This window comes from Muntiacus reevesi, chromosome 1, assembly GCF_963930625.1.
Source record: "Muntiacus reevesi chromosome 1, mMunRee1.1, whole genome shotgun sequence".
Taxonomy (NCBI): Eukaryota; Metazoa; Chordata; class Mammalia; order Artiodactyla; family Cervidae; genus Muntiacus; species Muntiacus reevesi.
The window spans coordinates 285041620-285113708 of NC_089249.1; the positions used below are offsets into that span (position 1 = coordinate 285041620).

The 72089-nt window shown below is 39.5% G+C and overlaps 1 protein-coding gene and 1 pseudogene across 1 annotated transcript; both read left to right on the forward strand.

Moving 5' to 3' along the window:
* Positions 1–7400: 7400 nt before the first annotated feature.
* On the forward strand, positions 7401–49340 carry WDR36 (WD repeat domain 36). Its single transcript, XM_065923947.1, has 23 exons — positions 7401–7658; positions 10075–10102; positions 12634–12734; positions 14204–14321; positions 16057–16189; positions 17687–17741; positions 19293–19425; positions 19703–19878; positions 20304–20424; positions 20915–20980; positions 22690–22776; positions 23915–24060; positions 29967–30081; positions 30573–30738; positions 31187–31295; positions 33197–33276; positions 38565–38672; positions 43112–43209; positions 43596–43741; positions 46393–46512; positions 46700–46781; positions 47982–48169; positions 49132–49340. Exons 1-23 carry the CDS (start codon positions 7497–7499, stop codon positions 49279–49281), a joined length of 2688 nt encoding a protein of 895 aa, XP_065780019.1. The 5' UTR covers positions 7401–7496; the 3' UTR covers positions 49282–49340.
* Positions 49341–49595: 255 nt separating this feature from the next.
* On the forward strand, positions 49596–54393 carry LOC136160426 (islet cell autoantigen 1 pseudogene; annotated as a pseudogene).
* The last annotated feature ends 17696 nt before the right edge of the window (positions 54394–72089 follow it).

The window sequence follows — 72089 nt, forward strand, 5'->3', positions numbered from 1 at the left end:
AGAAAAGCAGCCAGATCTGGCCACAGGCAAAACTATGATGCAGCCTAAATTTCTTTATTACCTTGAAAGCAGAATAGTACTTGATACAAAAAAAAAAAAAAAATCTACATGAAAAGAGTAGACATAAAGGGTTTGTAGCTAAAGAGGTTTCTCTATGCTGCAATATTTAAGTGACATTTCTCAAGGAGGCTGACTAGTACAGCCACTATGGAAAACAGTGTGGAGATTTCTTAAGAAACTGGAAATAGAACTGCCATATGACCCAGCAATACCACTTCTGGGCATACACACTGAGGAAACCAGATCTGAAAGAGACACGTGCACCCCAATGTTCATCGCAGCAGTGTTTATAATAGCCAGGACATGGAAGCAGCCTAGATGCCCATCAGCAGATGAACGGATAAGGAAGCTGTGGTATATACACCATGGAATATTACTCAGCCGTTAAAAAGAATTCATTTGAATCAGTTCTAACGAGATGGATGAAACTGGAGCCCATTATACAGAGTGAAGTAAGTCAGAAAGATAAAGAACATTACAGCCTACTAACACATATACATGGAATTTAGAAAGATGGTAACGATAACCCTATATGCAAAACAGAAAAAGAGACACAGAAGTACAGAACAGACTTTAGAACTCTGTGGGAGAAGGTGCGGGTGGGATGTTTCGAAAGAACAGCATGTATATTATCTATGGTGAAACAGACCACCAGCCCAGGTGGGACGCATGAGTCAAGTGCTCGGGCCTGGTGCACTGGGAAGACCCAGAGGAATCGGGTGGAGAGGGAGGTGGGTGGGGGGATCGGGATGGGGAATACGTGTAACTCTATGGCTGATTCATAGCAATGTATGACAAAACCCACTGAAATGTTGTGAAGTAATTAGCCTCCAACTAATAAAAAAAGATTAAAAAAAAAAAAAAAAGAGGCTGACTAAACAAACATTTCCTATCATCTCCAAACTCTAGATCAGGATTGCCATCACAAGATTTGAGAGGAAGGTACATGCTAACCTGTGAAAAAGATAGACCTGACATATTCAGCCAATCTCTTATTTCTACGTGGCTAACAATATCCAGTGCAACATGGATTTTAGTGGTTCTATTCAACCAGCAACAGACATGTTCTTGTACGTTTTCTACCAGCAGAGGAAAAACAGGGGCAGCCAGAATGAACAGCTCCCCAAAGTAGAGAGTCTTAGCTTGAGAATACAGAGTATTGATATACCGTACTTGTCCTTTTTACCACCTAATTCCACAGTTGTAGTGCTTCGTAGCTCACTCACCTGTGAAGTAAAGGAGTGGACAAGCACCATCTTGAAACCTCCTTGGGTTTCTGACATGGTTCTGCCAATACAGTGAAATGAACCATACCCATTTCTAAATGTGATTAGTAAGGTAAGGATAAGTATACTGGTTATGTATTAATGTGTAACAAATTACCCCCAAACCAAGTGGCCTAAGACAGCAGTTAACATTTATTATGTTAAACAGCTGAGACTTAGGAATCCAGGGGTGGCTGGAGAGTGATTCTGGCTGAAGGTCTTGGATGAAGTTGTAGTCAAGATGTCTGCATGGCCACAGTCATCTGAAGGCTTTACTAGGGCTGGAGAACATGCTTTCAAGATGCTTTACTCACATGTCTGGGCTTCCTGGTAGCTCAGTTGGTAAAGAACCCACCTGCAATGCAGGAGACCCCAGTCGATTCCTGGGTTGGGGAGATCTGCTGGAGAAGGGATAGGCTACCCACTCCAGTATTCTTGGGCTTCCCTTGTGGCTTAGCTGGTAAAGAACCCACCTGCAATGCAGGAGACCTGGGTTCGACCTGGGTTAGGAAGATCCCCTGGAGGAAGGCATGGCAACCCACTCCAGGATTCTGGCCTGGAGAAGTCCATGGACTGTACAGTCCATGGAGTCGCAAAGTCAGACACAACTAAGCAACTTTCACTTTCACTGTTACCTGAAACACCCCATAGGACTGCCTGAGTACCTTCCCAATGTGGCCATTGACTTTCTGCGGGGCAAATGACCCAAGAGGAGCAAGGCAAAATCCTCAGCTTTTTTTATTGTCTAGTCTTGTTACAGGTCAACCCTACTCAGTGTGAGAGGGGACGACATCAGGGCATGAATGCCATTGAGGGCATCCTGGAGACTGGTAATCACAACACATGACACTGGTAACAAAAAAGAAATGGTCTTTATTACATAAACTACTCAGAAAAAGTCATATTTAACCCTTTTTTTAAAAGTTAGAAATGACAATTTGACATAACTACATTAATTTTTAATTTACCTGAATTTTCTGAAGCACCAATGTATTGAATCAAATTGAAAATTGTCATTTGTCAATGATCAACTACATCCACCTTTTCGCTCCACTGTGGCCACACCTCATGGTTTGCAGGATCTTAGTTCCTCTACCAGGGATCAAACTCAGGTTCCCTGAAGTGGAAGCCCACAGTTCTAAACACTGGACTGTCAGGGAATTCCCCATCTTCTCCTTTATCTGAACTTGGGACTAGCATCCTTAGGGGTATCTCAAAGTAAAAAGAGCAATAACTAGCTCCTTTTTCTCCAACACATATTTGAACACCTTGCTGGCAGTTGAATAGCAAGAAACTCAGGGAGGCAACTGATAGGGAGAAATGTATACTGACAATGTTAAAACTAGGCAACTCACAATCAGTCCATAACACAGTGCCTTTACAAGATCACAGTAAAACAGCTAAAATGCATGTCTAATTGATACCATTGGACCAAATCTTCCATGACAGTTCTGAGTTTTAAATTTTTGTCTCATTGCCCAGGGGTAGGTTAAAACATAAATCTAATTGTCAGATACACCTAAATTCAAATTGCTACACTACCATTAATCATCCCTTGAAAAGTTAGGTAAAAAAAAAATCTTCACAACCCAGATAATCATGATGGTGTGATCACTCACCTAGAGCCAGACATCATGGAATGTGAAGTCAAGTGGACCTTAGGAAGCATCACTAGGAACAGTTAGTGGAGGTGATGGAACTCCAGTTGAGCTATTTCAAATCCTCAGAGATGATGCTGTGAAAGTGCTGCACTCAATACGCCAACAAATTGGGAAAATTCAGCAGTGGCCATGCGACTGAAAAGGTCAGTTTTCACTCCAATCCCAAAGAAAGGCAATGCCAAAGAATGCTCAAACTACTGCACAATTGCACTCATCTCACACGCTAGTAAAGTAATGCTCAAAATTCTCCAAGTGAGGCTTTAGCAATACGTGAACCATGAACTTCCAAACGTTCAAGCTGGTTTTAGAAAAGGCAGAAGAACCAGAGATCAAATTGCCAACATCCACTGGATCATCAAAAAAGCAAGAGAGTTCCAGAAAAACATCTATTTCTGCTTTACTGACTATGCCAAAGCCGTTGACTGGGTGGATCACAATAAACTGTGGACAATTCTGAGAGATGGGAATACCAGACCACTTGACTTGCCTCTTGAGAAACCTGTATGCAGGTCAGGAAGCAACAGTTAGAATTGGACATGGAACAAGACTGGTTCCAAATAGGAAAAGGAGTACTTGATCAAGGCTGTATATTGCCACGCTGCTTATTTAACTTATATGCAGAGTACATCACGAGAAACACTGGGCTGGATGAAGCACAAGCTGGAATGAAGATTGCTGGGAGAAATATCAATAATCTCAGATATGCAGATGACACCATCCTTATGGCAGAAAATGAAGAACTAAAGAGCCTCTTGATGAAAGTGAAAGAGGAGAGTTTGAAAAAGTTGGCTTAAAGCTCAACATCGGAAAACTAAGATCATGGCATCTGGTCCCATCACCTCATGGCAAATAGATGGGGAAACTGTGCAAACAGTGGCTGAATCTATTTTGAGGGGCTAAAAAATCACTGCAGATGGTGATTGCAGCCATGAAATTAAAAGACGTTTACTCCTTGGAAGGAAAGTTGTGACCAACCTAGAGAGCATATTAAAAAGCAGAGACATTACTTTGCCAACAAAGGTCCATCTAGTCAAGGCTATGGGTTTTCCAGTGGTCATATACAGATGTGAGAGTTGGACTATAAAGAAAACTGAGCACCGAAGAATTGATGCTTTTGAACTGTGGTGTTGGAGAAGACTCTTGAGAGTCCCTTGGACTGCAAGGAGGTCCAACCAGTCCATCCTAAAGATCAGTCCTGGGTGTTCACTGAAAGAACTGATGGTGAAGCTGAAACTGCAATACTTTGGCCACCTGATGCAAAGAGCTGACTCATTAGAAAAGACCCTGATGCTGGGAAAGATTGAGGCCAGGAAGAGAAGAGAATGATAGAGGATGAGATGGCTAGATGGCATCACTGACTCAGTACACATGAGTTTGGGTAACCTCTGGGAGTTGGTGATGGACAGGGAAGCCTGCTGTGCTGCGGTTCATGGGGTTGTAAAGAGTCGGACACGACTGAGCGACTGAACTGACTGAACTGACCATTACATCTACTACTGTGGGCAAGCATCCCTTAGAAGAAATGGAGTGGCCATCATAGTCAATAAGAGACTAAAATGCAGTACTTGGATGCAATCTCAAAAACGACAGAATGATCTGTGTTCGTTTCCAAGGCAAACCATTCAGTATCACAGTAATAAAAGTCTATGCCCCAACCAGTAATGCTGAAGAAGCTGAAGTTGAACAGTTCTAAGAAGACCTACAAGACCTTTTAGAACTAACACCCAAAAAAGATGTCCTTTTCATTATAGGGAACTGAATGCAAAAGTAGGAAGTCAAGAAACACCTGAAGTAACAGGCAAATTTGGCCTTGGAGTATAGAATGAAGCACGGCAAAGGCTAAAAGAGTTTTGCCAAAAGAACGCACTGGTCACAGCAAACACCTTCTTCCAACAACACAAGAAAAGACTCTACACAAGGATATCACCAGACGGCCAACACCGAAGTCAGATTGATTATATTCTTTGAAGCCAAAGATGGAGAAGCTCTATACAGTCAGCAAAAACAAGACTGGGACCTGACTGTGGCTCAGATCATGAACTCCTTATTGCTAAATTCAGACTCAAATTGAAGAAAGTAGGGAAAACCACTTCACCATTCAGGTATGACCTAAATCAAATCCCTTATGATTATATAGTGAAAGTGAGAAATAGATTAATGGACTCGATCTGATAGTCAGAGTGCTTGACGCACTTTGGATGGAGGCTCATGACATTGTAAAGGACACAAGGAGCAAGACTATCCCCAAGAAAAAGAAATGCAAAAAAGCAAAATGGCTATCTGAGGAGGCCTTACAAATAGCTGTGAAAAGAAGAGAAGCAAAAACCAAAGGAGAAAAGGAATGATATACCCATTTGAATGCGGAGTTCCCAAGAATAGCAAGGAGAGATAAGAAAGCCTTCCTCAGTGATCAGTGCAAAGAAATAGAGGAAAACAATAGAATGGGAAAGACTAGAGATCTCTTCAAGAAAAATAGAGATCAGGAGGGAACATTTCATGCAAAGATGGGCTCAATAAAGGACAAAAATGGTATGGACCTAACAGAAACAGAAGATATTAAGAAGAGGTGGCAAGAATACACAGAAGAACTATACAAAAAAAGATCTTCACAACCCAGATAATCACGATGGTGTGATCACTCACCTAGAGCCAGACATCATGGAATGTGAAGTCAATTAGGAACCATCACTACAAACAAAGCTAGTGGAGGTGATGGAATTTCAGTTGAGCTATTTCAAATCCTCAAACATGATGCTGTGAAAGTGTTGCACTCAATATGACAGCAAATTTGGAAAACTCAGCAGTGGCCACAGGACTGGAAAAAGTCAGTTTTCATTCCAATCCCAAAGAAAGGCAATGCCAAAGATATTTCCCTAACCTTTTCTAAACCTTGTTCTAGCCTAGATTTGGCACTAAATACACTGGGAAGTGGACAAACCATTTATCCGCAATGAGTTGATTTCTTTAGGTGTAAAACAATAATTTTTGCCCTGTCTTTATTTGATAATAAATACATTAAGATAATCATTGTTCAGTGGCTCAATTGTGTCTGACTCTTTGTGACGTCATGGACTGCAGCACGCCAGGCTTCCCTGTCCATCACCATTACCCAGAGTGCGCTCAAACTCATGTCCATCCAGTCTGTGATGCCATCCAACCATCTCATCCTCTGTTGTCCCCTTCTTCTCCTGCCTTTTCTCTTTCCCATTATCAGGGTCTTTTCCAATGAGTTGGCTCTTTGCATCAGGAGTATTGCAGCTTCAGCAAGCGTCCTTCCAGTTAATATTCAAGACTGATTTCGTTTAGGATGAACTGGTTGGATCTCCTTGCAGTCCAAGGGATTCTCAAGAGTCTTCTCCCACACCACAGTTCACAAGCATCAATTCCGCATTCAAATCATCAGCCATGGGTATTATCAAAGGCTTTATGAACTGAAAAGTCCTGACCAGGAAACTTTTTCCATTTCCCCCCCAAATTGCCAATATGGAAAGAAGACTTTTTTTTGCAATGATAAACACAGCATCTGCATTGTACACAATTTAGAACATTCTTGATGTTTACCTGATAATTAAAACCATTTGTATATATTTCTATGGCTCATAGGTAAAAAAATTAATCCATTAATATTCCAATTTATATTTTACCTTAACTCTGTAGAATACAAACAAAAACATTTTTTACTATGGCAAATTTCAATTTCATACGGAAGCATAAGAGCAGCATTATGATCTCTCACGCAGCCATTCCCCAGATTCAACAATTATCAGTCTTTAATATAAACGTATAAAAAAACATGCAGGTCATATAAATCCTGCACCGCATCTCCAATTATTTTGAAAGCAAATTCCCAGATGTATAATTTTATCCATAAACACTTATCTCCACAAGATAAAGGCGTTTAAAAAAGTGAGCGTCGCTCAGTCGTGTCCGCCTCTTTGCGACCCCATGAATGACACAGTCCCTGTTACTCCCCAGAACACTGGACGGGGCAGCCGGTCCCTCCGCCCGCGGATCTTCCAGACCTCGGGATCGAGCCCGGGTCTCCCGCGCTGCCGGCGGACTCTTCACGCCGAGCCACCGGGAGGCCCCGGGCATTTAGAAACGTGCCCCAGCCGCAGTCGGATTAGACGTGTCCGTCCGGAAAGCCTGGGCTAAGGCTTCCACCTCCTCTCACTCTCCCGCCGGCCGGGCTTTCCCACTCGGCCCCGCCCCTCCAGGCCCGCGGGAAATCTGCAGCAGTATCAGATAGTCCGGGACGGCGGGGAACGCCCTCACCTTGCGCTCGACTGGGGCCTCGGAACCCAAGTGGTGACTCCCCTTCGCGTCCCGCAGGGAGCTACTTTTCAGCTGCACCGAAGGCAGCCTCCGTTCGCTCGATTGGCAGCGAGCACCGGAAGCGCTAGGGCGCCGGAAGCGCCGACCGATGGTTGTACCGCGCGAGACGCGCTGACGGGCCCGGGCGCGCGGTCTCCCAGGGACTGGAGGCGCGAGGCAGCCATCGGCGGCCGCGATGGAGCGGGGACCGGGCGAACGTACCGCCAGCGCCCTTTTCGCGGGGTTCCGGGCCTTGGGGCTCTTCAGCAGCGACATTCCCCACGCGGTGCGGTTCAGTGCGCTGAAGCGCCGGTTCTACGTGACCACGTGCGTGGGCAAGAGCTTCCACACCTACGACGTGAGTGACCCGGGTTCGCGCCGCCCTCCGCGCGGGCCGTCCGACTGCGACGAGCCCCGGCGGCGATCGGGCTGGGGGAGGTCCCGGAGAACATCGGAGTTCAGCGGCAGAGTGTTGGTTGGAAATAAATGCGGTGAAGGAAACTGCCCCCCCCCCCCGCCCCCTTTTAATTAGAAAGAGCTGTAAGCCATCTCATTGTGCAGTTCCTGACGAGAACCGCGTTAGAGATGCGGGCTAAAATACGCTGGGATAACTGGGGAGGGTGAGATTAGTTACGGTTTAGGCGACTGTTCACATTTGATAGCAGACTAATTTCCCTAAACTTCCCCTGAGCATCTATTTTCTGCCACCATGACAAAGTTCAGAGGTGCCACATCCTCTAACCCTTGCAGCATTTCTTTCTAAGAAGAATGTTCGTTATTTTGTAGCACCCTTACATGGACTAGGAGACTAAATCTCAGAAAAAAACTGTTACTTGCCCAAGGCCTTCCTGCTTGTCACTGATGGGTTTTCCTCTAAAATACGTTATCAATCTTTGAAACGCCTTTTGTTGCTGTTTCCTTGTTTCTCTTGTCTTCTCCAGATGAAGGTATGCTCTGTGAAAGGTGGGGCCTTACTTGAGGAGGAGGTTAAGACTAGTTGGTGTTAATTAAGCACTTTTCCTGAAATATGGGTTTGGGTTGACTTCGGGAGTTGGTGATGGACAGGGAGGCCTGGCGTGCTGCGATTCATGGGGTCACAAAGAGTCAGACACAACTGAGCGACTGAACTGAACTGATGTAAAGTTGTACTTCTAGAAAATATAAACTTTCCTTGAAGGACTGTGAAAATAAGATGGATTGTTAGCAAGAAGAACTGGTTGTTGGAAGCAGGTAGAATTAGTGGAAGAGCAAGTGAGGAACGGAAAGGGAAGGCCATCTCCAAGATGGAGACGGTGTTGGTGATAGCGCCTAACATTTATTTGACCATTTACTGTATGACTGACTCCATTCTAACTCTTCACACAAATTTTACTCATTGGATCCTCACAATAATCCCATAAAATTAGGGACTTATTTTAACCCTTAATTTATAGGTGAGGAATTTGAAGCACGAGTGGTTGAGTAACTTTCTCATGGCTGGATCAGTAATCATAGTTTGGGGTCCACAAATTACAGCCTGCAAGCCAATTCTGCCAACATTTTGTTTTTGTACGACCAATGACATTTTTGTTTGTTTTTTTCTCTGTGTTTATTTTAATATTAGCATAGTCTCCAAGTAAAATTTGCATAGTAGTGGGATGTAGTACAGTCAGATTTTGAGTGAGATGGAGACATCCATCTACTCTCAATTAAGAAACATAGATTATTTAATTCATCTTCAAGGGCACTTTTAGTCTTACGCTGTCACTTTCTTGAATTCCTCCTTATACCCTTCTGTGCTCTATGCTTCTGAGCTAGATGGTTTTGATGTTTTTAAATGGCCGGGAAACAATCAAAGGAAGAAGAATATTTCACAGCATGTGACAGTTTTAAAGATTATAATTATATATCCATAAATTTATTGGAATATAGTCATGAACATTTTTTTTTTTACCATATGTGGCTGCTTCTGTGATATATTATCAGTTGAGTGATTGCAACAAAGACCACACAGATTGCAAAGCCTTAAAATATGTATTGCTGCTGCTGCTGCTAAGTCGCTTTAGTCGTGTCCAACTCTGTGCGACCCCATAGACGGCAGCCTACCAGGCTCTGCCGTCCCTGGGATTCTCCAGGCAAGAACACTGGAGTGGGTTGCCATTTCCTTCTCCAATGCATGAAAGTGAAAAATGAAAATGAAGTCGCTCAGTTGTGTCTGACTCTTCCCGACCCCATGGACTGCAGCCTACCAGGCTCCTCTGTCCATGGGATTTTCCAGGCAAGAGTACTGGAGTGGGTTGCCATTGCCTTCTCCTAAAATATGTATTACATGACCTATATACAAAACTATACATGATGCCTACTCTTCCATCACTGATGAAGTAGTAGAAAATATAAACTTTCCTAATAATGAGAATGGGCTTCCCTGGTGACTCAGACTGTAAAAGAATCTGCCTGCAATGCAGGAGACCCAAGTTCGAGCCCTGGGTCAGGAAGATCCCTTGGAGAAGGGCATGGCTACCAACTCCAGTATTCTTACCTGGAGAATTCCATGGACAGAGGAGCCTGGCGGGCTACAGTCTATGGGGCCTCAAACAGTTGGGACACGATTGAGCGACTGAACTGAGCGACTAATCAGCTAATAATGAAAATTAATATCATCAGTAAGTGTCTTTTTAAGGAAGGACCACATAGCAAATTTATGTATGAGGTTAGAGCGTAATCTTTAAGTGCTAGATTATTATAATTTTTTTATTAGTAGCAATTTAATCATTTGTTCTCTTTTTTAAAAACAGGTTCAGAAACTTAGTCTGGTTGCAGTAAGTAAGTATAGTCTTTATCCTGAATTTTGCGTGTTTAGTGTATTTTAACATTCTTTTAAAATTTTGACTTAAATTTAAGAATTGTGAAGCATATAAAGACTTAGGCATGTATTTATGGTAAATGTACATAGCTAACAAAAACGTCCAGGACAGGATTGTTTGTCACTTACAGTTGTCATTTCTCTTAGGTCTTCTTTAAACTAATTCATTTCTTTCTTTGTGGTTTACAACATTGATATTTTTAGAGTAGTGTAGGCTAGTCTTTTTAAAAGAATATTCTTCACTTTGACTTTTTCTGATACTTATGATTAGATTCAAGTGTTGCAAGAGTAACAAGGGAATGATGCTGAATTCTCAGTGAGCCATATCAGGAGGCACATGCTATTGGTCAGTCTTTTTCCTGGCAGTGAAAACTTTGATCATTTGGTTAAGGTGACATTTATCAAGCAGCTCCTTTTAAAGACTTCCCCTTTATAGCTAATAAATGTAGTAAGTGCATGTGGTAAGATACATTGAAAATAAAAATGAAGTCACTCAGTCGTGTGACTCTTTGCGACCCCATGGATTGTAGCCTACCATGCTCCTCCATCCATGGGATTTCCCAAAGAAGGATACTGGGGTGGATTGCCATTTCCTTCTCCATGACCCAGGGATTGAACCCGAGTCTTCCTCATTGTAGGGAGATGCTTTACCGTCTCAGTTGTCTCAGTCTCAGATGTCTCGGACGGTAAAGCATCTGCCTACAATGCTTACTCCTTGGAAGGAAAGTTATGACCAACCTAGACAGTATATTAAAAAGCAGAGACATTACTTTGCCAACAAAGGTCTGTCTAGTCAAGGCTATGGTTTTTCTAGTGGTCATGTATGGATGTGAGAGTTGGACTATAAAGAAAGCTGAGTGCAGAAGAATTGATGCTTTTGAACTGTGGTGTTGGAGAAGACTCTTGAGAGTCCCTTGGACTGCGAGGAGATCCAACCAGTCCATCCTAAAGGAAATCAGTCCTGGGTGTTCATTAGAAGGACTGATGTTGAAGCTGAAGCTCCAATACTTTGGCCCCCTGATTCGAAGAGCTGACTTATTGGAAAAGACCCTGATCGTGGGAAAGATTGAGGGCAGGAGGAGAAGGGGATGACAGAGGATGAGATGGTTGGATGGCATCACCAACTCAAAGGACATGGGTTTGGGTGGACTCTGGGAGTTGGTGATGGACAGGGAGGCCTGGCGTTGCTGCAGTTCATGGGGTCGCAAAGAGTCGGACACGACTGAACTGAACTGAACAATGAGGAAGACCTGGGTTCGATCCCTGGGTTGTGAAGATCCCCTGGAGAAGGAAATGGCAATCCACTCCAGTACTTTTGCTTGGGAAATCCCATGGACGGAGGAGAATGGTAGGCTACCGTCCATGGGGTCGCAAAGAGTCAGACACGACTGAACAACTTCACTTTCACTTTAACTAGTCTTTACTGTTCAAAGTTTCATGTACTGCTGACTATCATTTAGTGGTGATTCTCACCTCAGTTATTAGGATGATTATCAAATAGTGATTTTCTGATTCTATTATTCCATTGTAAGAAAGAGTTTTCCTTTTTCCCACATTTTGATATTTTTTTGCAATGGAAGAATTTTTTTTTTTTTTAAACTCTTTTATAGAATGAAGAGCTTGCCAGGACTGAGAGATTCTAGTTTCACCATCAAATGTGGTCTTTGTAAGAAAAACAGAGCTATATGGATTTAGAGTGTATGTCAGATAAATTTAATTTTTTAAAAAGATTATAGAAGGCTGTAGAAGGGCAATATTAAAGTGAATGATAAACCTATAAAAATAGAATAACAGCAGGAAAGATACTTAAAAAAATTCTCTATATTTTAACGGTCCTTCCCCCAAAATGGGAAGTAAAAAGTAACAACCCATGTGACCATGGTAATGAGAGAGAAATCAAGAAACCCTGTCATGAGGAATGGCGGGAGGTGGTAGGGTTGTTTACCTTGGAGAAGATTAAGTGGAAACGTATTATTCATGAAAGGGTCAGCATGTAGAATATCATATGGGATTTTTTTTTAAGTTACTCCAAACTGTGGAGTTGAGAGTTCTCAGTTTTGACCTACTTTTAAAATATTCTGAAGTTGTTAGGAGCTTGATGTTGCTGAAGGCATTCACATGGAGATTAGATGACCATCTGCCAGAGTTTTGTGTATTTAGCGAGGATTTTTTCCCTCAAATAACCTCAAAAAGCTTCTCAATTCTTTAGGATTATGTCCTTGTGTCTGCAGATACTGGACATTAATTCTCTTAGGGAAAGTCAAGGTGATGTCATATTTTCAATGTGATTATTAGATGTTATTATTAGATGTCTAAAATAACACTGAAGTCTAAATTTTATGCTCTGATTGTCATACATACATATTTTTAAATTATAAGAAATGAAAGATGTTACATGCATAATTAAAGTTTGTATTTGTTCCACAATCTTAAATATCTTTATTTCTTAAAAAATATGTTTAATTTTTTCATTTTATATCTTTTTTTCCAGGTAACTCTGTCCCACAGGACATCTGCTGTATGGCAGCTGATGGAAGGTTGGTCTTTGCTGCTTATGGGAATGTTTTCTCTGCATTCGCCCGTAATAAAGAGGTTTGTATCTTTGAACTATTTTGTCTTTTGCAGTCAGTGATCGATTGTCATGGTAGTGGGAGGGAACTTTAATGTTGCTCTTCTTCATCTGAGACACTCTTGACGTATTTTTTTTTTTTTTTAATGTATATTCACTCTGCTGGAGGAAGAGAAAGTTGATTTCATCAAATTTTCATAATCAGTTAAAAGTGATGCTTTGTTCCGTTTTCTTTGCCTGGGATCAACCTGAGAATCATTTGGGCAGCTAACTACTACAGCTTTTTTGTTTCCAACCAGGTCCCATCTCTGGAGTTGTCTACTTTGTTTATTTGGTTGGGGTAGGATTCAGTCAAGAGTATTTTGAAAATATTTTCCTAAGAGATTCACATCTGTACCATTGCTTTATGTGGATTGATTTTTTTCGTTATGAACATCATAGCCCATGACTCATTTTCTAAGACCCAGGTGCTTGTTGCCTACATAGAAAAGGCTAGATCCTCTGCTATCTCTACTAAGGGAGGATCTTTTTTTGTCTTAATCTACTCATTGGTTTCTGAGTTTGTCCTGGGATGACTAATTTGAGAGATGACCTGGCGCTAGTGATCCAGAGTGAAAGGGAATGTGGCCATGGGGATGGCTAGATAGCCCGGTGATGGAATTACTGTACTTCTCAAAGTCTGACTCAGGCTAATGATGTTTGTTCCCAGTGTCTTCCATCATCTCTACCCATGGCAGAGAAAGGCAATTTAAAGTTCTTTAATGGGAGTTTTTGTTTTGACAGTAAGTTTTTTTCTTTTTACAGAGTCTGGGTCCTTTTTTTGTTCAAAATACTGCAGTTTGTAGGTTTTCCTGGGAGATAAATGTACATATTAGGAGTAGAAAGGTATCAGAGACTATGAATTGTAGGAAACTGTTACCATCCCTCGGGCCAGAGGGAGGAGGAGAAGAAATAGCGTTCCTGGAGCCTGGTGAGAACTGAAACCTTGGGGGAAGAGACTGTAATTAGTGAGGGTGCAGCTACTGCTGTCAGGGTAAAAATGTCTGTGTCCAGACAGAAAGCTGTAGGGAAGAAGTATCCTAATCGCCGTCCCTTGTCTTCTGTGGAAGCCAGCTGGTGGTGGCTGTAGAGGTCAGCCTTCTGGAGCATCCCGAGTTTCTAGAATGCATGGAGTTGTGCTGGTTGGGTTGGCTGAGGGACCCAGCTCTTTGGATGCCTTCTTCCTAAGCTTGGTTGAAAAGCTGAGCCTCAAAGATCTCATTTCTGTGTTCCTAGCCCATGTGTCCTAATTGAACTTGCTGGGGGAGCAGGTGAAAACGTGTGATTCCCTGCTACTTGTTAATCTAACCTTGGGTAATCGAAAGTTGGACATTTCTTAATGTGAGCATCTTCAGGATTTTCGTGGTTTTTGTTTTGTTTTGTTTTTGTTAATATAAATAATATTACATGATGAATGAATAATTTGAAATTCTTTTGAATTTTGACATTGCAGGTAGTACATACCTTTAAAGGTCATAAGGCAGAAATCTGTCTTTTGCAACCCTTTGGGGACCATGTTATCTCTGTTGATACTGACAGCGTTCTTATTATTTGGCACATATATTCAGAAGGTAAGATTTAACCAATTTATTGCTTTATCTTGGAACAGTATGTGTGTAGCTAAAATATCTCTGTAAGGATGACTTCTATACCAGAGATTTCACATGTAAGCAGTAAAAAATTTTCAAGAATCTTTGTGTATAAGGAAAAGGGTTCTAAGTAAAAAAATTGCTAAGCAGTTTTAGTTAGCTAGTTGAGCTGTTAATAATGCTTTGCATTACACTTCTCCAAGTTTAATGACAGGTGATATTTTCTCTGTGGGGTGAATTTGGTGTATATTTACACTTGAGTAATACTTGGTTTGTATTTTCAACTTTTGTAAGTGAGATTGTAATAGTAAACTTGAAGATCTAGTCATCTGAAGGAAAATAAACATCCTTTTGCTAAGAATATGAGTCAGTGTCCTTTAATTGTGATTTTCTTAAACAGTGTCACTGAGCTATGTTTATAGGGCCGTGTTATCACCAAAGGTTAGAAATTTATCACCAGAATAACCCCAGCTTTCGTCAGGTCAAAGACTGTAACAAGACTGTGGGGTCTGTCTGAATTAAAGCGTTTAAGTTTTTGGCCTGTGTGCATTTCTAGCGTTTGTTGCCTCTTGACTAGCTCGTTTTTAAGGTAGTCTGTCTGTTTTTAGTAGGAGTCTTGGGGATCGCGGTCCTGGCAGTCACCCCGTGGTCTTCTGAGATCAGCCACTCTTGCTTTCTCTTTACTCAAGTGGAGGGAACAGAATTTCAGACATAGTCCCCATGCAGATGGATATTAAAAGACCTTTTATGAAGTTAGAGAATCTGACTCTAACAAGTCAGATTCTAATAGCAGGAGTTCAGCCAGCTTTCTGTTGACACTGATACCCAGCTTTTTGTTACTCTTGCAGCAGCACAGTGTCTTCAGGGAGCTGTTTGTAGTGATCTTAAGTAAGACTGCTAGTTACAAATAGAGGCAAGAATCTTTTAAAATAATATTTAAGTAAAAGATTCTGTAATTCTCGTCTGTTATCTATGTTCTTTAAACTGTGGTGCACATATTCCTGGAGTGTGCAGCAGCCAGATAGAATGAAACTAAAGTTTAAGAGAAGTATTTGTTCTCTGATACTCAAATTCATTGGGAAATTAAGTGAGAAAGTGTTTTCATCATAGGTGAACTGTGAAGTAGAAAACAAAATTCACACGTAGGAATTTAAGCATGTGATGTTTCAAAAAATGTTTTGATCTTGAAGCAAAAGACAGCAGGTTGTGCCATTTTCCACTCAACAGGGCTGCAAGTTCTTTTCCTCTCCTCTGTTTGAGGGTCTCCTGTGTAAATGAGAGAAGGCCTGTTTTTAGTTTCATTTAAGTTTGCCTCTGACTTTTTACATGTTTGAGGAGCTGATCAAGCTCCTTCCCTCCCATGCACTTCATTCGGAACATTAGCTGCCTCTTGATTAAATTATAAAATACTAAGTCTGATCCCTTAGTATCATTTTTTTTTAACTTTTATTTTCACCCCGTAAACCAGTTTGGCAGTGAGTAAAATTTTAAATAGGATTGATATTAGAACTTTTAGAAAATTCTTAACAATCTAAGTAAACTTGAAAGTCGCCCCTCATCACATTTGTTTAATTTCTCAGGGAATGTTTATTAGTTAGTATATGTCTTTGATTTATATTAGTACATAAATCTTTGATATGGTAGATTTTAAGTGCTAAATATATGGGTGTTTAAAATAAACTGTTTTATGTATTATCTATAACCTTTACTTTTGTAGAAGAATACCTGCAGTTGTCTTTCGATAAATCAGTATTTAAAATTTCTGCAATTTTGCACCCAAGTACCTACTTGAATAAAATACTTCTTGGCAGTGAACAAGGAAGCCTCCAGTTATGGAATGTAAAATCCAAGTAAGCTCTGTATTTAGAACATAAGTAATTCCTACCTTATCCTCATCTATTACTCCCTAAAGCATTCTTAACTCTCTCAATTCTCCTTTCTTTTATATCTTTTTTGGAGGGTTTTCAGTAAATATGCCTGTTCCTGGGGTTGTTACTCATGGAATCACATATGTGAAAGCTGGGATATGGTCCTGAAACATGGTAGGCAGCTTCATAAATGCTCATTAAAAACTATATACTAATAACCTTAGTCACTGTAAAGAATTCATAAAACTGTAATGCAGGCTTTAGTACACAAGATCATTGAAATCGTCACTAAACAGCTTCTAGTTCTCAATAAACTAAAACATTAGATGGCGACACAAATCAGTGTTTATTTAGTGCTAGCATTTAGGTATGGTTTTCAGGGTAAAAGCATATTCATCTTCAAGCATAAACATGATGAATGTCTGTAATACTATTAGTTATAGTTAGGGGGCTAGATAAATGACGGTGAGCACCTCTGCCTGTTATTTGTACACTTATCCAGCGAAAAGAGTGGCAGCTCAATTTTCTTTGTATAATCATTAAAAGAGCAATCAGAAATGTTTGACCATCCAGATTTTTCTTTCCAAAGCTCTTACAGATTCAAAAGGGAAAATAAGATTTTCAGAGGTTTAATGTTTGTCCTATTAGTTATTAGTTTTAAATCAGTGTTTCTGTTCAGCTTAACAAATTTCATTGACTACCTATTCTGTAATAGGCTGGGAAATAATGATGGGAATATTCTCTGCCCCAGGGTTATCTCTTTAGGTTTTGTGTGAGAGTGACCTAATCTGTGCCTAAAGAATTTAAAATATGAATAAATATTTTATTGTCATTATAACAATCTCAGGTATCTCTGCTCTATAAACTATCATTCATGGCTTGATTCTGAAATTCAGAGCAGCATCACTGTTGTCATGTAACATACAAGTAGTAGTGTCAGTTCAGTTCAGTCGATCAGTCATGTCCGGCTCTCTGTGACCCCATGAACTGCAGCACGCCAGGCCTACCTCTCTCCCACCAAGTAGTACTCCTTTTTTGTATTAGGTTTCTGGTATCACACTGTAGTAAAAAGTGAGATCTGCCTGTATTCTAAGATTTTATTTTAAATTGTATCTGTCATATAAAATAGCTTTTACTTATGTATTTTTTTTCTTTCTCTTTTTAATTTCTCCAAGAGCCTGGATAGTATTATAGTTCTTAGCAGTTTAGAATCTGAGTCTGGGCTCTGTCAATATTAGCCTTGTAATCTAAACTTAATTTTTTCATGTAATTAAGTTTCTTAGTTTTTTAATCTGAAAAATGGTGCTGTTTACCTAATAGCATTATTTTGAGTATTAAATAGATTAATATACCTACTTGGAATAATGTGGGGCAGAGTAAGAATTTAATTAATAGCTACTATATCATTTTTTAATATGTAGTTAATTTTGTTTTTCTCCCCCCCCAAAAAATGGCTTTCAACTATTTTTCCTTTTGTAGTAAACTTCTGTATACATTTGCGGGATGGAAAGTTGGAGTGACAGCGCTTCAGCAGGTTAGTATTTTTCTGTTAAGTTAGATAAGAAATGAAGGCAGTAGTAGGATCTTTCAGTTTCAGGGGCCAACCAACCACATTTGTGGACCTAAAGACAAAATAAGGTATAATATAGTTTTTTAATAAATATTACCCTGAAAAACAATGTTTTAGAAATAGAATTGAAAACAGTGCCTTTATCTATAAATATTTGTGGAAACCTTTTTGCCTGGAATTAGTCTCTTAATTCTGTGGTTGGCTGAATCCATGTTTACCAAGCATTTGTAAGCATATAGAGTCCAGTGCCTTGGTCAGAGTGGAGATAAGGTATTTCAGTGAAGCAAGGGAGTCTGTAGGTCATACAGAGAACTTTGTCAGTGTGTTGAGATTTGTAGCTTGAGTTAATCGGTCTGTTCGGTTCAGTTCAGTCACTCAGTCGTGTCCGACTCTTTGTGACCTCATGGACCACAGTACGCCAGGCCTCCCTGTCCATCACCAACTGCTGGAGTTTATTCAAACTCATCTCCATTGAGTCAGTGATGCCATCCAACCATCTCATCCTCTGTCATCCTCTTCTCCTCCTACCTTCAGTCAGTGCCCAGTATTAATTGTTTATTAGATGCTGGTCTCTTCCAGAAATAACTGCTTTTTGTCTTTATGAGTTTGTAGAACTGTATGTCTGAATGGCTGTATTGCTGCAAAGAACCTTACATGTTGGACATGCATCCAGGCCATGTACCTTATCTTTCCAAATATCCATTGCCTATACCTGCTCATTCTTCATTCTCTCACTTCCATCACCTTGCTCTGCTTTTACCTACCCAGAAAATCCCAAAGGTGATGATTAGGTTCTTTGAGGGCCAGCCATCATATTTGTTTTAGTGTCACCAGCTTCTGCACAGGGTCTCATGCATAGTAGTTACTTAATGGCAAATTAATTACATGTTTAGCCTGATTCCATTTTGTAATGGTACTGGACATTGATTTTCTGTTCTTAAATACAGAAACGTAGTATAGAGTCTGTATGTAATACTGTTGTATAAAATGAAGATTAAAATCATAGACTATTAGAGCTGGAACAGACTAATTGTATAACCTATTTGCCTTTTAACATGGGTTATAGGTTTTCCTTGTGTTCTTTGGATAGACCATTCTTCACTTCCTTTGTAGTTGGCCTTTTATGTTGCCATGCATATCGTGAACCTTAATATGTTGTCTAAGAGTTGTCTCTTCTTTGTTTCCATTCAGGCAATAATGATCTGTATTGATTTCACGTATCAGCTCCTATGTATTACAGCTGTTTTCTTAGCAAGTTAACTATGTTTGTGGGTGGGGAAGTGATGATGACTACCAGACTGAAGCTGGGAAGTAATTTGGAAAAATCATTCCTAAATACTTCCATGCCAGATATCAATTAAAGTATGCCAGAATGCCAATATTCATTGTTTTTGCCATCTCCAGAAAGATATTCCATTACCAATACTTATTTTGGTAGCAAATGATGATGTGATCATCAGTATTATTAAAGCTATTTGATTAAAAAAATGAAAAGTTGAGTCATTTAATTTTCAGGCCCCAGCTGTGGATGTTGTGGCTGTTGGTCTCGTGTCGGGTCAGATTATCATTCACAACATTAAATTTGATGAAACTTTAATGAAATTTCGTCAAGACTGGGGACCTATTACTTCGATTTCATTTCGCACAGGTAACTCTCAACTTGTTTATGGATGAAAATTAAGAACATTTCAGATGTATTACTTTTAAGTTCATAGAAATTTTCTTAATATTTGCTTATAATTTAATCTAATAGAAATGAATGAAATACTGGAATATAAAGAGCCAAAGGAATATTGGTAGATTATTGGTATATAGTCTTTTATTTTAAATTTATATTTATGGATTAAAAGAGTGGAGAGAAGAATTATTAAGTTTAATTGTTTGATGGTGCATGTTTTTCTTAGTTTATTCTATTTTAACAACAGATGGTCACCCAGTGATGGCAGCTGGAAGCCCATGTGGCCATATTGGACTCTGGGATCTAGAAGACAAAAAGTTAATCAATCAAATGAGAAATGCACATTCTACAGCGATTGCCGGACTGACATTTCTCCACAGAGAGCCGCTTCTGGTCACAAATGGTGCTGACAATGCTCTCAGGGTACTGTGGTTATTACCACCTTACTTTGGGTTATTACAAGCCTGCTCTGATGTACCAGCCTGAAACCTAGAGGGTGAAAGGAATATGGGATAAGACATGGATACAGATGAAATAGAAGGCATAGCAGATTGCCTGATTTTCATGAAGTGAGAGGGTTGTACTGTACTCAGTCGCTCAGTCACGTCCGACTCTTTGTGACCCCATGAACTGTCACTCGCCAGGCTCTGTCCATGGGATTTTCCAGGCAAGATTATTGGAGTTGGAGAGAGTTGGACAGCTTATCTTTTCCCTAACCTGCACTCCAGGATCAGTGGTCTGCAGGCATTACCCAATGCCAGTAGATTTATGTAGAAGATGGTTTGACTGCTTGCAGATCACTTGACACATTGTGGGGGGAAACCTTACTTTTTTTTATTTCTTGGCAGATATGGATATTTGATGGTCCCGCAGGTGAAGGCCGGCTTTTGAGATTCAGAATGGGGCATAGTGCTCCTCTTACCAAAATAAGATATTATGGACAAAATGGACAACAAATTCTTAGTGCAAGTAAGTTTCTGCTTTGTGTTATTAGTTTAATTCAGCAAGTAATGGGAACAAAGTGTTTGGTATTTATTAGCTTTGGTATTTATACATTTTTAGATTCAGATGTCCCTTTGAGTGACTTGAAAATCTGAGTAAAATGAGGTGATTGTTTTTGAATACTTCAGGAAACACTAGCTGATACTACTTTTATTTGGAATGTCATTCTATTTAGTAATCGTTGGAGTCAGAATGGACAGATTCCAGAAATGTGGCCCTTGCCTCTTCAGATAATCTGCTGGCATTTATTAGCACCTCATTTTATCCTTTGTTTTTACTAAATGGCATTCCATGGGCAGTTAAATATTATAAATGAGGTAGTTACAATCAGCTTCCTTTTAAAGTGCTGCCAACTAACTTCAAGCTTTTTATAGAATCTAATTTTATAAACGTCATGATTCAAGTGGTCCATTGTTTTGATGAAGCTTGATTAGACATATTCTGTGTATATCAACAGGTCAGGATGGAACACTTCAGTCATTTTCCACGGTACATGAAAAATTTAACAAGAGCTTGGGACATGGTAGGTCTTTTGCAAAATGGAAAAAAAGCTATTGGTCTAAAAAAAATCATCTCAAAGAGTCTGGGAGATAACCAGAGGAGGTTTCATTATTAAATTTCCTCTTTCTTAGGATAAAATAAAATTCCCTTATGTGAAAGAGCAGTAATAAGATTTGTGAGTCAGTATTGCTGTAGAAGTGGTTGAAGTGCTCCTGTAAGATTGAAGAGTTAGGAATCTTAAGTGGTAAAAACATAATGCTACCACCCAAAAGACATTGATAATGCAACTGGAGCCATCTGCTCAGTTCAGTTCTGCCGCTCAGTTGTATCCGACTCTTTGCGACCCTGTGGACGGCAGCACGCCAGGCCTCCCTGTCTGTCACCAACTCCCAGAGTTTACCCAGACTCATGTCCATTGAGTTGGTGATGCCATCCAACCATCACATCCTCTGTTGTCCCCTTCTCCTCCTGCCTTCAATCTTTCCCAGCATCAGGGTCTTTTCAAATGAGTCAGTTTTTCGCATCAGGTGGCCAAAGTATCGGAGTTTCAGCTTCAACATCAGTCCTTCCAGTGAACACTCAGGACTGACCTCCTTTAGGATGGACTGGTTGGATCTCCTCGCAGTCCAGGGGACTCTCAAGAGTCTTCTCCAATCACAGTTCAAAAGCATTAATTCTTGGTCCAACTCACATCCATACGTGACCACTGGAAAAACCATAGCCTTGACTAGATGGACCTTTATTGGCAAAGTAATGTCTCATGCTTTTTAATATGCTGTCTAGGTTGGTCATAACTTTCCTTCTAAGGAGTAAGTGTCTTTTAATTTCATGGCTGCAATCACCATCTGCAGTGATTTTGGAGCCCCAAAAAATAGTCAGCCACTGTTTCCACTGTTTCCCCATCTATTTGCCATGAACTTAGTTTTGGCATGGCATGGACCGCATGCCATGATCTTAGTTTTCTGAACGTTGAGGTTTAAGCCAACTTTTTCACTCTCTTTCATTTTCATCAAGAGGCTATTTAGTTCTTGTTCACTTTCTGCCATAAGGGTGGTGTCATCTGTGGAATGCAGAATCTAAAGATGGAAAGGCGCTTACAGAAAGCATCAAAGTAAGAAGAGTCCCATCTTTCTACCAGAAGGGATTTTTTAATTCTCTATTCATGCCCATGGTTTTTATCATTTGAAAGATTTTGTTTGTTAAACAAAAATATTCAGGTTTACTTGTAGTTAAACTTCTTTGTAAGTTAATATCCTGGCTATTCATACATGTATATACTTCCAGATGAATTTCAGAATCAATTTTAAATCAGTATCCACAATTATAATTCTTAGAATCAAATTGGAGAGTTTTGATATCTTTAAGAATTGTCTCATCTAGGAATATGATATATCCCCAGCATTCACGTTGTCTTTAATGTTCCTCAGTGAAGGCTTTTAGTTTTTCTCTTATTGGTCCTGCATATTTATGATTACTCAGTGGCATTTTATATATTTTAATATAATTTGCTAATTTTTTTTGCTAGTATTGTAAATGCAAGTCTCTTCATTTATATTCTAATGCAGTTTTTAATACCACTAAGATAGTAATAATATCATATTTATTTTGTACCTCAATTAAATGGGAATATCTTAAACTTTACATGCAAAGTTCAACGAATTAGCTTTTCTTTTATATACATTTTTCATTAAGAAGAATTTATAGCTATATTCCCCTCTCACCTAACCCCAGGATTAATAAATAAAAAGCGAGTCAAACGTAAAGGACTTCAGAATACCATGTCAGTGAGACTTCCACCTGTCACTGAGTTTGCAGCTGGTAAGAAGCTTTGTGCTGTGTTTCGAATTCTGCCCTGTCATTTATTTCCTTCTGTGTGTTTCTTTATTTTCTCCATTTTAGTAAATGTTTTTACAAATACTAATAAGCATCTGGAGGATCCCTCTAATATTAATCTCTTTATTTATTCCATTTTAATAAATGTTTTAGCAAACAGTTGAATCCAGGATGCATCCCAAATGCATGCACGTCTTGTGTGGAGACTGAAAATGACTTACTTATAATTGGAACTTATCTGTTCTAGGCTTTGTTCTCTCTAAACTATAATAAACAATATTTGCTATTTTATTTTGTAACTCTTTTAATTTATTCTATTATAAACCTGGTATAAGAAAGTCACTAATGTAAAAAGGTGAGAACTGATAGCATAGAGCTTTGGCTAATTTAATTAAGATCTAAACACACTGAGGTCTTAGTGAACTGTGTCATTTGAGCAGTGCATCATTCCAAGAAATAATTTTAAGAAAAATGTAGATAGATGATAAGATTGTTGAGTGAAAACTATCATAGAAATAATTGTTTATGCACCATTTCCATTTATAACAACCTGAGTTACTATATATATATATTTTTTTACTTTAAGTACTCTCATGTCATATGCTCAAAAATCTTTCAGTGACCCCTTAATTACGTTTTTGGGTGGAACCTTCTCTCCTTAACATGGCTTTTAAGACTGTTGGTAATGTGGCCCAGTGGCTTTGCCCTCCTCCCACCCCTCTCAGGAAAATACTGCATTTACTTGTTGTGCTTAATTTTGTTCAAGTTACGCTTGGGCCCGTGTGTGAATTTTGTTCAAGTTACGCTTGGGCCCGTGTGTGTGTGTCTCAGTCACTCTCCTCTCCACACCCCCGACTCCATTAATTTCTACCTGTTTTACTTCTTCCAAGGAGCCATTTATTACTCTCCCCAGATTTCTCAGTAAACTCCTGAATGCTCTTAGAAGACACTTAATCTTACTGTAATTTCTTCCAATCAAAATCTCTTGTTCAATTGGAAACTCATTGTTAGCAGGAATTACCTGTTTACCATACTGTATCTTAGTGCTGAATTATAACATAGAATATTAAATGCTTATTAAGTAAAGCAGGTGAATGAATGAGTGATTTTAATTATGTTTTAGAGGAAGCTCGTGAAAGTGACTGGGATGGTATCGTTGCCTGCCATCAGGGTAAGCTCTCGTGCTCCACCTGGAACTACCAGAGGTCCTGCATAGGCGCTCACTTCCTCAGGCCCGCAGGGCTGAGGACAGACAGCACAGCGGCAACGGTAAGCGGCCTGTTGGCAGGGCGTTTCCTCCTGCGGTTGTCCGGTCATCCCCAGTTTTATTAAGCATAGTTTAACATTTTGAAACCATTCCCTGCTAGTGTTAAAGTTTTCCAGCTTGGAAAGAAGCTGGAAATTATATATATATAGATTTATATATATGTATAATTTTATTATAGATTTTAAGATTTAAAATTATTAGAATTTCAATAAAATTTTATTATAATTTTATTAAAATCTTTAAGATTTTAACTTATATTTTATTTATTTTAAAATGTATTTTATTTAAAACTTATTGTAAAATTTTAAAATCTTTAAGATTTTAACTTATTAAAGGTTTAAGTTAAGCTTTGCTAAACTAAATGTAGTATATTGGTTATTTAAATTTTCTGTTTAATATAGGATTACTCAGAATACCCTTTGAGGGGGATTTCAGCATTTATCAATATACTTTCTCACCTGAACTGTGTTGCGTATATAGTATTATATTCAGTGAATGTGAATCTTAAGGTTTCTGTCTTCCTTTTCTCTTTGAATGTAAGAGTAAGAATCAGCTAAATCTTTAGTGAGTTAAAGATGTAGGAGTTATTTAAATTCTTTATTTCTTATATTTGTCTGATTGAGTACTGTCTAAGCCTTTTTTAAATATAGTTTTCTAAATGCCACTGATAACTTGTAACTTCTTACTCTATTAATATTTTATTTTGTTTTCTTTTGATAATAACATAAGTCTTCTCTTGAGTTCTCCTGGAGAAGGAAATGGCAACCCACTCCAGTATTCTTGCCTGGAAAATCCCATGGACAGAGAAGCCTGGTAGGGCTATAGTCCATGGGGTCACAAAGAGTCGGACACCACTGAGCGACTTCACTTCTGTTGAGTTCAGGTTTTAAGGTATACAGAAATTATGTCAAATTCGGTTTGCAGAATTGTTGCCTCTGCTTTTTCAAAATAAGTTTTATTGATATAAAATTTATTTACCATGAAATTCACTCATTTAAAATGTATACTTTAGTGGATTTTAGTGTATTCATAGAATTTTGCTGTTATCACAAAATCTAATCAGTCTAATTTTAGAACATTCTCCTCACTAAAAAAGAAACCCTATACCCACTAACAATAATGGTCATTCTCTCACTTTTCCCCCCATCTCCCCAACCCAGGCAACCTCAATGCCTGCTCTGGGCATTTCACACGGACAGAATCATATAATACACAGCCTCCGTGACTGGCTTCTTTCAGTTAGCATGTTTTAAGATTCATCCATGTTGTAGGATGTATCCGTACTTTATTCCTTTTATGAATAATATTTTATTTTGTAGATAAAACCACATTTTGTTTAGCCATTGATAGTTGATAGACATTTGTGTTCTTCTAGTTTGGGGTGTTATAAATAATGCTCCTGCACAAGGTTTTGTGTGGACATGTGTTTTTGTAGTCTCTGTGTTTATACCTTGTTAGATCACCTAACATAATGTAACTGTTTAGTGTTTTTGAGGAACTGACAACCTGTTTTCCAAAGTGGCTGCACAATCTTATATCCCCACCAGTAGTGTGTGAGAGTTCCAGTTTCTGTGTGTCCTCAGCAACACTGTTTGTCTGTTCCTTTTGATCCTTGCTGTCCTTGTTGTTCAGTCACTTCAGTCGTGTCCAACTCTGCACCCCCATGGACCGCAGCACGCCAGCCTTCCCCTGTTTATCACCATCCCCCAGAGTTTACTCAGATGCATGTCCATCAAGTCAGTGATGCCATCCAACCATCACATCCTCTGCTGTCCCCTTCTCCTCCTGCCTTCCGTCTTTCCCAGCATCAGGGTCTTTTCCATTGAGTCGGCTCTTCACATCTGGTGGCAAAAGTTATTGGAGCTTCAATTTTGGCATCAGACCTTCCAATGAATATTCAGGACCAGTTTCCTTTTGGATGGACTGGTTGGATCTCCTTGCAGTCCAAGGAGCTCTCAAGCGTCTTCTCCAACACCACAGTTCAAAAGCATCAGTTCTTCCGTGCTCAGCCTTTTTATGGTCCAACTCTCACATCCGTACATGACTGCTGGAAAACTATAGTTTTGACTAGACAGACCTTTGTTGGCAAAGTGATGTCTCTGCTTTGTAATATGCTGTCTGGGTTGGTCATAGCTTTTCTTCCAAGCAGCAAGTGTCTTTTAATTTCACGGCTGCAATCACCATCTGCAGTGATTTTGGAGTTGTCCTAGTAGGTATAGAGTAGTTTTTCCACTGTGTCTTCTGTTCCACGTTTTCCCGGTGATCTGACAGTGTTGGGCATCTTTGCACATGCGTCGCGTCAGTGGTACCATCCCGCCATATCCTCCTCTGCCGCCCCTTCCCCTCCCGCCCTCAGTCGTTCCCGGCATCAGGGTCTTCTCTCTCACAGTGGCTCAGTGGCCACTTCTGTGTCTTTGGAGAAATGTCTGTTCATAGGACTTGCCCATTGTATAATGGAGTTGTTTATTTTTTTACTCTTGAATTGTAATAGCTCCTTATATATTTTGGATACAGGTCCCTTATTGGATATATGATTTACAAATAGTTTTTCCTGTTCTGTGGGCTGATGCTCAGTGGGTAGAGAATCCACCTGCAGTGCAGGGGATGGAGGAGATGCAGGTTTGATCCCTGGGTCGGAAAGATCCCTGGAGAAGGAAATGGCAACACACTCCAGTATTCTTGTCTGGAAAATCCCATGGACAGAGAAGCCTGGCAGGCTATAGTCCAAAGGGTCGCAAAAAGAGTTGGACACGACTGAGCGACTAAGCATACACGTTCTGTGGGCTCTGAGAGTTTCATAATTTTAGCTCTTAAATTTAGATCTATAACCCTTCTAAGGTTAATTTTTGTGTACGATATCATATAGGTGTCCAAGTTCATTCTTTTGCATTTGGATGTCTAGTTATGTCAGTGTTATTTGCCCAAAACACTATTCTTTCCCCATTGAATGGTCTTGGTACCTTTGCCAAAATCTGTTTGACATGAATGAGGGCTTTTTTCTGATTTCACAGTTCTCTTTGATTGTTCTGTTGAGTGAGTCTGTGTCTTTTTTAAAGCCAGCATGACGCTGTCTTGAGTATGGTCACTGTGTAGGAAAGTTTTTTAAAATCAGGGTGATTGAATCTTCCAAGTTTGTTCTTCAAGAAGGCTCTTCTGGTCTGTTGCATTTCAGTATGATCAGCTTGTCAGTTTTTGCAAAGAAGGCAGCTGGGATTTTGATGGAGATCTTATTGGTTACACACTTCAATTTGAGGAGTATTACCGTCTTAATATTACTTCTGATCCATAAACATGAGATGGCTTTCCATTTAGTTAGATTTTAAATTTCTGTTACCAATTTTTTATAGTTGTCAGTATTCAAGTCTCATACTTTTTTGGTTAAATTTTTCCTAGTATTTTATTCTTTTCAATACTATTGTAAATATATTTCTTAATTTCATGTTGGATTGTTTTTTGCTAGTGTATGGAAATATAATTGATTTGATCCTATTTTGTACGTTTTTTTTGTCAGTGTGTATACTCTGTTCTCCATAGTACAAAAGTCCACTCTTAAACTTTTATTTCTAAGCCATAGAGATTCTGTCTTAAACCTCTCAAGTTTTACCTGAACAGTTGAGTAGCTATTATAATAATAGTAGTGTAATTAACAATTACAGCTAACATTTTTTGTGTGCTTACTTTGTTCCAGGCTCTCTGCCTGGCACATGCTATTTTATATTATTCTCACAGCAGTCTTATGATATGGAATATTGTTAGCCTCTTTTTATAGACAGTAAAACTGATGTTGAGGCTTAATATAATAAGTAATATGCCCAAGATTAGTAAAACTAGTACTGAGTGGAAAGCTGGGATTTGAACCTCAGACCACTCCTTCTAGAACCTGTATTTTTAACTCTTAGCCAATAGTCATCACCCCCAGAACATTGTGTGTGTGTGTGTGTGTGTGTACACAATATATATATATACACAGACACAAACACAGTGATACTTAGCTGGTGCTGCGTCATTTGTCTGGCAGAGTTAGCTGTCTGGAGCAAAGGCGGTAACCAGTATACAATAAATCAGTGTTTACTAGATAGCCAATGTGCCAGAGTACAATTTGTCACTCACAGGTAACCCTATCACCTTATTCATTTTCCTGTTGTGCTGCCTTAAAAAAATAGGTTAGAAGCCATCCTGTTAACAACAATAAAGCCTGTTAAAATAAACTCAGGTTCCAAAAAGTATGGCAGTCCCCCCATCCATGGTTTCAGTTATTCAACATTAGTCTGAAAATACTGAATAGAAAATTGCAGAATTACACAATTTATAAATTTTAAATTGTATGCCATCTGAGCAGCACTGTCCCACTCTAGTATCATCTTTTTATCTAACATGTCCATGCTGTGTACACTGCCTGCCCATTAGTATAGGAAAAAGCATGTGTATCTAGGACTTGGTGCTGCCCACCATTAAAGGCATCCATTGAGGGTCTTGTAACGTATTCTCTGTGGACATGGGGAACTAATGTATAGTAGTGCCTTCAGGACCATCATTACTTACAGGCTGTGACTGAATGGTAATGAATCTGCCTGCCTAATGCAAGAGACGTGAATTCGATCCCTGGGTCAAGAAGATCCCCTTGGAGAAGGAAATGGCAACCCATCTCAGTGTTCTTACCTGGAGAACCCCATGGACTGAGGAGCCTGGTGGACTTCTGTCTGTGGGGTTGCAGAGTCAGACACGACTTAGCGACTAAACAACTACAACAATAAAGCCTAGTATCTTCATTAGTTCCTAAGACCATGACTAGACAACGTAGCATAAATTTTTGAGTTATTCAAAATAGGAAAAGTTATGTTAGTGTTCTATTTAGGAAGACAGAATACTTTTTTAAGATTTGTGCATAATTTCCCACCTAAAAACAACTTTTTAAGAAATAAGCTATAATTACCCAGAAAAATATATATAAGTTGAGCACAGTCAAATGTGGGTGCTATGTAAATATGTCTTGACTCTGTGGTGTATCAGTCTTACTGCTTTGAGCAGATATCCTGTAGTAAGCATTTTCTTTTAGGTCTTAGAAGTCATCCCTTTCTTTAGGCGCAGACTCAGCAGTCTTGAGTGGACTCCCGGGTGGGTGGCCTCCGACTAACGCACAGTGGCAGGCAGGGGTGTCTCTGGCCGTGACCCACCGTGTGGCCAGTCTCATGTTTTTAACAGAAAAAGTCATCTCTTTAATATAATATTGCTGCTCTCAGTGTTAAAATAGGAGTCTGTTTCACAGAAACTTTATAAACTACATGTCTCCCATGCATTATCTTGTATGCTGTGTGCTTAGTCATGTCCGACTCTTTGCGACCCCATGGACTGAAGCCCACCAGGCTTCCCATCCCTGGAATGTTCCAGGCAAGGATACTGGAGTGGATTGCCATTTCCTTCTCCAGTTACTGTATATTTCCTTCCTGAAAAAAAAGTTGTAATTAAAATACTTGGGACTTTTCCCTTGAACTGAAGCTAATATGGTTTCAGTTTTGTATCTGCTGTAGAAACAATTACAAAAGTAAAGTAAGGTAATAAGAAATTAGGTAGTGGAATGCTTTGAGTTTAGCACTGTTGTGAGTAAATTAAAAATCAAATACCAGTTGATATACCATTCTTCTGACTTTATAAATTTCACTCCAGTTAATTTTGGTTATGTTTTGCCATCTTGGAAGTATGAATTTCTCCATACGTAGAGGATGGAGGCAGAATCAAGCAGATATTTTTAATATACCCCAAAATAATTATGTTTAAGAAAATTAATCAAGTGGTGCATTTATTATCTCTTTAAAAAAATGATACAATTGATAAACACTTTGAAAACCATAAAGTACAATAAAAATATTAGTTACTTTCTTTGTCTTTTGTGTTAATTTTTTTTCCTAAGGCAGTAGATATAACTTCCTGTGGAAACTTTGCTGTAATTGGTCTCTCATCGGGAGCTGTTGATGTGTATAACATGCAGTCAGGTATACACCGAGGAAGTTTCGGCAGGGATCAAGGTATTGGCCTTTTTTTACTTTTTCTTATTTTTTTTAAAAAAGTGTTATAGTTAGATAAAAGGCTAATGACTGTCACTGGCATTTATTAAATTCTTGAGTTCCAGGCATTTTGCTAAAGTTGCATACGGGTTGTTGTCAGCCCTCTGTGGCAGAACACCATATGGAAATACTCAAAGAGAATAAAGTCATAGTTTTATTAAGGGAAAGTGGATATTATAGAAATTAAAGTTTTTGGTACCTTCTCCTTGCTTTAAACAGAATATCTTAACTGCTTTTTGAAACCTACCATGGCATCAACCTGATGGTGGATTTTGTTATTACTCACGTAATAGAGTAATTTTCCCTCTGTTCCCTAAAATCCATGTTAGATATTTTAGGGAAGTTGAATAGTGGGAACTTAGATATTTAAGTAAAGTAATTACTCTTTGTGTAGTGTTTGGAGAGGCCATTGCAATTCTTATTTCTTTTTTCTTTTAACATATGCTTTATAGCCCATAAAGGATCTGTTAGAGGTGTTGCAGTGGATGGATTAAACCAATTGACAATTACAGCTGGTAGTGAAGGAGTACTCAAGTTCTGGAACTTTAAAAACAAAGTTTTAATTCATTCTGTTAGCCTCGATTCATCTCCAAATTCGATGCTGCTACATAGAGACAGGTAAAGTTTTTCGTTTAATGATGATGGACTTTCTTCTTGATGTTTTTAGAAAAAGTTTTTAATTTAAGTAAAGTACAGTAGTCCCTTGAACGTCACAAGTTTGGACTGTGCGGGTCCACCTAGGCACAACTTTCTTTCACTTCATACTTCACAGTAGCACTACATAATCCACTGTTGGTTGAGTCCCAGATGCAGAGCCGTGGAGGTGAAGGGCCAAGTGTAAACTTACATGCAGACTTGTGACTGTGGAGGGTCAGTGCCGTAACGCTCTTGTAAAGCAGTCAGCTGCATGTAATTTAACAAAAACCAAACTTTTCTTATGAAAGAACACTTTGCTTAACTTCCCCCAAAGGTATACTTGATTAACAAAACTTAAATAACTGTGAGATTTTCATTTCAAGAGGTTGTTTTTGTTCGTTTATTAAAGCTAATGCATTTGTCTTGCTAGTGGCATTCTGGGACTTGCCTTGGACGACTTCTCCATTACTGTTTTGGACATAGAAACTAGGAAGATTGTCAGAGAGTTTTCTGGACACCAAGGCCAAATAAATGACATGGTAAAACAGACTTTAGATGTTTAAATAAAACTTGATTCATTTCTATTTCTGTCTAGGTTAAAAATGTCCTAAGAATTGAAACTGCTATCTTTTAATACATGAAACTCATCATATGAGATGTTCAAAGTAAATAATTTGGAGACTAATTTTCAAAGCAGGTTTTTTAAGGAAAATTTAGAATGAAAAGAAGTTTTACTATTTCTCAGGATAATGCCATTAGATTAAATCATTCATCCAAGAGTTCATTTTTTTCCTCTGTAACTCTAAACAAGGCCAGAATGATTTGTTGAAACATAAGTATATCATGTTTGACATAGTATTAAACTAAGCTGAGAGAACTCATTTCTGTTTTCTGCATGCATAATGAATTAATAGTAGGAGACCTGGCATATCTGATACTTGGTTTATTCTAGTTTAGTGTTATTTCTAATGTTTATCTTAATTTCAAAAGAGTTTAATTAGTGAATATGTATTTTATCTTACTGTTATGTTCTTATGGTGGGAAATATGGTAAGAAGTACTCAGTTTAAACAGTGTATGTTGAAGACTTTACATCAGTTGCAGATATCTTGATTTACTTGAAACAGAAATAAAATTCCTAGCTATTTAGTGGCACCGCCACAAGCTACATTTACTTATCATTTCTCACACCAAGAATCTGAATTTGCGATGCGTACCCATTTCCTTAAAAATAGGGGTGAAATGGCCAGGAAATTATGTTGTTCTGCAGATAAGAAATTGGCATAACCACTCATCAACAGAATTTGTTGTGACAGCATCTATAGCAATGAGGGTGGAAGTGAAGTAATTTTGATGAAGTTTCATTTTTGAAAACATCTGTCAGGGCCAACTTGTTCTTCCTATTTCTTTCCTTTTGAGTTGTGTGTGGAGTTTCTCCTAGTCAAGAATAAATTACTCCTGTTCAATTAAATCTGTGAGCCTTTATAACATGACTTTAGCTATCAGAGTCGTTTTCCCATTCCTCACTGTCTGCACTATCCTTCTGCACATTGAGTTCTCTCTACTTTTAAGGTTTAAGTTTCCATAGTGTCATTGCAGCCCGATGGCCACGTTAGAGTTCACTTACTCCAGTTATCATTTGCTGGTATGAGGGGTCATAATCTGTAAACCAGCGGTCATCATCCCTGTGTGTGTTCAGTCTCTTGGATGAACAATCTACTTCAATATAAACTTCAAAGTTTTTCCTTTTAGGTCTTCCTTCACATCTGACCTGGTTTAAACCTCATGTTACTTTTCCATTTTTATCTATAGAGAAGATACAACTTCTTTATGGTGACACAAGTAGTTTACTGTTTAAATTTATTTCGGAAATATGATTATTGTGGTTGTAAATTATATTTAAAACATCATTAAGGAAGAAAAGATTTTTAACTGAATCTACAAGTAAGAAGGACTTTTTCAGTAACTTATCTACATTAAGAGAATTTGCATTCTTTAAAATCATTTTGGAATAGACTCTTGGAGATGTAGCTTTGTTCAAAGCTTCATAGATACTTTATAAGTGAAATTAGGCTAATAAAATATTTCTTATTGAATGTTGTCAGCACAGGTTTATGTTAAAAACAGTAGTCAAACATTTGTTAATTGTCTATAAATAGATTATGGAGTAAAAATTTAAAATTATGTACTACTATTCATTTTTAAAAGTTTTATAATTCATGTAAAAGCCTAATCCTTAGCAGTATCCTCGGGTATATAAGAAATGATATTTTCTTTTATATAAGATGAGGTGGTCTACATGTTATGCATCAAACATTTTTTAATGAAATGTGCATTATCTTTTCATTTCTTACATTCTTTGTTAAAGATACAGATATACATACATACATACATGCATGTATACACACCTGTATTATTTATGTTTTTCTTTTAATTTAAAGACTTTCAGTCCTGATGGTCGTTGGTTAATAACTGCTTCAATGGATTGCTCTATTAGAACTTGGGACCTTCCATCTGGATGGTGAGTTTTTAAATCCCTAACCTTATCAGAAGTTTTCTCAGTCATTGTCTTCACATGTGACTTTTACCTGTTGTTAATAGATTATGTACTTTTTGACTGTGACTGTATTTGGGGATTTTTCTAACCTGACTTATATTTTATCCTTGAAGTGTGTTTGATCTCAAACACAGAGATTAGTACTGAAAGAGATAATAGTGAGGAAATTGCAGTCTCTTAGGTTCGCTATTCCTGCAAAATTGAGAAGTAGAAGTGAGTTGCATAAACTCACTTAAGAAAACTCATTTGGCCTTTTTGGTACTCCAGAGTAGAGATCATACTTTAGAACTGCAAACTTTTATTCTGAGCATTTTTTTGTATTTTGTTGTTGTTGATACTGAATTAAGAGGTCAGAACCCTTAACTTTGTGTATAATATATATTTTCTGTCTCTAACAGAATACTTGAAAGAAGACATTTAGGTACCTTAACATAATGGAAATGTGTGTCTTAAGATTTGGATAAAACCCAACAGTGTTAAGAAACCTGTCATAGTTTAAAAGTTGCTACTAAATCAGCACTTGAAGAGAAAACAATTAATTCTTTTAAATAGTTTGAACAGTAGAAACCTACAGAGAGTAATTTGTTACTAAAAATTACGTAGGAGTAGACACAATTTGCAGTCATATCACTCACCAAAGAAATGCTTAGTGGAGTGTGAAAGGAGTGATGGGAATGGAACATACCTATGAGGAAAGAGAGAGGTGAGAAAGATGAGTGGGAAAGTAGTTCAGTCTTCAGGAATATTGCTAAGTTAAGATCTGCCCAGTTCTGCTTCTCTTGTTTCTCAGGAATTAGATAAGCTCATACCTGAAAGCAGTTTGACCTTTAGAAAGGAAAAACCCTTATGTCCTTACTTCCCTTCAAGTTTGATTCAGGAATGAGATACAGCTGTCTATACAGCTTATGTACAGGATTTGGAATATGCACAGCAAAAGGTCCATCTCTAATAACTAGATAGATGATGGCCCATCTCTAATAACTAGATAGATGATGGCCCATCTCTAATAACTAGATAGATGATGGTCCATCTCTAGTAACTAGATGGATGATGGCCCATCTCTAATAACTAGATGGATGATGGCCCATCTCTAGTAACTAGATGGATGATGGTACATCTCTAGTAACTAGGCAGTTTTGTCCACAGGTGTGTCTCTTTTTCACTTAAAGTCAAGTCAAGCAAAATAAATAATTAGTTGACTGTCCTCCAGCTTCAAAATGTTCACTCAAGTCGGTACTTCCTTAATTAAAACAAAACAAAAAAAAACGTTTTTTAAGGTATCATTAGAAATTTTGATTAGTCTTTTGCTTCTTGGACTTCTATTTTCTAAAAGTAAACATTATAATTTGAATTGCTTTGTAGTAGGAAAGTTATGTAGGAAATAGAGTTGACACTTTGCCCTTTTCATTTTCCTTTGTAGTAGTTTTAGTTCACATCAGATGAGAGAGGGAGGTTAATGTTCAATAGAACTAAATAGTCAGAATGTTTTTTAAAAGTGGCAAGTTTTTTTGGGAATGGAAAAATTAGGATCTGAAAGTAGCATTCAGAGCCACCAATCTTTGACTCAGCATAAGGCTTTTTGCTGAATTTCTTATTTTAGTAAAAAGATGAACACACTTAAATCTGACATGTTTTCGCCTCTAGTATCTTATTTTTCAGTGAACACAGGCAGTTTTAAGTGAATACAAAGAAACTAAGCTGGGGGAACCCAAGAGCAAGAGATGAGCCACATAGAAAAGATACTAATATGTACACTGATTAGACTAAAGTATGTTTTTAATAAAGATACAAATAACTACCTCTTTGGTTAAAATTTGAAGTGGAGCAAATGAGAAGTCTCCCTTCTCCTAGGCAACTGCTGCTGCCTAGTTGCAGTTGACTTTTTCCATGGACTTCTGGGCACTTCGAGTGCTTTTAGTTTTCATCTTGTCTCATATTCTGTTAGGGAGGTACTGGATTTAGTCCCGTTTCACAAATGAGGAAATGGAGGCTCAGAAGTTAAGTGATTTGCCCAAGGCAGCATAGTTTGTCAGTGAGATTTCGCTGTAGTGAGCATAAGAGAAAGGAAGATTTCCCAGCAGTTGTGGTGCCAGCCTTGCTTGGGTATGTTCTAAGGATGATTTGGTTTTCTTGATATAGAAGATATAGTAAGGACCATACAGCTGTAGGTAATCATGGGCTTTTTTTATTTCACTTCTTTTCTTAAACATAATTAGTATGATAAGCTTTGGGGATTCCTAGTTTTTTCTTCAGTAAGTAGTTTTATCATTTACATAACATGTTAAATATGTAAAGAATGAATACACTCATTTCAAAGGCTAAAATGTGAAGCCATGTATAAGTAGACCTTTGGTGTGGTAACATTGCAGATGCGGCCATCTGGAATTAATTGTGCCTATCTAAAACAAATTGCATAGGTACTGAACTGTTTCCTGTAAAGTAGTTTTTTTAAGTGCAGAAAATTTTCTTCTGTTTGTAGGGTTCTCAGAAGTAGGGTTGAAATTTTTGACCCTGAAATTATCTGTCATCTGCTACCACCTTTTATTTATGGTTACTTTTAATCCCCTAAAAGTTTAGGTTGAATGCTTTTCATGGTGAGAAAAATATAAAATTAAATAGTTTTAATAGAATTTTGCATTTTGTTCTGTCTCATCCACCCAACCCCTGCTTTCTGAGGGGCATTACGTGAGAATAATTGGAATAGAATTTTGCTTTGCATTTCCTACTGAGGCAAAACTATCCATTTGTTCTATTTATTGAGGATTCCATCACTTTGGAGATTGAACATCTAGACATTGTCTACATTGGTTTATAATATAATCAGAAGTGAGTTAATGTTACCTGTATGCATAGGACTCGATGCTAAAAATCTGACCCCTTACAATGAGGATTTTTTTTTAAGATTCTCTCATAAAGCTTATAGTTTACCTGGAACTTTTCATTTTGTAGGATTAGCAGATGACAATATGGTAGTTAGGTCTGGGGTTAAACCTGTACACTTAGGCTTTATGAGCTAATGTGGCCATGTAAAGCATGCTGTGTATGCAGAAACCACTTCCTCAATTTGACGCTTTTACATGATGGGAGGCTAGTCTGCCCACACACAGCAGGTGTGGGAACCACGCTGCACAGTGAGTTTGCCAAAATAATTATAGTATCAAATAAAACAAATTTGCTCAAGCAGTAGATTTCTCTTTAACAGATAGATTCTGAACGTGTCAGGGAGTTTGATCCCTCACACACACTTTAGTGAGCAAGTATTAAGACAAAGAATAGATGGTGAGATCTAAAATTCCTGAGTTTAGGCTTAGTCACCAGTGTACATTGAGATAGTGGTTCTTCTCTGGGTTGTTTGCATTAAATGAATTAAATAATTTGACAGTCTCTGGTATATAATAAGTGTTTAGCAAATGTCCTTTTCCCCAATTCGCTTGATCCCCCAAGCAGCTATTCTTGTGAGTTTCCAAGGAATGGTTGAACAGAAATCAGACAGATTATTAATCAGATTTTTTCCCATAAGTGAGAATTTAAACATCAGTCATTGTCCTGAGCCCACTTTAGTTTGTTTGTACTGCTGCTTATTTCAGTCGTGTCCTACTATTTTGTACTCATTAGTTAAAGTTTATAGTTGTTACTCACTCTGTGAACAAATTGAGAGAGATTTCATTACGGACGGGTCCTTTAGTCACTGCCGCCATGTCACATCTGAGCTGCTCGGGGTGCTTTCCCTGAGTCACCGCGGTAGTCATCTTCTGGGTGTGTGTGCTCTGTCAGACTGCTGCACCTGGAGTTTCAGCATTGGTATTACTGAGCTTTTGGTGATTAAGTGTGCAGACGGCTTGGTGACAGGTATGTCTCTGTTACCTTCTACCTTGAGCAAGTATGACTGGGCCTCATTTTTTCTAATGGGTATAGTAAGGATGGATCTGCCTCATGGGGTTGTGAGGATTTAATTAGTAGTCACAGGTGCTTGGAATATGTCCTAGCATGGAACACTGAAAAAAGTGTTAACTCCTGTTATTTTCTTTACTGAAATAATGTAATTACTGAAGATTCTGAACCTCAGTCTTTTTGCCATGCCTTCTCATGGATAATGTAATGGCGTCAGTGAACAAAGCAGTTTTTAAAGCAGCTCTTACTAAAACCAGCATGCTCCTCTTTAGTGCACAGAGTACTCGCACTCTCAGCCAGCCCAGGAAGCCTTGTCTCCAACGTGCCCGCGTGTTAGGCCTTTCTGTTTGCTCCTTAAATTCGCCTTATTTCGCTTCCTGCTGCCACCATCCTAGTTCAGATCTTCCCTGCTTGTTAGATGACTATAATCTCACTGCTATTCCTGTTCAAATATATTCTACATTCTGCTGCCAGATTTTCTTATGAAAGTAGAGATTATACTGCCGTCTGCTCAAAAGCCTGTAGTGGCTTTCCATTGCTTAAAAGATAAAACAAACTCAGATGTTTGGTATTCAAGACCAAACTGCATTCCTCACTGGACACAGTTCCCCCTGCCTTGCCCTCCACATTCCTTCTCCCAGAAGGTGCTTTCTTGGCCATCAGCATCGTTGAATTCCTGCCCATCTGTAAGGTTCATGTTCATCGCACACACTGCTCTCTGAGGAGCCTGCTGTGCATCTTCTTCTGGGGTGCCATCGCTCCCTTTTCCTCCCCAACCTTTCACAGCCCCTGCTCCCGGCTTTCTGAACTACCCATGTGGACTCGTGCTTTATGCTGGTGCTGTGTAGACTGAAGCTCCTGTTTGCTGTATAGCATACAGTTACCTGTTTGAAAAACAGAATTGCTCAAACTTTTTTTCTCCACTACCATTCTCATGGCCATTTTATTACTTTCTTCTGTTGCCTACCCCTTTTGTTATTTTCACTGTTGTAACAAATACAGGAGAGTACTGATAATTTATTTTAAATGTGTGACATCTTTAGAATTGTTTCTGAACCTACCAAAATGGCATTCCAGAAAAACAGCATTGCCTCCTGTATTCTCCCTGTTATTGAAACTCTCTCTCCAATTAATTGATCTCTTTAGTGTTCTGGGTCTTTCTCATTGAGATTATTTTCCCATCGTAGCTTAGTTGACAATGCTCTTTGTTAGTGGTGACTTTTTGGTATTGGTGATTTAAAAGTGAAAAGCAAAAATTTTCTGCACCTCTTACCCTTTGTTCTTTTAGCAAAATGATATTTTGTGAATTATGTCTTTTTTAATAGAGTTGAAGTACTTTAACATCTTGATTCTGTTTATAGTCTTATAGACAGCTTTTTGTTGGACTCGGCTCCTCTTAATGTTACCATGTCCCCGACTGGAGACTTTCTGGCCACTTCCCATGTCGACCACCTTGGAATTTATTTGTGGTAAGTTCTCTCATACAGTTCTCTCTGGGGTAAGAAGAAAAAGGAAGATGATATTGTCAGACAATCATAGTTGCTAAGACTGCCCATCAGGTTTTTGGGGCTTTTTAACATAAAATGGAAATGTCACATAATTCACCTTAAGTCTACAGTTGAGTCAACTTCTGCTTGATAATTTTGCTCAAGTGTATGTTCCAAGCTACATGTTTGATTTTTGTCTGTGACTTTTATTTGCAGAAAGGACAGCAGTAGGGCTTTGCTGTAGCTCAGTTGGTAAAGGATCTGCCTGCAGTCCAGGAGACCCTGGTGTGATTCCTGGGTTGGGAAGATCCCCTGGAGAAGGGAGAGGCTGGCCATTATATCTACTCCTGTGGGCAGGAATCCCTTAGAAGAAATGGAGTAGCCATCATAGTCAACAAAAGCATCTGAAATGCAGTACTTGGATGCAATCTCAAAAACGACAAAATGATCTCTGTTCGTTTCCAAGACAAACCATTCAACATCACGGTAATCGAAGCCTATGCCCCAACCAGTAATGCTGAAGAAGCTGAAGTTGAACAGTTCTATGAAGACCTACAAGACCTTTTAGAACTAACACCCAAAAAAGATGTCCTTTTCATTATTGGGGACTGGAATGCAACAGTAGGAAGTCAAGAAACACCTGGAGGAACAGGCAGATTTGGCCTTGGAGGGCAAAGGCTAATAGAGTTTTGCCAAGAGAACGCACTGGTCATAGCAAACACTCTCTTCCAAAAACACAAGAGAAGACTCTACACGTGGACATCACCAGATGGTCAACACTGCAGTCAGATTGATTATATTCTTTGCAGCCAAAGATGGAGAAGCTCTATACAGTCAGCAAAAACAAGACCAGGAGCTGACTGTGGCTCAGATCATGAACTCCTTATTGCCAAATTCAGACTTAAACTGAAGAGAGTAGGGAAAACCACTAGACCATTCAGGTATGACCTAAATCAAATCCCTTATGACTATACAGTGGAAGTAGGAAATACATTTAAGGGACTAGATCTGATAGACAGAGAGCCTGATGAACTATGGATGGAGGTTCGTGACACTGTACAGGAGACAGGGATCAAGACCATCCCCAAGGAAAAGAAATGCAAAAAGGCAAAATGGTTGTCTGAGGAGGCCTTACAAATAGCTGTGAAAAGAAGAGAAGCGAAAAGCAAAGGGAAAAAGGAAAGATATTCCCATTTGAATGCAGAGTTCCAAAGAATAACCAAGAGAGAGGAGAAAGCCTTCCTCAGCAATCAATGTAAAGAAATAGAGGAAAACAACAGAATGGGAAAGACTAGAGATCTCCTCAAGAAAATTAGAGGTACCAAGGAAACATTTCATGCAAAAATGGGCTCAATAAAGGACAGAAATGGTATCGACCTAACAGAAGCAGAAGATATTAAGAAGAGATGGCAAGAATACACAGAACTGTACAAAAAAAATCTTCATGACCCAGATAATCACAGTGGTGTGATCACTCACCTAGAGCCAAACATCCTGGAATGTGAAGTCAAGTGGGCCTTAGGAAGCATCACTATGAACAAAGCTAGTGGATGTGATGGAATTCCAGTTGAGCTATTTCAGATCCTCAAAAGATGATACTGTGAAAGTGCTACACGCAATATGCCAGCAAATTTGGAAAACTCAGCAGTGGCCACAGGACTGGGAAAGGTCCGTTTTCATTCCAATCCCTAAGAAAGGCAATCCCCAAGAATGCTTAAACTACTGCACAGTTGCACTTATCTCACACGCTAGTAACATAATGCTCAAAATTTTCTAAGCCAGCCTTCAGCAATACGAGAACATCCAGATGTTCAAGCTGGTTTCAGAAAAAGCAGAGGAACCAGAGATCAAATTGCCAATATCCGCTGGATCATCGAAAAAGCAAGAGAGTTCCAGAAAAACATCTATTTCTGCTTTATTGACTACACCAAAGCCTTCGACTGTGTGGATCACAATAAACCATGGAAAATTCTGAAGGAGATGGGAATACCAGACCACCTGACCTGCCTCTCGAGAAACCTGTATGCAGGTCAGGAAGCAACAATTAGAACTGAACATGGAACAACAGACTGGTTCCAGATAGGAAAAGGAGTACATCAAGGCTATATATTGTCATTCTGCTTATTCTAACTTATATGCAGAGTACATCATGAGAAACGCTTGGCTGAAAGAAGCACAAGCTGGAATTAAGATTGCTGGGAGAAATATCAATAAACTCAGATATGCAGATGACACGACCCTTATGGCAGAAAGTGAACAGGAACTAAAAAGCCTCTTGATGAAAGTGAAAGAGGAGAGTGAAAAAGTTGGCTTAAAGCTCAACATTCAGAAAACTAAGATCATGGCATCTGGTCCCATCACCTCATGGGAAATAGATGGGGAGACAGTGGAAACAGTGTCAGACTTATTTTTTGGGCTCTAAAATCACTGCAGATGGTGATTGCAGCCATGAAATTAAAAGACGCTTACTCCTTGGAAGGAAAGTTATGACCAACCTAGATAGCATATTAAAAAGTAGAGACATTACTTTGCCAACAAAGGTCCATCTGGTCAAGGCTATGGTTTTTCCAGTGGTCATGTGTGGATGTGAGAGTTGGACTGTGAAGAAAGCTGAGCGCCAAAAAATTGATGCTTTTGAACTGTGGTGTTGGAGAAGACTCTTCAGAGTCTTTTGGACTGCAAGGAGATCCAACCAGTCCATCCTGAAGGAGATCAGTCCTGGGTGTTCATTGGAAGGACTGATGCTGAAGCTGAAACTCCAATACTTTGGCCACCTCACGTGAAGAGTTGACTCATTGGAAAAGACCCTGATGCAGGAAGAGAAGGGGGCAACAGAGGATGAGATGGCTGGATGACATCATCGACTCGATGGGCATGAGTTTAAGTTAACTCCTGGAGTTAGTGATGGACAGGGAGGCCTGGCGTGCTGCGATTCATGGGGTCGCAAAGAATCGGACACGACTGAGCAACTGAACTGAACTGAACTGACCCACTCCAGTATTCTTGGGCTTCCCTGCTGGCTGAGCTGATAAAGAATCTGCCTGCAGTGTGGGAGACCTGGGTTTGATCCCTGTGTTGGAAAGATCCCTTGGAGAAGGGAAAAGCTACCCAATCCAGTATTCTGGCCTGGAGAATTCCATGGGCTATATATGTATATAGTTCATGGGGTTGCAAAGAGTTGGCCATGTCTGATTTTTATTTGTTACCCTACTTGACTTCTATTTGCAGAAAGGATAAGTGAGTTTAAAATTTAACTCTTATTATTGAGTAAGAGAAAAAAATGAATTCCTTTTCTACTTACAAGATTTTCTAATTGAGTTTTTTAGGATGTGAAAATAAATTTAATATATAATAGAAATAGACTCTGGTCACCTTAATAAGCAGAATGGAGTATATCCTGGAATCTTTGAGGCTTGAACAGTCAGGATAAGAGAAGTGTTGTGGTACCTCAGCAACAGAGTATATGGTGCAGCTGTTAATATAACTCAGAACCTGGTATTTCCAGTTTTTTTTTCCATTCCAGATTCATTATGTACAGGAAACAATATGATTAGCCCACTTTGGGACAGATATCCACATCTTGATTAGTCAGATGTGGATCAGATTAGTCAGTCAGATCCAAAGTCATGACGCAGGGTCAAGTAGCACTTAAAGGACCTTTCTAGAGACAGGGGAACCCATGACTGTTCAGCACCCCCAAAGATCCGATCCACGTAATCACCGTCTGACTTAATGCTCTGAGTCCGTCTTTCCTTCAGTTGTAGTTTCCTTAGGTGAAGGTTGCCATTTGTCAAAGCAGTATAAATAAATGGATGTTATGTTACTTTATAAAAATAGTATCCACTACTGATCTCTCAAGTACTTTTTTGTGCTACAGTAAAAATAAAGTCTCTGTTCGTAATACTTATGGACAGCTTTCTTGTGATGACATCTGTGACATGAGTCAAAGCATTTTGAAATTAATACTATCTATTTTTGAGGTTTTTTTATTTTTTTTATTTTTCAGTGGGTTTTGTCATACATTGATATGAATCAGCCATAGAGTTACACGTATTCCCCATCCCGATCCCCCCTCCCACCTCCCTCTCCACCCGATTCCTCTGGGTCTTCCCAGCCCTCCAGGCCCGAGCACTTGACTCATGCATCCCACCTGGGCTGGTGATCTGTTTCACCATAGATAATATACATGCTGTTCTTTCAAAACATCCCACCCTCACCTTCTCCCACAGAGTTCAAAAGTCTGTTCTGTACTTCTGTGTCTCTTTTTCTGTTTTGCATATGAGTGGAGTTTGTTTTTTTTAACAAGTGATTGGAATATGTAGCCAAATTCAAGATCATAGAGATTGTTACCAGTAATTGAAGCTTCTCTGAAAATATTTTTTATAAATTTTACAACATTGCTTATGTTTTTTATGTCTCAGGTCCAATATTTCCCTGTATTCAGTTGTTTCATTACGGCCACTTCCCACAGATTATGTTCCTTCAGTAGTGATGCTTCCTGGTACTTGTCAAACCCAAGGTAATCAAAAACTAGTAAAGTAATTTTTGAAGCGTAATATAATAAACGTAACCTGCAGGATATTGCCACTGAAGGCAAAGTTTAATGCATTCAGTCACAATATTTTTTTATCTTAATGAAGTATTTTGAATGACTTCATGAATCTTTGTATAAACAAAGACATAACTGATTGAGTATTCATTTGAAATAGTAGAGAAATGTTTTGAGTCTGGCAATGGATATTGTACTTAATATGAGAAAATAAGAAAATGAATAGAGTTTACAAGGTTATATTGAGTGAACATGTTATGAAATACTAATGGACTTGAAGTTAATTAAGTTTCTTTTATATGATAAAAATTTCATTCAGCATTAATTTGTTTTACCTGAAAATTTTTTGTTTTAAGATGTAGAATTATCAGAAGAAACCGTAGAACCAAGTGATGAAATGATAGAGTATGACTCCCCAGAACAGCTGAATGAGCAGTTGGTAACTCTGTCACTCCTTCCTGAATCCCGGTGGAAAAACCTTCTTAATCTCGATGTTATTAAGGTAATACTATAGTACACTTGATATTGGCCCCTGAAGACATATTCCAAAAGTATTTTCTTTAATAAAGATAGCTTCCCTTTCTTGAAGGTCTTTAGGTGGAGTAGTTAATGCCTAAGATAGTAAAGCAAATACCATTTAGCTGAATACTATTTAGTCTGGTATTATTACAAGACCTTCTCCATGTATATATATCTACTTTGAGAGCACTCAGGGACCTTCAAATACAGCAATAGTATAGACTGCAACTACTGAGCTATTGGAAATTGGGTGTTTTAAGCCTAGCCTAATCTCACTTAACTTCTGAAATGAGGTGGGAAAAAAGTTGTCATAATGTGTGATGTTTCTGTTTCTAGACATTTGACTAGAATATTCTCACTGGTCTTTTTAAAATTAAACTTCAGTCACACTTTATCATACAACACCCTGCTCTGTCTGCTACAGGAAGGTTTGCTTTGGGGTTCAGGCACATAAATTAATATGAACTAGGTAGTAGATAGCGTCCTGAGATAGTAGCAGTGGAAAATAACTTAGCCCTTTGTCCTTAAGGAGTTTATAGTTTTACATGAGAAATGGGCAGTTATGGTATGAATTAATGTGTTTCAAAGCATGTTTCATGACCCCTATTTGTGAGTATCAAAAGCAACCGAAACGTACAGACTAGAAAATTTCAGAGATTATCTTCTGAGAATTAGGGTGAGTTTTGTTTTATGCAACTCAGCTTGGTTAGATGTATACATACAGTCAGGCATTCCTGGTAGCTCAGCTGGTAAAGAAGCTCCCTGCAGTCCAGTTCAGTTCTTGGCTTGGGAAGATCCCGTGGATGAGAGATAGGCTACCCACTTGGGTAATCATGGTCTTCTCTGATGGTTCAGATGGTAAAGAATCCGCCTGCAGTGCCGGAGACCTGGGTTCAATTGCTAGGCTGGGAAGATCCCCTGGGGGAGGGCATGACAACCCATCTGAGTATTCTTTCCTGGAGAATCTCGTGGACAGAGGAGCCTGGTGGGCTGCAGAGTTGGACACCACTGAGGGACTAAGCACCGCACTGAGCATACGTACAGTCACTAGAGGTTGTGTGTGGACTAAGTCACATTATGGGCTGGCGTAAAAAACGTGTAAGGAACACTGACATAGATAGCTATGACATGCTGGCCTAACTATTTTTGTAGCTAGTAAATTAGCACCAGAAAAGACATACATGTCTTGGGTAAGAAAAGAGAGAAGTTTTCACATGTTCGTTTGACTCAAAATTTGAAAGTGCTCCTTTAAAAAAAAAAAAAAAAGAAAGTGCTCTTTTTTAGTTGCTCACCTTTTGAAAGATTGGGCTGCAGCATAAAGGTGTGTTGTTTAGGTACATAGTTGTATTGTCTAGTCTGTCAACTGTAAAGGAAGTAGTTTATGGAATGACTTTAAAAAGTACAAGTAGGTGAGTGTGAGGGAGCAGTTAGAATAATGCCCAATTAATTGAGCTAAATTTGGTGGGCACTCTTCTTGCCAAGATACAGTTTGTTCTGCATAAAAATACAGAGAAATGTGAATGAATGCTCTTTATAACACCTCCAGTATTTTAATTTCCTTCTGAATGAAAGAAATTAGAATTTTTATTTTTGCCCTGTGGTTAACTTTATATTTTTGGTTTCCTTTATGAAATTAGGTAATTTCCAGAGCCCTGTGGAACTTCTCCAAAGCCTTTTGTTTTTATTTACATCTCAGTGATTGCCTTCTAATTCAAGAACAGTGAGTTAGGAAGGGTAACTGACTCTAACTACAGTGTCCCCGTCACAGAGAAGGTTGTGCTTACATTGCTACGGGCTGTACTTTGTTCGACTTTGTTTTATGCTGTGGCTCCAAGAGGCCACAGATATCCCTGACTTTCTTTCAAAAAGCAAATCTCCCCATGGGGTTCCTAAAGAATGGAAGACTAGTAGTATAAGGTAAAATTGTGAAACTTCTTAAGAGTCCATCAAATTCTCTTGAGATAGTGATACGTAACAGTGTAGTCACCAAAATTGAATTCTATCAGTGGGAATTCCAGTGGAATTTTTGTGATAGAATTTTGCTGACACTTGAAATAGTTTATGAAGGAACGATAGTATTCTCTTGCTTTTTAAAAACACAGAGTACTAAGGAAAAATAAAAATTCCAATAAAATAGAAGAATTAGGGCCATGCTTCACACCTACACACAAAATTTACTAAATTACTTTTAATGGCAGAGACTCCCTCTGGCTCTAGATTTCTTTTGGAAAAGAGACATCTGAAAAACTATCGAGCATTTATGTAAATTTTGCTTTCTAGCCCATCTTGTATTTCTGTATAAATGAAGTTCAAAATTGCTTGTACTTCTTCACCTAAATATTCATGTTTCAGGAAAATGAGTTGTTTTTGCCTCAGAGCTTCTTCTGAATCCTGTCATTTTCCTTTTGCCTTATCAGCAAGAGTACTAGAGGTTTGCATTGGGAAGCCCAGTTTAAGGATATCTGTGGTATATTGGTTGTTTGGGATTTCATTTTAGTATCCTAATCTAAATTTCATTCTTTTTATTTTATTTTTTTACCTTTGGAGCTTTTTAAAAATTAAGTGGAAATTAAATGTTAGAAACTGTTGGCAAGATAATTACTAGTCTTTTTTTGCTTTTCTCATTTTTCTTAGAAAAAGAACAAACCAAAGGAGCCACCCAGAGTGCCCAAGTCAGCACCGTTTTTCATTCCAACTGTTCCCGGCCTTGTGCCCAGATACGCTGCTCCTGAGCAGAACAGCGACCCTCAGCAGGTGAGAGCCAGGCTGGAGGGGGCGTTCTAGGGACACGGGGCGTGCGTTGTATGTTGTGCGTTTGTAGTTTTAACCACGACCCAGTTTTACAGATATAGAGTACATTAATGCTAGCTTTTAATTATAAACTTTACATTTTTTGCTATATTTGTGGTTTTTGAATAATGTGTATTTGTTTTTGTTCAAGTCTAAAGTGGTAAATCTTGGGATTTTGGCTCAAAAATCGGATTTCTGCTTGAAGCTTGAGGAAGGACTGGTAAATAATAAATGTAAGTTAAATTATAAAATATTTTACCAAGTATTCAGCTTATTATGTTACTTTATATGAAGAGAATTGAGTGAAATATTAGCAGATTTCTCAGTAGTTGAAAGTAAAAGCCAAAAGGATTGAAATCTTGGTTTTAATCTGAAGTAATTTTTGCTCTGTTTACAGTAGATGAGTGACACTACACTCAGATGTTAAGATGATAATAATCTTTTGAGAACCTCTCTTTCTGTATGGAAAGTTGGAATTTTTTTCTTCTTTGCTCTTCTTTTTATTTACAAGTGCAATTTACAGTGTACTTTGCAATAATAGACTTTTGTTTTCGGTAATTTCAGATATTACCAAATTATCACACAAAAAGGCTTTTTTTTTAAAATTGAGTGTTTTAAATTTGAAAGCTAGAATCTGTAGCTAATAATGATAATGAGAGCTGTAAACAATTAACAGAATTACAGTCATTCTCCTGTTTGACTTACCCTCTTGTCTTCTGACCCAGTTGCTTTGCATTTTCATGCTAGTATCACTCGAGTGCACATTGGCAAAAGTCAAAGAATGGTACTTGTACTGATAGCTAAAGAGTAGCAGGATTATAAAAGGAGTAACTTGTTATATTTATGAGGGAACAAAGAAGAGAGGCACTATTATTTAATATCCATTGAAAAACAAAATAAAATATATTAGACTTGTCAATGATATTGTTCTTTTGCAAAAAGCTAAAAGCATAGGCATTGCCATTGTAATATCAAATACCTTATATAAGTATAGAATATGTTTTCATGGGATGTATGTGAAACAAGAGTGCTTACTTCTAGGGAAAAGTAGATTTGTGGTGAATAAGGTGGAGTCTTTCCCCACGTATATTTCTGTAGTATTAATGTTTGTTAATTAACAAATGATACTTTTATAATTTTTATAAACAATACAAAAATAAATTCCCTCACCTCATCTTATTCTCACTAGCATGTACTATTAATAACTTGGTGTATATTAATAACTTGGTAGCCTTCTTATATTGGATTTGTTCTGACTGATTTATAAGCATGTTAAAATATCTGGTGCTAAGTGTTAATTAGATTTTAACAGCCTTAATAGAAGGAAATTGCTAAAAATGCAAATTTAAATATATGTTGGGTTTGAAATGAAAACTAGTTTCTTAAATGAAATGATTGTCGATAATAACTGGATTCTTATTAAAACAATGTAGATGAAGCTGCTGTTAACCTTCTGAAAGAATTAGGCCCGTCAGGAATTGAAACAGAGCTTCGAAGTTTGTCTCCTGATTGTGGTGGTTCAATAGATGTTATGAAAAGCTTCTTGAAGATGATTGGGATGATGTTGGATAGAAAGCGTGATTTTGAGTTGGCCCAGGCATACCTCGCACTGTTTCTGAAGGTAAGTCTAAGATGTGAGATAGCACTTCACAGCTTACCCTCCTCCAGGGTAGTGTTGTCTGATAGAAATGTCTGCAGAGATGCAAACATTCTATATTCACACTTCACTGCGTGTGGCTACTGAACACTTGAATCGTGGCTGATGTGACTGAGAACCTGAGTTTCTCATTTTATAGAAATTAATTAATTTCAACAGCTTTCTGTGCCTAGTGACTACAGTACTGGATAGCTGGACGGGGCAGCAGCTTCTAAATGTTCTTTGTTGACTTCTGTTTTTTAGCTCAGCACAATTTTGACTCAGCCCCCTGACTTCTGTGTCATCCATTTGATCAGTATATTAACCTATTAACATTTTTATTTAGTTACATTTTGGCAGGGTTTTTTTTTAATGGTCATGAAAAAATTAAGGTTTACTTCTGTCCTGGTTGAAGGAGTTTCAAACGATTTGACAATAACAGAGTTGCTTTTATGGCAAATATAATGGAGAACTCATGTTTATCTCACTGCTATAACATATTGAAGGAGGTAGATTTTCAGTAATAACAGATAGATTATTTATCTCATAAATATCTAAAAAAGTTTTCACTTAATTATTTGAAATTATTTACAAAGTAGATTTATAGATGGTACTATGTAGGATAAAAAATTAGAAATGCTGCAAACTGTTCCTGTATTTTTTCCCAAATTTACCACAGTTGTAAATTTAGAACTAGGACTTTGCTTCTTGATGTGTATCAGGACTCTCCTTACATAGAGGAGAGTCATTACTTCAATTTTACTGAGAGAGTGATAGAACCATGAAGACTTATAATAGAGGAGAGGGAGATGTGAGATTGTAATAAACCAGCCTTTAAGGAAAAAAATCAAGAATAGTGTCCTGTAAGGTTCCTTGTAAAACAGTTAAATCCAGAATAAACAATATTTTAGATTTCTTAAATGTTCAGCTATCATTTTTCTTTTCAGTTGCACCTGAAAATGCTTCCTTCAGAGCCAGTACTTCTGGAAGAAATGACAAAGTTATCATCACAGTTGGAAGAAAGCTGGATCCATTTACAGTCACTCTTTAATCAAAGCATGTGTGTCTTAAATTATATTAAAAGTGCTTTGTTATAAAAATAGTTATGTAACTAAATCAAAGACTTTTATATTAAAGAGGTTCAATTTAACTCATACGCTTGTTTTCCAAGTTTCAATGTGAAAGGAAGATAAATGCTAGCACTACTCACTAGTCAGTCACTGTGACTCCACTTTAAATGCTGAATATTTTCTTGAAATAAAATTAAACCTATCTTTTGTTTTAAAGATGTAAAGAGTCTTGTCAAGTGATACATTTTTTTAGTTTCTTCATCAGCTACTTGGATATGACTTCTTTTGAATTGTCATTACCAAGCTTGTGTTTTTTGAATTTTTGTAACTTGCTGAGGTATCCTGGGTCTCTCATGTAAAGTATTGCCAAGTTAAACTGAAGTTAAAAGTGGTACACAGTTTAAAAAGTACCTTCATGTTATGAGGTAAAAAGGCATGTGTCTTTCCTTGGTGGCCTTGGATGGAAACACAGTTAGAGCTGGAAGGCGTGTCAGGGCCAGCCTCTTGCATTGCAGAAGAGGAAACTGCCGAGTTCCACCCAGGATCTCAGGGACAGATGCGCGTTTTTCTAGCACTGGCCTAGTCCTCTCTCCACTGTACCCTTTCTAAAGGAACTTTTTTTTTTTTTTTTACTATGAGAGGTGCTTTCACAAGCTTGCTGTAGGAGGCAGTTGAACAGATACCTGGAATGGGTGAGGGAAATTCCAAATTCCATTGAAGATAGCCTTGAAAGATCTTTCTTCCCCACTGATGACCTTTTTCTGTGGAAAGAATGCTGACTACATTTTTCTGTCATGACCATTGTGAAACCAGACAGCTGTGGCACGTATCCCTTTTTCCATCGTTGTTGTTTCTGTGGTTCAAGGCTTCAGCAGTATGTCAATTAATAATAAGCAATTCTTAAAAGCTTGTTTTAAGAATAAAATAAGGGGCGGTAGATCCGAGCGGGGGGCACCCCAGCAGATGGGGGTCGAGGAAGGACCCGAGGGAGTAGAGAGGAGACCGACTCCCCCCATCCCGGACCGCCCTCCTCTGGGTCCCGGGGTCCTGCTGAGAGGGGTCGCCCGCTGGGCGTCCTCGGAGGGGAGAAACAGGGAGGGGAGCCGACGGCGGGGGCGCGGCCCCAGGAGCTCGCAGGAGTCGAGGGCGCCCGCCCCTCCCCCCCGACGCTCACGGCTCCGCCGGCTGCTCTTCCGGCCGCGACCGGGGCGGGAAGGAGCGCTTCCTCTGCTCCCTCCACCCCCGTCCCTCGCCTTCTACTGAGCCGACGTCGGATGAGGGAGCGGAGGCGGCCCGGGAGCCGGGGCTCCGAGGAGAAAAAAGGAGGAACCATGTCACGACACAAATGCAGTTATCCCTGGGACTTACACAATCGATATCCCCAAGACAGGTCAGTTGTAAATAAGATGCAGCAGAAGTACTGGGAAGCGAAGCAGGCCTTTACTAAACACACGGGGAAGACAGAAGAGCACGTCGTTACCTCGGACGCAGACCTGGATGCCAAGCTAGAGCTGTTTCACTCAATTCAGGAACCTGTCTGGACTTGTCTAAAGCAATTGTACTCTATCAAAAGAAGACACTTTGTCTCAAGAAGAAAACGAACTGGAAAAATTTCTCCGGTCCCAAGACTTCCAAGATAAAACCAGAGCGGGAAAAATGATGCAAGCGACAGGAAAGGCCCTCCGCTTTTCTTCCAGCAAAGGTTGGCTCTGAGAAACCCTCTGTGCCGCTTGCACCAAGAAGTGGAGACTTCCCGGCACAGGGCGGTCTCCGACCCTGGGCTGACGGTGAACCGCATGCAGCAGTGCCGGACTGAGTACCGAGGGGCGTTAGTGTGGATGAAGGACGCGTCCCAGGAGCTTGGTCCAGACCTCTGCAAGCAAACGGAGAAGTTCAGGAAGGTGTAAACACAAGTTCGCCTTGCCAAAAAAAGCTTTGACAAATTGAAGATGGATGTGTGTCAAAAAGTGGATCTTCTTGGAGCGAGCAGATGCAATCTTTTGTCTCATATGCTAGCAACATACCAGACCACTCTGCTTCATTTTGGGGAGGAAACTTCTCACACTATGGCAGCCATCCATGAGAGCCTCAGGGGTTATCAGCCATATGAATTTACCACGTTAAAGAGCTTACAAGACCCTATGAGAAAACTGGTGGAGAAAGAAGAAAAGAAGAGGATCGCCCAGCAGGAAAGTGCAGAGGCCGTGGTGGCCAAGTCAGTTAATTTCACTAGAGGATGAAAACCAGCACAAGGAATCCTCTAGTTTTAAAACCGAGGATAGAAAAAGTGTTTTATCTGCCTTAGACAAAAGCTCTACACATAATGCATGCTCAGATGAACTTTTAGACACGAAACCCGAGGAGGGTGCTTGCCTGGGCCCAGTGGCAGGGACCCCAGAGCCTGAAGGTGCACGAAGACGGCCTGCTGCTGCTGAGTGAAATCGTCAACGCTTTCTGCCTGGAAGAGCGAGTTCAGCAAAGAGTGGGCCGCTGTGTTTGGAGACGGTGGGCTGAAGGAGCCAGCGCCCACTGCGGCCCCAGGAGAGCCGGACCCCAGGCCCCAGGCAGGCTCAGGATCCTTCCTTCACAGCTTCTAGACCAAAACATGGAAGACTTACAGGCCTCGCTGGAAGAGCCTGCCAAGGCCTCCTCCGACCTGACTGCCTGGTTCAGCCTTTTTGCTGATCTTGACCCACTATCAAACCCCGATGCTGTTGGGGAACCGATAAAGAACACGAGTCGCTCAGTGCACGAGTCTGCTGCCTCCGTCTGGGAGGGGGCCCACGAGTGGCTCCAGATCAACACGCCGGGGGCGCACGGATGTAGGAAGGGATCAGTATGCTGTTCTAATATTTACGTGCCATTTTAATCAAATGAAAGGGTCAGAGGCCCTGTTTATAAAAAAAAAAAAAAAAAGAATAAGAATATAAAAGGTTCAAACTTTTTATAGTCAAAAGTAGTTTCATTCATAAAATTCAGCTGATTGTATCTGAATGCCAGTACATTCACAGAATAATCTCTGAAGGAATAGTCCTCACAAGAAGCTGATCAATGATAACTTTAATTATCAAAGTTTTTTTGTTTAATGGTGAAATGTTTTAAAGGTAGAATTATTAATAGTAAGCTGCTAAAGAAATAAGCCAGTATTGTTTTGTACTTTGTTCTTTTAGAAATGTATATAAACCTAATAAAGCCATTGACTTAAATGTTAATAATGACTTAAGTTCTAACTTTAAAAACTGTATTTCCCCTTGCCCCAAATACTATATTCTAAAGGTATGGCAAAATTTCAGTGTACAGTTATGTACAATGTGAAGATTGTACAGGTCTCCTGCATTGCAGGCAGATTCTTTATTGTCTGAGCTACCAGGGAAGCCCAAGAATACTGGAATGGATAGCCTATCCCTTCTCCAGGGGATCTTCCTGATCCAAGGTTTGAACTGGGGTCTCCTGCATTGCAGGCAGATTCATTACCAGCTGAGCTACCAGGGAAGCCCTAATTATCACTTAAGTTCTAACTTTAAAAACTGTGTTTCCCCTTGCCCCAAATACTATATTCTAAAGATATGAAAAAATTTCAGTATACAGCTGTGTACAATGTGAAGATTGTAAATATCTAAAACAATAATAAGAGTTCTAAACTGAAATTGTATTACTATGACAAATCTTGAACTTTCTTTTTCAAATGAAAATACAGGAGTTCAGTATATTGTTTTTATTGGAGATAGCTTTAGATAATATTAAAGCATCATTTTGGTAGGTAATCTTCCAGAATTTTTCCTGTATGTTTGCCATCAAAGGAAAATTTTTTGTGTATATTTTTTCTTAAAATGTATCAGTTTGTGCATGCTGCTTTTTCTTTACCGTTTAAATTGCAAATGTAGTGTATGACTGAATTTTACTTGTAAAAACATCAATCTATTTTTGATTAACATTCAATCCCAATACCTTCCCTAGAAGTAACAATTGTTAACTTTCCATTTAGTCACTTCCATGTTTTCTATGAATGTAATATATGTAATTGCTACAAGAAATGTATAGCTTCAGTTTTTACATAGGTATATGTATATCATTCTGCAACTTTTCTATGTGGTCTCTTTGAGTATAATCACACCTAATCTTACCTGTTGATTTTTGTATAGTGTTCCACAACCTACTTAGCCTATAATGGACACTAGGGTAGTTTACTGCTTTTTTTTCTATTTTCAAACAATGTTAAAAGAGTATCATCCTGTATGACTGTATGGGCATGTAAGGATTTCTCTATTGTATGCTTAAGCTTTGACTTGCTGAGCCAGAGTTAGGCAGTTTTAAAGAGATACTTCATTTGGCTTCCAAAATGGCTGTTAGCTGTTTAAAGTTTCTCCTCAACAGTGAATGAGTACCTGATCTCCATATAATTAAGGACATTTGATTTTTTATTAAATTTTTTTTTAATTTATAGGTGAAAAATTGTCATCTTTATTATTTAGGAAAAACCTTTACTAGTAGGTAAAGGTAAAGATGGACATCTTTTCAAATATTGATGGACATCTTTTCATATATTTGCTTTCGACATGTGAATTGCCTTTTGCCAACACTGCTCATTTTTCTGTAAATGATTTGTCTTTTTATCTCACGGATTAGTTAGGAGTTTTTCATGTAGTTTACATATAGATATTACTCTTTTACATCTGTTTCAGTGTTTTCTCCCAGCTGGTTACTTGTCTTTTAGTTTAACTTTTGGTATCTGTTTTAAACAAATGTTTTATATTTACATATAGTTAAATTGATAAATATTTTTATGACTTTTATTTCAAAATATAGATAGAGCATGTTCTGTATTTTCTTCTAAATTAATTATGTATGCATCCAGATCTCCATTTGGAATTAATTTCTGTGAAGAGTGCAAGGTACAGAACTACTTTTATTCAAAAGTCCAAAAACTATTTGTTGAAATCCATTCTTCCTGATTTGGGGTGCTGTTTTATTATGTGTTAAATTCTCTAATTAAGGCATTTAATTTTCCTAATAAATAATGCATTGTTTAAATTACAGTTTTCTGGTATGTTTTCAGAAATGGTGGGAGTGATACATTCCTAATGTTTTTCAGAAGTTTCTTGGCTGTTGGTGAGCATATTTTTGAGGTTTTGATTTTAGTCACAGCACATTTATAGTACTGATTTGAAGAGAATTACAGTTGACCCTAAGCAGGAAGTTAGGGGTGCCACCTTTCATGCAGTCAAATCTGAGTGTAATTTGTGGTTGGCTCTCCATACTTGCGGTTCCTCCATATCCGTGGTTCTGCATCTGTACTATATGATCTGAATTCAACTAACTACAGATTGTACATACTTGGGGGAAAAAATGTATAAGTGGACCACACAGTTCAAACCTCTGTTGTGTTGTTTAAGGGTCAACCATGCAATAGTATTTCTCTACTATTTCTCTACTGTTGCAGAGTTGGCCCTTAAAAAACACAGGTTTGAACTGTGTGGTCCACTTATTCTTGGGCTTCCATTGTGGCTCAACTGGTAAAGGATCTGCCTGCAATGTGGGAGATCTGGGTTCAATCCCTGGGTTGGGAAGATCCCCTGGAGAAGGGAAAGGCTACCTACTCCAGTATTCAGACCTGGAGAATTACATGGATTGTATAGCCCATGGGGTCACAAAGAGTCGGACACGACTGAGCAACTTTCACTTTTCACTTGAAAACAATCTATATTTTCATTAAACCAGGAGTGGTATTCTCTTAATCTAATAAGATTTCTTTATATAATTATACATTTTTTGACAGATTTCATTCTGGTGATTTTATTTTCATTGCTATAGTGAAATATGTCTTTTTTCTAAGGTATCTTATGATTGATTATTGCTGTCCTGGTAAAAGCAATTTGCTTTTTACAAGGTGATCTTTTATGACACAGCAGAACTCTTAAAAGTTTGTCAGCATAGATTTAGGAAATCCAAGAGAATCCCATCTTCTGCAATTGATGAGCCTTTGTTTTTTAATCTAGTATTCATATTTCAGGAGTTGCCAGATAGTACAGTAGTGAAGAATTTGCTTGCCAATGCAGGAGGTGCAAGAGACATGGGTTCCATCCCTGGGTCAGGAAGATCCCCTGGTGTCGGAAATGGTAACCTACTCCAGTATTCTTGCCTGGAAAATTCACAGGCAGAGGAGCCTGGTGGGCTGCAGTCTGTGGGATCACGAAGAGCTCGACATGACTGAGCACACACAAACATTCCTATTTCATGTGGTTGTGTTTAGTTAGAATTGCTTTAGCAATCCAGCACAGAATGTTGGATACTAGCAGTGCTTAGAGATGTTTGTGTTTGTGTGGTTGTTGACAAATGGAAATGCTTTTATGTTCCATCATTAAGGATAATGTATGCTCTGAATTTCTGTTAGATAGCCTTGGTTAAGTTCTGCTACTTAAAAATATTTAGACTAGAGGTAAATATTATGTGATTATACAGTAGAAATGACAGATAGATTCAAGGGTTTAGATACGATAGACAGAGTGCCTGAAGAACGATGGACAGAGGTTCATGACATTGTACCCAAGGCAGTGATCAAGACCATCCCCAAGCAAAAGAAGTGCAAAAAGGCAAATGGTTGTCTGAGGAGGCCTACAAATAGCTGAGAAAAGAAGAGAAGCTAAGAAGCTAAAGGCAAAGGAGAAAAGGAACGATATACTCATTTGGATGCAGAGTTCCAAAGAATAGCAAGGAGAGATAGAAAGCCTTCTTCAGTGGTCAATGCAAAGAAATAGAGGAAACTAATAGAATGGGAAAGACTAGAGATCTCTTTAAGAAAATTAGAGATACCAAGGGAACATTTCATGCAAAGACGGGCACAATAAAGGACAGAAATGGTATGGACCTAACAGAAGCAGAAGATATTAAGAAGAGATGGCAAGAATACACAGAAGAACTGTACCAAGAAGATCTTCATGACCCAGATAATCATGATGGTGTGATCACTCACCCAGAGCCAGACATCCTGGAATGTGAAGTGAAGTGGGTCTTAGAAAGCATCACTACAAACAAAGCTAGTGGAGGTGATTGAATTCCACTTGAGCTATTTCAAATCCTAAAAGATGATGCTGTGAAAGTGATGCACTCAATGTGCCAGCAAATTAGGAAAACTCAGCAGTGGCCACAGGACTGGAAAAGTCGGTTTTCGTTGTAATCCCAAGGAAAGGCAATGTCAAAGAATGCTCAAACTACCACACAACTGCACTCATCTCACATGCTAGCAAAGTAATGCTCAAAATTCTACAAGACAGGCTTCAACAATATGTGAACCACGAACTTCCAGATGTTCAAGCTGGTTTTAGAAAAGGCAGAGGAACCAGAGATCAAATTGCCAACATCTGCTGGATCATCGAAAAAGCAAGAGAGTTCCAGAAAAACATTTACTTCTGCTTTATTGACTATGCCAAAGCCTTTGACTGTGTGGACCACAACAAATTGTGAAAAATTCTGAAAGCTATGGGCATAACCAGACCACCTGACCTGCCTCCAGAGAAATCTGTATGCAGATTAGAAAGCAACAGTTAGAACTGGACATGGAGCAACAGACTGGTTCCAAATAGGAAAAGGAGTACGTCAAGGCTGTATATTGTCACCTTGCTTATTTAACTTATATGCAGAGTACATCATGAGAAACGCTGGACTGGAAGAAGCACAAACTGGAATCAAGATTGCTGGGAGAAATATCAATAACCTCAGATATGCAGTTGATGCCACCCTTATGGCAGACAGTAAAGATGAACTAAAGAGCCTCTTGATGAAAGTGAACGAGGAGAGTGAAAATGTTGACTTAAAGCTCAACATTCAGATAACTAAGATTGGCATCCACTCCCATCACTTCATGGGAAATAGATGGGGAAACAGTGAATGGCTTTATTTTGGGGGGCTCCAAAATGACTTCATATGGTGACAGCAGCCATGAAATTAAGATGTTTGCTCCTTGGAAGGAAAGTTATGACCAACCTAGACAGCTTGTTTAAAAGCATAGATATTACTTTGTCAACAAAGGTCTGTCTAGTCAAGGCTATGGTTTTTCCAGTGGTCATGTATGGATGTGAGAGCTGGACTGTGAAGAAAGCTGAGCACCGAAGAATTGATGCTTTTGAACTGTGGTGTTGGAGAAGACTCTTGAGAACCCCTTGGACTGCAAGGAGATCCAATCAATCCTTCCTAAAGGAGATCAGTCCTGGGTGTTTACTGGAAGGACTGATGTTAAAGCTGAAATTCCAATACTTTGGCCACCTGATGCGAAGAGTTGGCTCATTTGAAAAGTCCCTCATGCTGGGGAAGATTGAAGGGAGGAGAAGAAGGGGACGACAGAGGATGAGATGGTTGAATGGCATCACTGACTCAGTGGACATGAGTTTGGGTAAACTCAGGGAGTTGGTGATGCACAGGGAGGCTTGGTGTGCTGCAGTCCATGGGGTCACAGAGATTCGGACACAACTGAGCGACTGAACTGAACTGATACAAAAAAGATATTTACGACCCAGATAACCACAATGTTGTGATCACTCACCTAGAACCAGACAGATTGGAGTGTGAAGTCAAGTGGTCCTTAGGAGGCATCACTACGAACAAAGCCAATGGAGGTGATGGAATTCCAGTTGAGCAATTCAAATCGTAAAAGATGATGCTGTTAAAGTGCTGCACTCAAGATGCTGGCAAATTTGGAAAACTCGGCAGTGGCCCAGGACCACTGAAAAGGTCAGTTCTAATTACAATCCCAAAGTGGTGTAATGCCAAAAAATGTTCAAACTACTGCACCATTACACTCATCTCACATGCTAGCAAAGTAATGCTCAAAATTGTCCAAGCCAAGCTTCAACAGTACATGAACTAAGAACTTCCAGATATTCAAGATGGATTTAGAAAAGGCAGAGAAACCAGAGGTCAAAAAGCCAACATCAGTTGGATCATAGAAAAAGGAAGAGAGTTCAGAGAAACATCTACTTCTGCTTTACTGACTTGTATTCCAAAGCCTTTGTGTGGACCACAACAAAGTACGGAAAAATTTTCAAGAGATGGAAATACCAGACCATCTTACCTGCTTCATGAGAAATCTGTATTTAGGTCAAGAAGCAACTGTTAGATTTGAACATGGAACAGCAGACTGGTTCCAAATTAGGAAAGGAGTACATCAAGACTGTATATTGTCCTCCTGCTTATTTAACTTATATACAGAGTATATCATGCGAAATTCTGAACTGGATGAAGCACAAGCTGGAATCAAGATTGCCAGGAGAAATATCAATAACCTCAGACAAGCAGATGACACCATCCTTATGGCAGAAAGTGAAGAAGAACTAAAGAGCTGCTTGATGAGGGTGAAAGAAGAGAGTGAAAAACTTGCTTAAAACTCAACATTCAAAAAACTAAGATCATGGCATCTGGTCCCATCACTTCATGACAAATAGATGGAGAAACAGTGGAAACAGCGACAGACTTTGTTTGGACTGCAAAATCACTGCAGATGGTGAAGCAGCCATGAAATTAAAAGATGCTTGCTCCTTGGAAGAAACGTTATGACCAAACTAGACAGCATATTAAAAGCACATACGTTACTTTGCTGACAAAAGTGTGTCTAGTCAAAGCTATGGTTTATTCAGTAGTCATGTGTGGATGTGAGAGTAGAACCACAAAGAAAGCTGAGCACTGAAGAATTGGTGCTTTTCAACTGTGGTGTTGGAGAAGATTCTTGACAGTCCTTTGGGCTGCAAGGACATCAGACCAGGCAATTGTAATGGAAATCAGTCCTGAATTTTCATTGGGAGGACTGAGGCTGAAGCTGAAGCTCTAATATTTTGGCCACCTGATCTGAAGAACTGACTCATTGGTAAAGACCCTGATGCTGGGAAGGATTGAAGGCAGGAGGAGAAGGGGACAACAGAGGATGAGATTGTTGGATGGCTTCACTGGCTCAGTGGACATGAGTTTGAGCAAGCTTTGGGAGTTGTTGATGGACAGGGAAGCCCAGTGTGCTGCAGTCCATGGGGTCGAAAAGAATTGGACATGACTGAGAGACTGAACCTAACTGATAGAATTTTGTCAGAGTGCAAAACCAAGTAAAATTAATCTGTGCTTTTAGAAGTCAAGATACTCCTTGGGGAGTAAGGACTGGAGTGGAGCAACTAAGGGGTTTCTTGGATGCTGGAATGGTCTTTCCCTTGTTTTTTGGAAAAAATTGTGGGTGTTGGTTACATGGGTTTCTAGTGCATATCTCAATAAAAGTTGTTTTTTTTTTAAAAAAAAAGAATTTTGTCAAGTGATTGTTTTCAGCATATATTAGAAAATCAATATCTTGGTGTAATTGGTGAATTTTAGTCAAAGATTTCTAACACTGAGTCAGTTTCACTTCTGTAGTACAACTTTTTGTGAGGTGAAATTGACATACATTTGTCTCATGAAATTCATTTATTGTTGATACATTTTTTGAACTTGTCTATTCAAGGGGAGAAAAGGCTTACATAAAGTCTTTATTACATGGTAATTTTTAACTACTTAATTTTTTCTATTGTTACTGAAGTAATTGGACTTTCTGTCTCTTCTCAGTCCAATGCTGGATTACTATGTTTTCCTTACAAATTATGACTTTGTAAATCTAGATTTTGAAATATTATATTATATTAGGATTATGCCTTTTTTAATTGCTAGGTTATAAGTGACCAAAACCTAACCCAAATACATGAGTATCTACAATGTCCAGGAATAAAAATTGGCTTTTCCTACTGCTAGATCCATGGATTCCACAAGAATTAGTCCTTTTCTCCATCTCCTTTCTATTGTTCTCATTTTTAGTTAACTGTTCAGTCACGATCTCTCCTCATTCTCTGAGTTGTCAGATATTTATTGAGAACTTACTACGTGCCAGCATCTTATTTGTTTTGGGAGTCTAAGTGATCAAAACTTGAAACAATACAGGTGTTAGCATCTCTGAATTTATGTATTTTCCACAGAAACTGAACAATAGTGAGGGTCACAGTTTGGTGATATATTTGGGCAGAGGGAGAGGCCTGTGACAGCTCAGTTTCCATGGCTGTGGGTGACATTTGGAGAGCTGAATTTTCCACCGGCTTCATTAGGGCAACTAGGGAAAGCTGAGTGTATACTATTCAAAGGCTGGCTGCCAAGCCACTGTGACAAAGTGAGCCATGACCCCATAGCAGTGTGTGGCTGCACCATCCTAGCCCACAGCTCAGTTGGAAGGCTAACTGAGGCAGGTGCCAAATGGAATGGTGGTGGTGGGTGGAGGGAGGAGGAGAGAAGGAACTGGCAACACAGAAGGCTTTCTCTTATCCATATGCAATCTTGGAAAGAAGGGAGTGGACTGAACCACTAAGAAAGAAAAAGACTTGGTAGAAAATTTGAACATATAATTCCACTGAACATCTATCTTGAGAAACCTATATGTAGGTCAGGAAGCAGCAGTTCGACCTGACCATGGAACAACAGATTGGTTCCAAATAGGAAAAGGAGTACGTCAAGACTGTGTCACCCTGCTTATTTAACTTATATGCAGAGTACATCATGAGAAATGCTGGACTGGAAGCAGCACAAGCTGGAATCAAAGATTCCCGGGAGAAATATCAATAACCTCAGATATGCAGATGAAACCACCCTTATGACAGAAAGTGAAGAAGAACTAAAAAGCCTCCTGATGAAAGTGAAAGAGGAGAGTGAAAAAGTTGACTTGAAGCTCAACATTCAGTAAACTAAGATCATGGCATCTGGTCCCATCACTTCATGGGAAAGAGATGGGGAAACAGTGTCAGACTTCATTTTTTGAGGCTCCAAAATCACTGCACATGGTGATTGCAGCCATGAAATTAAAAGACCCTTACTCCTTGGAAGGAAAATTATGACCAACCTAGAGAGCATATTAAAAAGCAGAGACATTACTTTGCCAATATAGGTCCATCTGGTCAAGGCTATGGTTTTTCTAGTGGTCATGTATGGATGTGAATTGGGCTGCAAAGAAAGCTGAGCACTGAAGAATTGATGCTTTTGAACTGTGGTGTTGGAGAAGACTCTTGAGAGACCCTTGGACTGCAAGGAGATCCAACCAATCCATCCTAAAGGAGATCAGTCCTGGGTGTTCATTGGAAGGACTGATGCTGAAGCTAAAACTCCAATACTTTGGCCACCTCATGCGAAGAGCTGACTCATTGGAAACGACCCTGATGCTGGGAGGGATTGGGGGCAGGAGGAGAAGGGGACAACAGAGGATGAGATGGTTGGATGGCATCACCAACTCAATGGGCATGAGTTTGAGTAAACTCCAGGAGTTAGTGATGGACAGGGAGGCCTGGCATGCTGCGATTCATGGGATTGCAAAGCGTCGGACACGACTGAGTGACTGAACTGAACTGAATGCAAAAGAGAGAGAGATACTTTTTATTTGATAAATTTGTTTCCCCCATCCCCCAAATCAGTGGCATGAGGGTTTAGGATGCATTAGTCCATTATATCGGAGAAGGCAATGGCACCCCACTCCAGTACTCTTGCCTGAAAAATCCCATGGGCGGAGGAGCCTGGTGGGCCGCAGTCCATGAAGTCAGGAAGAGTTGGACATGATTGAGCGACTTCACTTTCACTTTTCACTTTCATGCATTGGAGAAGGAAATGGCAACCACTCCATTGTTCTTGCCTGGAGAATCCCAGGGACGGCGGAACCTGGCGGGCTGCCGTCAATGGGGTCACCTAGAGTAAAACACGACTGAAATGACTTAGCAGGAGCAGCAGGAGCAGCAGGAGCAGCAGCAGCAGCAGCAGTCAGTTATATAAAAAATTCTGTAGAGATTTTTTTTGTGTGTGTACTGTAGGCTGAATTTCCAATTCCAATTATGCTAATTTCCAATTCCAGCTGAATTCTACTAAACATCTCTAAAGAAGTACACAGAATATTCAGTATTTAGTTTTCATCTACACCAAAGACATGCAGATAGCTGATTTAGTGTTCAAGGGGAAAAATAACGGTATAAATCGTAGACAAATAATTGTTAGCAATAGCGTCTATTTGCAATTGCAGCCAGGAATGTATATTTCAAATCAAAAGGTTTTGTTACCGTTTTAATTTTTTCCACTGTCTCTGACTAACCAGTCTTTACAACTCATTTATTTTGACTCTTTTTCCCTATCTGAACTTTCCAAGTCTGGCCTCTATGCCGTAACTCTGGCTTTGTTTCCTCATTTGTGACCACACCCTGCTCTGTAAAGCAAATATGCAAGCACAGCGGCCAAATTAGTGGAAGCTGAGAACATTTTCCAGCCTGAATTGAGTTCACTGTCTGAATTGAGTCTCTAAACAGTATAAAACACGAAAAGGTGGCAGTCTCCCACACAGCAGCGCTTCAGTCCTTTCTCCAGTCATTGACTTACTCATTCTGCTCCACCGAATGCTACTTAGCGCCTACGCTCTGAGATGCTGTATTATGCTCTTGAGATACTATAGAAAACAAAACATACATGGACTCTTGTGGAGCTGTTTTAAAACTCATCCTTTCATACTCTGTTAGTGGCCATTTTCTTTCGCTGTTCTTAGCGCAAACACACACGAGACCATTTCCACACCCTCAGACTTCACAAAACCAGTAGCAACGGATTTGTTTCGAATGCGCATGTGCGTGCGTGCACGCTGCATACGTGCCTGGGTACGTGCCTGCCGACAGGAGGTCTCTAGTGCCTTCTAAACGTGCGCCGTGCCCGCGTGAGAGGAAGTACGGTGTGAGGAGTCGCGTGCTTGTTGTTTGCCTGCATTCTTTTCTGAGAGAATTTGGTTATAACTTAGAAAAGCAAGACACGTGAAAGAAAAATTTAAAAAACAACGCTTTTTTCCTCAGAAAGCCCCTCCTGTAGGTTCTCTGAAGGGAGGCAACGGGTTGGTGCTACATGACCACCTTTGGGGGAGCAGAAGTGAGGCGTCGGACGCCCGACGGGGCTCCTGGATCTGAGGGCCGGGCTCCAGGGGATGGGGTGCCCGTGCTAGCTCCTGGCACAGTGGACACGTTCTGGCCGACGGGAAGGTAGAGGCGGGGACAGGATGCCAGCTGCTGCGGGGCCTGAAGTGAGGTGAAGGTTGCTGCGACAGCCGGGGCTTTAACCAGTGAGAAGACAGACCTACGTGGGCACGTGGGCTTCCCTCAGTCGGCCCTGTTCCCTCTCCTCAGTGGTTCTTACAGAATCCTGTGTGGGGCTCGACAGAGTGTTGGGGATACCGACGCAAATGAGACAAGGTGCCCGACCCCTAAACTCCGGCGAGATGAGCCAACACAGGAGGAGCGCCTCTGCCTCTGTGGAGCCAGGAGAGACTGCGTGGAGAGGACAGCTGTCAGGAGAGCTCAGGAGACAGGTGGGTGGCCAGGAGGGTGGTGGGTAGAGAGAGGCAAGAATTCAGGAACCCGGGGCAGAGAAAAAGGCAGGGGAAAGTCAGGGATGACTGAATGCATATTCTCTGTTTCCTCCGGCGAGTGTGGAGGCCACTGGTCCTTGATCTGGGTGTAAAGGAAGCGAAGTTTTTTGTGATGTTTTATGTATTTAACTTAAAACTAGGCAAAACCGGGTAAAAAATTAACTTGATTCTGTATGTTGGTTTGCATTTCAGTATTCTTTATATTTAGGTCTTTTTTCTTTACTTTTTTATTTTTCATTTAGTTTTTCAAATAAAATTTATATATATACACACACATATATACACACATACATGTAGATAGATAGCTTGTCATCCATCCGTCCAAACATCCTATTATGTGCATATATCCTATGTGACTGGCCAGAATTGCATTTCATTCTGGAAACGACCCCTGTAGCTACAACTGTGCTTTCTGCCCAAGCACTAGACCTTCCCCCAAGCCTCCAAACTTGACTGATGACAATCACTTGAGGAATGCAGGTCTCTAGTATTGGCTCTTTAAGAGGAAGTGATACTCTCCAGGTCTCGTTTTCTTCTACCCTTGACTAAGAAGAACTGAGATGTAATAGACCCGTGGAAATGGCCGTGACTCACCTGGCGCTCGGCTGAGCCTGGAGCTTTTTCAGGAAGTGGTGGGAAGGGCAACTAACACAAAGGTCCTCACCTAAATAAGTGGTATAGTGTGTGCCTCAAATTTCCCAGGAAGCTTGAGGAGTATTGGCGTGGAGAGTTTCACTCTCTTTCAGTGATAAGCAGAAACAACTCACTTGATTCCTCATGAACTAAATAGCAAAAAAGACAGTATCATATTAGCTTATCTCTTTGCCCTTTACCAGAGCCCACAAGGAAATTACCATTACCTTTCCTGCTGGGAAATAACAATCTCTCAACAAATATGCCATACCTAGTCATTGGAAAAGACCCTGATGCTGGGAAAAATTGACGGCAAGGGGAGAAGGGGGCGACAGAGGATGAAATGGTCGGATGTTATCGCTGACTGAATGGACTTTCGTTTGAGCAAACTCAGGGAGATAGTGAAGGACAGGGAAGCCCAGTGTGCTGCAGTTCATGGGGTTGCAAAGAGTTGGCCACGACTTAGCGACTGAACAACAAACTAAATTTAAACTAATTGAAACTAATTAGTTTCAATAACTAATTTGAAACTAATTTTATCTTCAAAAGATACTGAGCCTTAAAAGATTATTCTTTTTTGAAACAAAAGTTGTTCTTTTCTTTTTTAACAGTTCTTATGTATTAAGACCACTGAACAAATAACATTACCCAGAGACACTTGGGGTAAATTTAAATCTTATGGGAAAGTGTCTCTCATTGTTTTCCCTTATCTTCAGAGTGTTCCGCCTGGTTGGTTTCCTCCTCTTCTGCTCACATGCCAGTCCCGTTCTCCTGGCTCTGCCTCCATGCTGTTGCTTTCAGCTGAACTTCCAGATTGGGTATAAAGTCTCTTTCAGTGTTGTGCACACAGCAGGTGTACAGTAAACACCTAATTCCATGCTTTTCATAGAGTGATACAGTTGCCTGTATCACTGTATCACTGCCTGTATCAGGGGGGTTCCTGAAATCTTTTCAGAAGGATCAGCAAAATATTATAAAAAACTATTTCATAATAAGACTCAGAAGTTAATTGACTCTTTTTGATCACAGCATTTGAAATACAGGAAATATTAATAGATAGGATCTATATAACCAAATCTTGGGGTGGGGCTAATAATTTTTCAGAGTGGAGAAGTCCCAAGACCAAAAATGCTGAAAATTACTGCCCTAATTAATTGACTAAAGAAATACATAATCTCACCAAGAGATGCTAGCATATACTATGCAGTAAACTATGCTCATATCTGAAAATGCCTTAAAACCTGATTTTCCAAGATATGGAATATAAGTCAATACTATTCTTAGATTCTCTGAGAGAGCCAGTGGGGCCAGGGTGGCACTCACATTTTGAGGGCCCGTTCAGTGTCAGATTTAGTTGGAATTAGTGGTCTGTTGAATTCAGTGAGGACTAGATGGTAGACTTTAGGCTAAGATGATGAAGTGATAAATCAAGAATGCTTAAACTGTTAAGATAATGAAATGTATCAGTCCAGGTGTTTAGAATCAGCTTCAGCTATTTTCAATAGAAAAAAAAAATCTTTACAAATCTTAGGTGGCCTGTGTGGTTAAGAAAATGTCTAGATCACCCCAAGTCACTTGCATGGCCAGCCCTGGGTGTTGGGTATCTCTGGCACCACCAAAGACTGTGGATCTTGGCCACCACTCTTACTGGAACGGCTTCTGTACAGTACCTCCTCCACAGCAGTGACTTACAATTCATATTGTAGGCACATACTATGTGGGCACATCCAGTTGAAACAGTCTAAGGCTCATGCCTGTACCCAAGTCACAAGAGAGGCCAAGAGAGTGAGGTTTTGGAGTCTGTGTTTAGAATGCAGAGAATTTTAAGTGGGAAATCTTCCAAACATAGAGGTTTCAGGCAATAATTGGAGTGAAAAGTAGGAATGATATTCCCATAGTTCTTCCCTTGGCTGTCCAACACACACCCTTACTCCTAGCAACAATAACAAAATATTGTCTTTCATGCAGATAAAAACACACTCATCCTTTCCCCTAAGTAGAGAAATAATCATCTATCAGTTAAAAATGACTTTAGGTTGAAGCAACAGAAAATCCCAACTAACCATGATTAGGAACAAATGGGGACTTACTTTTCTCATACATCAAGATGTCTAGAGATGGGCAGTTTTTCCACATTGGTTCAATTATTCAGTGATGCTGTAAAGGATATGTGTTTTTTTCCCCCCAATATCAAGCTCTCAAAATTTAATAGAATGAATATACAGAATTGAGGGCTTCCCTGGTGGTTCAGGCAGTAAAGAATTTGCCTGCAATCCTGGAGACCTGGGTTCAATCCCTGGGTTGGGAAGATACCCTGAAGGAGGGCATGGCAATCCCCTCCAGTATTCCTGCCTGGAGAATTCTCATAGACAGAGGAGCCTGGTGGGCTACAGTCCATGAGGTTGCACAGTCAGACACAACTGACCGACTAAGCACAGCACACAGTAGAAGTGAAAGGCAGCTTGGACCAATTCAACATAATTAAGATTCATACAATTTTCACAGAACAGTAGGAAACAAATTCTATTCTAAGTTCCCATAGACTATAAACCAGGAGACACTGGAGTATAGCCAGGGACATAAAACAAGTTGCAAAAATTCATGATCTAAAAGTGTTGAAATCATATGGTGTCTATTTTCTTATCACTATGGAGTTATGTTAAAAAATCAATATCAAAAGACATATTTTCAAGTGCAGTGTGACATTTACCAAGAAAAATATTTGACTAAGCCATTGAAAGCCTCAATAAAGCTAGAAGACAGGAAAAACAAAACAAAACACCAAGAGTGATTGCAGAGAAGAAAGTATTTAAATGAGAAACTAATATTTAACATACTTAAAAAAACCCCAAGGACATAGGGATTCTTCCCCGCTGCTTTCCCTGTTTCATTTTAAAGTTCCTCATGTCTTCATTTTGTGGTTTCAAGGTGGTTGCCAACAACTGTAGACATCAGACCTTACCAAGCATGAAAGAAGGAAGATAAGCAAAATTATTTATCCTTTTGAGGGTTTGTTCTTTTAATAGGAAAGACCCCAATCACACCACTCAAACAGATTCTCCCTAAGTATCACTGGATAGAACTGGCTTACATACTACCACTTGGTCCATCACTGATAAAGAGAAATTATTAACTTAGACTGAACATGATTTGGGCTTCCCCGGTTGCTCAGTGGTAAAAAAAAATCTGCCTGCAATGCAGGAGTCATGGGTTAGATCCCTGAATCAGGAAGATACTCTGGAGGAGGGCTCGACAACCCATTCCTGTATTCTTGCCTGAAGAATCTCATGGACAGAGGAGCCTAGGAGGCTACAGTCCATAAGGTCTCAAAGGGTTGGACATGACTGAAGTGACTTAGCATGCATGCAGCACACAAACATGATTCATCCCCAAGGGCTGGGAAAGAGAGCAGTTAGCACTATATAAACATGAAACTGGGATGCTATTAGAATGGAAGAAATGGCAGGCATTGCTGTTATATTGGCAATAGATACCGGCTTTGGTTCATAATACCAAAAACAAACAAAAGCTACATCCTTTTCTACTGGAGATTGTTTTTATTGATTAGTAGGATATTCAGATACACAGATGACACCACCCTTATGGCAGAAAGTGAAGAGGAACTAAAGAGCCTCTTGATGAAGGTGAAAGGAGGATGAAAAGATTGGCTTAAAACTCAACATTCAGAAAATAAAGATCATGGCTTCCAGTCCAATCACTTCATGGCAAATGGATGGGGAAGCAGTGGAAACAGTGACAGACTTTATTTTCCTGGGCTCCAGAATCACTGTGGACAGTGAATAAAGCCATGAAATTAAAAGATACTTGCTCCTTGGAAGAAAAGCTATGACAAACCTAGATAGCATATTAAAAAGCAGAGACATTACTTTGCTGACAAAGATCTGTCTAGTCAAAGCTATGGTTTTTCCAGTTGTCATGTATGGATGTGAGAGTTGTACTATAAAGAAAACTGAATGCCAAAGAATTGATGGTTTTGAACTGTGGTGTTGGAGAAGACTCTTGAGAGTCCCTTGGACTGCAAGGAGATCAAACCAGTCAGTCTTAAAGGAAATCAGCTCTGAATATTCATTGGAAGGACTAATGTGGAAGCTGAAGCTCCAATAATTTTGCCAGTGGATGTGAAGAGCTGACTTGTTGGAAAAGACCCTGATGCTGGGGAAGATTGTGAGAGCAGGAGGAAAAGAGGATGACAGAGGCTGAGATGGTTGGATGGCATCATTGTCTCAGTGGACATGAGACTCCGGGAAATAGTGAAGGACAGGGAAGCCTGGTGTGCTGCAGTCCTTGGGGTCACAAACAGTTGGACATGACTGAGCGACTGAACATCAACAATGGGTTAAATATGATTTCAGTGAAAGATGCTTGATGTATAATTTAACAGTGGTCAAATATTTCAGTATGAAATGAAAGTGAATGGATGTTAAGAGATGAAAATGGTCCAAATAAGTCCCACTTATTCTCCCTTGTGAGCTTGACTAACCATTTCTGAGTAGCTATGAGTGATGAACACAGCATTTCTAGAACTGGCAGCAGAATGGCTCTTAGGAAACAGTCTAGAAGGGGAGATTTAAAGCCAAAGGTGACACTTGTGCCAAGACCTGACCATGTTCTGTATAAATTTGCTTTTAAGCAAGCCTCAATTCCAGACTCCTTCACATTACGGTCTGGTGTCAGGTGATGTCATCATTCTCAGTTTCCCCATCCCCCTCATGTCCTCACTCTGCTAGGTCATTATGAGTAGAGTAGCTGCTCGCATGATTATTTTTTACTGAAGTTAATTGCTATGGGCTTCCCAGGTGGCTCAGTGGTGAAGAATCCACCTGCAGTGCAGGAGATGCGGGTTCGATCCCTGGGTCAGGAAGATCCCCTGGAGAAGGAAAGGGCAACTCACTCCAGCATTCTTGCCTGGGAAATCCCATGGACAGAGGAGCCTGGAGGGCTACAGTCCATGGAGTTACTAAAGAGTCAGACACGACTTAGTTACTCAGCAACAGCAACAATAATTGATATAAAAAATTGTATGTAATGTATATATTTTGATGAGTTTGGTGCACACCCAGAGAGCCGTGATGGCATCACCACACCTTGGCTGGATCAGAGTGCCCTCTGCTGATGCCTGAAGTCTCTTGCTTGCTCAGCACTAACTGAGGCAGGTCCAGTCCGGTGTGTGCAGGCGAAATGCTGATGAGTCAGTCTTCTCAGCACCTCACCTGTAAGCAGCAGCACCTTGTGAAAATTAATGATTGAAAGGACATTTCAGTCAAGGTATGGGAAATAGAGCTGGTTCTATCTCATCTAAAAATGTTAGGTAACAATATCAGAAAGAAGATACTAGGGAAGACTTTAGAACATTTTCCAGGGGTTTATATTGAATCCAAAACCATCTCAATAGCAACTGTGTGACAATATGCTGTATTCGGAAAAAAGAATATTTACTTTTAAAAATAAAGACATTTCTATTACTATGAATTTTACTTTCCATTAAGAAGAAGTGACAAAAAGGGAAATGACATGTTTTAAGGGGATAAAACATGCCATGTTACTTTCCAGGAACAACTGATGCTACATTTTTAAGTCAATTCTAAAGAAAACAAATGTAAATAACATAGAGTATCCCATGCTTCATTAAGCTTATCATAGCAACTTACAAATTTATCTCTTCCTTCTCCATCCTTCAAAAACCAGAAAACTACCTGCTTAAAAATTCACATCATTTGGCATTTTTCAGTGGCCAGAAAATAGTTGTCTGTGGAAAACTGGATTGCCAATTGTAGTTAGTATTCCACTCGTAGGGTTTCTGGCTGGCCTGAGAATTAAATTGACATAAAACCACAAGAAAAGCATTCAGATTTATTCCATGGGACTTTTTATGAGTCATGGGAATCCTCATAAGAAAATGAAAACCCAAAGAAGTGGCAAAACCTAAATGCTTTTATATTAGATTGAACAAAGAGAGGCAATTGTGGGAGAGTAACTAAATATATGGGGAGGCTAAAGGAAAATGAGAAGTATTTTAACAAGGTTTGCTTGTGCAGAATTCTCTCAGCCTTGACTCCCAGATGGTGATAGCATTTCTTTCCTCCAGAATAAGAAGGACATATTTCACGTGGGAGTTTTATTGCCTGCTTTCAAGGTGAAAAGCTTTCTTATACCTGCTGTCAAGTCTTTAGCTCAAAATAATCCTGATGCCCAAATAGCATAACTGGGCCATGCTTCAGTGACTAAACTCTCTCCACTCTGAACTTACAGCTGGGCACAAAGCAAGGCATTAGGAGAGTTTGGAGATGGAAGCACCTGGCTTCTAGCTCTGCCACTTGCCAGCTAGGAAATCTTAGTTTCTTTGAGTCTCAATTTCCTCATCTGTAGAGTGAGGATAAAAATAATTCTGCCTCATAAGGTTATTTTGAGAGTTTATTCCATATGCAGTTCTGGGCTCTGAGAGGCCTAATCCTCCTGGATTGGGGAGCAATCTGAGAAATAGGTGATCTCAATTGCTGACTGAGCCACACTGGCATCGCTGAGTGAGCCTTCCCCTTTCTCCAGAGAGAGAGAAACAGCAAGTCTGCAGTGCCCCCAAAGTTACCGAACATACAAGACTGGATTTACAGAGTTTCTCACAATTGTAACCCCCTCTTCCTTTGGTTCTTATTTCACCCAGGTGCCTACCTAATGCCTCCCTTGAGGCAGTCTTTCCACCAGAGGCCCCAGTGAGCTGTGTGCATCTGCCCCTTTGGTGCACACTCCGTGCGTCTGCTCTGTGTGCATCTGTCTTTATAATGTATAGGGGAGTCTGGTATCTTAGTCTGTGTTGCATCCGCACTGTCTTTCCTTGGAGTTATCTTTGCCTATTCTTGATACTCTATTCACTATAGACCAACCACATTACTTTTTGTCACATACAAAGAACCAGAGATTTTCCTTCCATTATGCCCTAGATACAGACAACAGTCATCAACACCAGTTTATCTGCCTGCATTTTGTCAGTCCTTGACTTTTTTTCATTGTTTATTTGTTTTGTGCAGGACTTTATCCTCAGGTTGCCTACTTATTTCTAAAACTACTGCTTAATTTGAACACATGAACAAGTTTTTCAGCTAATTTAATTAATTTTTTCCCCCAGCAATGAAAATTTTGTGTGAAAAGTCTGAAATAGCATATAGCATCGGGATCTGATGCAAAGGTCGGCCCTTAATATCTGAGAGGTTTTGATGGAAACAGATTTTAGAAAATACTGCCCATTATTAGAGGCTTCCTTAGGTGTGTTTATACTGAAAAAGCAACTACGGACAAGCAATTCAGCCTGAGTTTCTCCACTTATAGCAGCAGAGAAACAAGGAGGAAAGACTGAAATTATTAAAACTGAGAGCCTGAAGCAGAGGCCTCAAGGAGCAGGGATTCGTAGAGCTCTGAGGCGTGCTTCCTGTCCAAACACTGCTGGTGCCCTGGACCTGGAATTCAGAGCTCAGGACAGCGGCGCAGCTTCACTGGTGCTTATGCCTCAGGACCTTGGAGGAGTGCTCAACGGAGATAAAACAGATCTCTAAGGAAGCTGCGTTGGCCAACTGCTGCTGGCACCTCTGAGTGAGTGCTACGAGGCGGTGAGGTCCTAGTGGTCTGGAAAAACTGCCCGCTGGAATCACCCTTGCTTCTGGAGTAAATTGCTGGATCAGAGTGGGGTTGCTGGAGGACTGCTGACTAGAGCAGGAGGCAGCAAGAGCGTGTCTCCTCTTGCACTGCAGCTCGTTGTCCTGCAGTC

Excerpts from the sequence above, each read along its gene's own strand:
- WDR36 (XM_065923947.1), top strand. The coding sequence starts at position 7,497 with ATGGAGCGGGGACCGGGCGAACGTACCGCCAGCGCCCTTTTCGCGGGG. Across the intron at positions 7,659-10,074 it reads AGAGCTTCCACACCTACGAC|GTTCAGAAACTTAGTCTGGT; the intron begins GTGAGTGACCCG and ends TTTTAAAAACAG. Across the intron at positions 48,170-49,131 it reads ACCTCGCACTGTTTCTGAAG|TTGCACCTGAAAATGCTTCC; the intron begins GTAAGTCTAAGA and ends TTTTCTTTTCAG.